This window comes from Salvia hispanica, chromosome 6 (assembly GCF_029641045.1).
Source record: "Salvia hispanica isolate PSC_SH4W2 chromosome 6, Shi_PSC_v1, whole genome shotgun sequence".
Taxonomy (NCBI): Eukaryota; Viridiplantae; Streptophyta; class Magnoliopsida; order Lamiales; family Lamiaceae; genus Salvia; species Salvia hispanica.
The window spans coordinates 38,519,784-38,575,980 of record NC_142697.1 but is presented as its reverse complement, the minus strand read 5'-3'; the positions used below and the strand labels follow the sequence as shown (position 1 = coordinate 38,575,980).

The 56,197-nt window shown below is 36.1% G+C and overlaps 5 protein-coding genes across 8 annotated transcripts; 2 read left to right on the top strand and 3 right to left on the bottom strand.

Moving 5' to 3' along the window:
• Positions 1 to 11,939: 11,939 nt before the first annotated feature.
• On the top strand, positions 11,940 to 18,208 carry LOC125204143 (alpha/beta-Hydrolases superfamily protein). The gene is made up of 10 exons (XM_048102708.2): positions 11,940 to 12,834; positions 13,150 to 14,325; positions 14,434 to 15,573; positions 15,733 to 15,774; positions 16,387 to 16,463; positions 16,723 to 16,807; positions 16,895 to 16,978; positions 17,089 to 17,190; positions 17,267 to 17,365; positions 17,703 to 18,208. The coding sequence occupies exons 1-10, from the start codon at positions 12,100 to 12,102 to the stop codon at positions 17,832 to 17,834; spliced, it is 3,672 nt and encodes a 1,223-aa protein (XP_047958665.2). The 5' UTR covers positions 11,940 to 12,099; the 3' UTR covers positions 17,835 to 18,208.
• A 4,020-nt stretch (positions 18,209 to 22,228) lies between these two features.
• LOC125204144 (putative inactive heme oxygenase 2, chloroplastic) lies at positions 22,229 to 24,567 on the top strand. 2 transcript variants are annotated; one of them, XM_048102709.2, is made up of 4 exons: positions 22,229 to 22,950; positions 23,094 to 23,317; positions 23,983 to 24,108; positions 24,221 to 24,567. In XM_048102709.2, the coding sequence occupies exons 1-4, from the start codon at positions 22,386 to 22,388 to the stop codon at positions 24,311 to 24,313; spliced, it is 1,008 nt and encodes a 335-aa protein (XP_047958666.1). In that variant the 5' UTR covers positions 22,229 to 22,385; the 3' UTR covers positions 24,314 to 24,567. The 2 variants fall into 2 exon arrangements, with proteins under 2 accessions (XP_047958666.1, XP_047958667.1); XM_048102710.2 differs by having other exon boundaries at positions 22,231 to 22,950; positions 24,001 to 24,108.
• Positions 24,568 to 24,889: 322 nt separating this feature from the next.
• On the bottom strand, positions 24,890 to 28,491 carry LOC125206810 (protein WEAK CHLOROPLAST MOVEMENT UNDER BLUE LIGHT 1-like). The gene is made up of 2 exons (XM_048106031.2): positions 27,006 to 28,491; positions 24,890 to 26,915 (listed from the first exon to the last, which is right to left on the bottom strand). Exons 1-2 carry the CDS (start codon positions 28,485 to 28,487, stop codon positions 25,113 to 25,115), a joined length of 3,285 nt encoding a protein of 1,094 aa, XP_047961988.2. The 5' UTR covers positions 28,488 to 28,491; the 3' UTR covers positions 24,890 to 25,112.
• Positions 28,492 to 30,975: 2,484 nt separating this feature from the next.
• Positions 30,976 to 40,112, bottom strand: LOC125203411 (putative glycosyltransferase). 2 transcript variants are annotated; one of them, XM_048101745.2, is made up of 16 exons: positions 39,785 to 40,112; positions 38,332 to 38,442; positions 38,165 to 38,220; positions 37,928 to 38,070; positions 37,251 to 37,448; positions 36,946 to 37,145; positions 36,300 to 36,399; positions 35,634 to 36,200; positions 34,852 to 34,974; positions 34,321 to 34,401; positions 33,882 to 34,213; positions 33,526 to 33,789; positions 33,141 to 33,225; positions 32,849 to 33,059; positions 31,845 to 32,010; positions 30,976 to 31,246 (listed from the first exon to the last, which is right to left on the bottom strand). In XM_048101745.2, the coding sequence occupies exons 1-16, from the start codon at positions 39,931 to 39,933 to the stop codon at positions 31,117 to 31,119; spliced, it is 2,916 nt and encodes a 971-aa protein (XP_047957702.2). In that variant the 5' UTR covers positions 39,934 to 40,112; the 3' UTR covers positions 30,976 to 31,116. The 2 variants fall into 2 exon arrangements, with proteins under 2 accessions (XP_047957702.2, XP_088917204.1); XM_089061078.1 differs by lacking the exon at positions 38,165 to 38,220 and having other exon boundaries at positions 39,785 to 39,925.
• Positions 40,113 to 40,976: 864 nt separating this feature from the next.
• LOC125203412 (homer protein) lies at positions 40,977 to 43,768 on the bottom strand. 2 transcript variants are annotated; one of them, XM_048101746.2, is made up of 4 exons: positions 43,615 to 43,768; positions 42,042 to 42,450; positions 41,350 to 41,695; positions 40,977 to 41,214 (listed from the first exon to the last, which is right to left on the bottom strand). In XM_048101746.2, exons 2-4 carry the CDS (start codon positions 42,426 to 42,428, stop codon positions 41,033 to 41,035), a joined length of 915 nt encoding a protein of 304 aa, XP_047957703.1. In that variant the 5' UTR covers positions 42,429 to 42,450; positions 43,615 to 43,768; the 3' UTR covers positions 40,977 to 41,032. The 2 variants fall into 2 exon arrangements, with proteins under 2 accessions (XP_047957703.1, XP_047957704.1); XM_048101747.2 differs by having other exon boundaries at positions 42,042 to 42,447; positions 43,615 to 43,761.
• Positions 43,769 to 56,197: the final 12,429 nt, after the last annotated feature.

The following is a 56,197-nucleotide window of genomic DNA, read 5'->3' as shown; positions in this document are numbered from 1 at the left end:
TAAATCATAACATTAATTTTTTGAATTACCTAAACTAAAATAAATTAAAGATTATATTATACCGAACAAGAAAATATAATTATTGACCTCGAATATTCACCTTTCTATGACTACAAATATTTTGATCTCCAACATCTAAATAATGTTATGGTCATGGAGATGTTTCGATCCCCAAAAACATTTAATTTTTTACTCAAGATATATATTCGAGTCTAAAATCAAAATGATGAGATTCAGTTTTTAGCTCAAGTTTAAACTACGTGTTTATTTATGTGCAAATCAAGAAAGAAAATAGCAGTAATAATTGAAATTGGTACTATATCATAGGAGTGATATTATAATTTAACTCCGATAATTTAGTTATACTACTTATAATTAATATACTAGTATTAAGCAAACAATGAGTTAAAATTTTATATGGAAATTTGAAGAGTTAATACTGAACTTTATTGCGTTGGAACCCAGATTTAATTATCTGACTTTAGTATACTTTGTTCATATTGATATATACTGAGTTTTATACTACTATCATCAATATTTATATATCGAAAAAAATAAGAAGAATCTAGAAAAAGGTGTTATTCTCAGTATTTTGGATAAGCATATAGATATTTTTATTTAATTAAAATTTCATCTATCCCATTGTTTATGTCATGATGGATTTTACTAAATGCTCTACGCCTCTACCCATTTCCAATTGTGTAAGATTGTTTAGAGTAAAAGAAAATAGAGAGTTATGCTTCTATTTTCATAAAATACCAACTCAAATTGAGACATTTAAAAAATACATATATATACCACTTTAAATAGAATAGAGTAATTATTAGGCATATTATAATGAGGATAGAGAATATGAACCCATTTCGTTAGATAGATATGAGTAAAGTCATACGTAATAAAATGTTGTGATATAAAATAAACAAAGAAATAAGTGATCATAAATTTGTGCGATATTCCAAAATACAATAATGAATAATAATAAATAACTACAATTACAAATGTAAGTGATAATTATAATTAAAAAATATCTTGAACTGATATAAAGAATACCTAAAAAAGCTGGAAATCATAATCTTAGAAAGTTTGTGTTCTACTATTTTTCTTATTTCCAAAATTACTTCCATAGTCCAATTAAAATTAAAACAACCGCTAGAATTTTAAAAATAAGAAATCAAATTCAAACATAATCATAACAAACACATATGTCCAATGTGCTATACACGTGTGGAATGGTGAGACGAAGAATTTGATGTATGTCACTGGAACTCTTATTGACCCAGATGCCATGTTGCTGTGGCATCAATCTCATCTTCAGAGATCGTGTTTTAGCATCAATATCATATTTAATAAGACCCGAATTATAATTGATACGGTTAAACTCTTAACATAAAACGATATTTATTTAATTTCATAAGACCCGGGTCCATTATTGATAGAGTTAAACTCTTAATATAAAATGATACTCTTTCCGTTCCACATTGTCTTTTTTTTCGTCCCACAATAATAGTCACACTTCATTTCTACCATTAATTGTTAGTAGGTTTAACATTTCACTAACTCACTTCACTCACATTCTATTATAAAACTAATACTCCCTCTGTCCCCTATTAATTATCCACTTTCACTTTTACTATAAATGATAAGTAAGTCTCATATTTCACTAACTTATTTTACTCACATTTTATTATAAAATCAATTAAACAAAAGTGAGACCCATATTCCACTAACTCTTTAACTCACTTTCCTTTACATTTCTTAAAATCTGTGCCGGAACCAAAGTGGACAATTAATGGGGGACGGAGGTATTATACAAAAAGTGGGTCTCATATTCCACTAACTTTTTTAACCAATCATTCTTTAGAGCATCTCCAATGCCGGCTAGCCAACCGGCTAGCCGATTCGTGTGGCTAGCCGGTCGGCTAGCTGAACCAATGGAGTAGGCTAGCGCAAAATCGGCGAAAAAAGCGGCCAGGGCTAGCCGATCGCGTGGCGCTGGCCGATGCGTTGGCCGCCATTGTGGCGTGCCGATCGGCCAGCGCCCAATTTTGATTTTTTTTATAAAACCTATATAAACGTGATTTTAGTTTCATTTTCATTTGCACCACTTGTTTTAACGAGTTTTCTCTTTCTCTAACTTTCTGTACAAGAGCATCATCGAGCGATGAGTAACGCGGGTGATAGCAGTGGTGGTAGTGGTGGGGATGCTGAGGAGTACGAACGAAGGATGAACGAGGCTATGGAGGCCTACATGAACCGCGAGATGGAGCGGTACATGCGTAACGTGGAACAGCATGCGATACCTCGCCCTCCACGGGTTGTCCACCGCCGAGCAGTGATTGATCGGGATCACGTAGCTGCACATCAGCGGCTATATGAAGACTACTTTTCAGAGAACCCGCGGTTTCCCGCAAACATGTTCAGGCGGCGTTTTAGAATACTCAGAGAGTTGTTTATGCGTATCGTTGACGCTTTGGAGCATCGATATCTGTGTTTCCGCTTCAGGCACGATGCGGTTGGCAGACCCGGCCACACCCCTATTCAAAAGTGCACGGCGGCAATCAGGCAGTTGTCCTACGGAGGCGCGACAGACATGTGGGATGAGTACTTCCACATCGGTGAGTCGACAGCCCTGGAATGTCTGAAGTATTTCTGTGAGGGCGCGATAAACATTTTCGGTGAGCAGTACCTTCGAAGCCCTACTCCCCAAGATTGTCAGCATTTGATGCAGATGCACGGGGAGCAGCATGGGTTCCCCGGGATGTTAGGCAACATAGATTGTATGCATTGGGAGTGGAAGAACTGTCCGACTGCCTGGAAGGGGGCCTACACGATCGGCTACAAGTCAAAGAATCCCACGATGATCCTCGAGGCCGTAGCTAATTACCGGCTGTGGCTCTGGCATGCATATTTTGGGATAGTCGGGTCGAACAACGACCTCAACATCCTCAACTCGTCGCCCCTATTCAACGAGAAGTGTCAGAGCATCGGTCCAGCCATCTCATTTGTGGCCAACGGCAACCGGCATGATATGGGCTACTACTTGGCGGATGGGATATACCCTAGGTGGCCTATCTTTGTGAAGACGATCAGGCACGCAAGTGATGAAAGGAAGGCCTACTTTGCGGAAAGGCAGGAGTCGGCGCGCAAGGACGTGGAGCGCGCATTAGGTGTGCTCCAGTCTCGATGGGCGGCAATTAAGGGTCCAACGCGTTTGTGGGATGTCAGATGCGTTTCCCAAATAATGTACGCCTGCATTATCATGCACAACATGATCGTCGAAGACGAAGGCGTACAACTAACTAGTTGGGCCAATGACGATGAAGCCGGTCCAAGCCACGGAATGGCCACCCCTAGCGTACGACGTGGGGTACCTCTCGATGAAGCCGGCCGCCTCAAGGGATATGCCGACATGCGCCAAGTGGAAGCTCATATTCAACTCCAAAATAATATAATTGAAGAGTTGTGGGCACGGAGGACTGCACGCCGATAGTTTTTTTTTCTTTATTATGTACTTTTTTTATCTATATACCTTTTTTAATGCAATTAATAAATTTTCCCGTATATGTCTCGTAAATTTAATTCCGTAATTTAATCGTAATTTTAATTCCGTAAATGTAGTATATTTTGAATTATTTTTATTGCGGCTGGCCTATGGCTGGCCTAAATCTGATGTGACAGGTGGATTTTTAGTGCTGCTGACGTGGCAGAGAGAGAGAGTGGCTGGCCTATTTGCATTGGAGATGCTCTTAAATTTCTTAAAATCTCTACCCACAATAAGAGTGATTCTTATCATGGGACGGAGGGAGTATTTATTTAATTTCATTTGCATATTTTCTTCTTAGGGCATCCACAGTGGGACGGACTAAGTGATGCCCTATGCACCGCCACGTCAGCATTTTATCCTTCGCCACTTCCACCTGCAATGGGGCGTACTATAGCCCGTCCTAAGCCCTGCCCTAAGCATTTTACTTCTATTTTGTATTTATATAATTTATGCAAATATATCAAGCAAAATAAATAAATAAAAACAACACAATCAAGGCAAATCCTACATTTACTTAATTAAAAAAAAATTACAAACTAAGAAATAAAAAAAAATGCACTACATATAAAAAAACCCGGCTCGTCTAGAGTAGTCCCAACCTGCGGCTGAGGCCATCGATCATCCGTTGGATGCCTTCGATTTGAGCCCGGTTGGTCGCATGTATCAGGGTGTTGTGCGCGTCCAACAACGTCTTGTAGTCGGAGGAGGCCACCAAATCCGTGTAGGCATGTGACGCAGCCGAAGTTTCGCTCGCGGTCGCGCTCGCGGTCGGGCTTGTGGCATGGTCAGGCGGCGCCGCGGCGGATGAGGTCGCCTTGCCCTTGCCCTTGGCAGCCTTGATGTCAGGGGGACGCCGGGACATCGGTGTGCCGGAACTCTCATCTTCGAACACCGGATTGTTGAGGACCATTGGAGACGCGCCGCTCTCGCTGCTTGTATAATAAGTGAAGGTGCGCTTCGCGGCCCTCTTCTTCGCCGCCGTCGATTGGGGAATCATACCACCAACGAACTTCTGCTTCTCCTTCAAGAACGCCCAGGACTGGTAGTGCTTGAAGTCGCCGTACAATGAAATGTACGATTGGACCGCTTTGTCGCGCACATCCGACAGACTCTCGCCACTTGTCTTACTCCCCTGTGAACAGATTGATCTGCTTCTTTATTTGATCCCAGTGCTTGCGGAGCTGCTCTCTATAGCGCTTGTAGGCGGTCGACGGCTTGACCTCGTTGTATTTTTCGGCGATGCGCTCCCAATACGCAGTAACCTTCTAGTTGTTGGCGAACACCGGATCCTCTGAAACATCAATCTAACATCTCGTCAAGATTATGGATTCTTCCGGGGCGTAGTTCGTCCTTCCCGGGGCGAACTCTTCACACACCGCCATTTGCGGCAACTTCTGGGCTCGTGCCTTGGTCCACTTCTTCTAGGTGGCGGAGCCCGATGCGGCGGCGTCGCGGCGGATCGGCCGCGAGGTGCGGCAGCGGCGGGTGTGCGGTTGGGAGAAGGCTCCATGTCTGACAGCCCGTACGAGTCCGCGCTGAACTCGGGATCGTACTGGGCGTTGGTGTCGAATGGCCGGCATTCGTCGGGTTCTGTACCCGGCCATCGTGCACCACCGAACATCGGACTATTCGGACTTGGGTAATCTCCGAGATTCATTTTGTTTGAAGTGTAGAAAATGTAGTGTGAATTTGAGAGTGAATGGAGTGAAAAATAAAGTGAAAAGTGGGAGGTATATATAGGTTTTGAAAATTAAATAAAATTAAATTAAAAAACAAAAACGCGTCGCATCGTCCGCGATGCCACAGTGGCGAACAATGTGACGGACGATGAGCATTGTCCGCGCTTCGTCTGCGGACGATGGGCACAGTGGCAGATGATGCGACATCGTCCGTCCCACTGTGGATGGCCTTAAGCTATGTTATGAATACAATAAGCTCTTATAATGGGCTATCAGCCTATCCCAAAACAATTACTTAGCGTATCTACAATAGTACTCCCTACGTTCCAAGGAAGATGACCATTTCCTTAAGCGGCACATAAATTTATACAATTTTATTTTGTGTGTGAATTGGAGAGAGAGTAAATTAAGAGAGGAGAAATAAAATAGAGAGAAATACGTTTGCATTTTTAGTAACGAGTCATCGTAGTTAGAACAAACCAAAAAGGAAAGTGAATCATCTTCAATGGGACGGAGGGAGTACCAAAAAGGTTTCAAAATCTGCCATAATTTATTTATATTTTTTGCCATGATAATTTTTAATTTTAGCCACAATACCTGCAATAAGCACCAAAGTCCCAACTTGTTGTGAAGCAGCTGGATCATGTCGTTGAGCATTTTGCGCTCTTCATCGTCTTCGAAAGAAATCCACAATGTGATCATGGACTTCAACGTCTTCGCCATAGACGCAACAATGAGATTCTTCACGTTGACATTCCACATTTCAACATTGTTGGGATTCCATCCCGCAACATCACAATAGGTGAAGAAGACATTTTGGTCTGCCAGAGTCATGCCTTGCATTTGTGGATCATCGGAGAGCATTGGAAACTCGTCAGGATTTGTTGGAATACCATGGGATTCATTTTTTTGTGAATATAGAGAGATAATTAGATGAGAAGAGATAGGAGTGAAGAGGTAATGAAATGAGGTGTGAAGTGGAAGTATTTTATAGAGAAAAAATTGTGTACAAACTAAATGAAAAATAAAAAATTACTCCCTACTATCTTTGATTTTACTAACAAAACGTATTTTTCAACAAGTAAACTCTCGCTTATAAATTACATGTATCATAATCATAATTTTGTGAAAAGTGTAATACTAAACTAAGAGATCTCAAATGTGGTAATTTCCCAATTCTATACTCTCTCTGTCCCGGATAATTCGTCTCATTTTGATTGGGCAGGAATTTTAAAAAATGTAATGAAAAATGAGTTGATAAAGTTAGTGGAATGTGATCTTATTTTTATATACTACTCCCTCCGTCCCATTATAGTTCATAATTATCGCTTAAATATTTTAGTTATGGTTTTTCATTAATTATCCTTTAGCCTTAAGGCAGATTAAGACTAATTAAATTTTGTTGGTATTTAATTGACTGGATAATTAAATCTTTTATTATCTTTAGTATCTTAGTTCAAGAATTATTAATCTAGAATTTAATTCTTATTCATGTCATACTATAAGATATATCTAAAATAAAGTATATTATTTATAATCTTAATTAGACATGAAAAATTAAATTGATATAATTTCCAAGTTCAAGATTAGGAAGAAAATTAAATTATATTATTTAATGTAATCTTATATATATATCTACCTTATTATAGATTCTAGATATATTATATTTAGGAAACTATTAAATTATTCTTATCTATATCATCTAGGATATAAAATATTCATAGATATAGAAAATAATCCAAATATTCCTAAAATCTAGGGAAATCTTCCCAAAATATTTTATTTTATTAAATAATATTATTTTTAATGTTTTCTATTAATTAATCAATTAAATAATCATTAAAATAATCTTTCTTCAATATCTTGCGATTCGAGGTTGGCACGAATCTACACGACGAAGATTTGAAGATATCCTCCCGGAGACACTCGTCGGAGCGGCCAGATCGCCGCCCGACTGCCGCCGGCAGGCGCGCGCGCTAGGCGCGCCGCTTCCTCCCTTCTTCACGGCGATTATACGCCGCGAATCCACGTCGCCGTCGAGCATTCCCCGCGGCAAGAGCCACGCAGCTCCGGCGAACTCCTCTGCTTCACGTCGATTTGGCGTGAACCAAAAGGCGCCGCCGATGGCGGCGCTGCTCCGGTTGCGCCTAACGCGAATTAGGGTTCAGGCGGTATCTAGGGTTAGGGTTCTTGCGACTTTTTCCGGTGGCTTCGCCACCTTGTCGCATCGTCGACGGCCTTTGCGCCGCGAGCTTCGAGGATGACCTGCACCGCGGTCTCGACGGCGGCGTGGACGAGCCCATGCTCGTGTTCACGTTGCCGTGTGACCGCATCGATTCATCCTTGATCGGCGCGTTTTCCAGGTTGCACCGGCACCGGCGATGGTTCTCCGGCGTTGCGCACGAGACCATTCTCGTCAGCGCATCGCCGGTCGACCGCCTGCCAAGCTCCCAATTGTTCGTCGGCGATGCTCGAATTTGATTCGGGCCGGCTAGGATTTGGCGGGTTTGGCCGGTGGCGCGCGCGAGTCCATTCTCGCTGGCGCGTCGCCCCAGCCCCGTCATCCTCGGCTCCCACTCAAATTGACAACCCTTCTCCGATCGCATGTAGTGCGATTCGTCCCGGCGCAAGCGCCGACGAATCGCACATCTCGTGCGTTCGAATAATTCAAGTTTTATGATTCGAATGTTCTTGAGTTCAACATGCATAAACAATAATAACAAAAACACAAGAACATGCTTCGTAATCAAATAAGACATGCATACATGAATTTCGCGAAATTTAAATCCAAATAATTAGAGCCAAAGACTTGCTCTGATACCAATTGATGGAACTGGCAGCGGAAGCGGGCGCATAAATAACAATCACATAATAATCAGATCTATTTAGCAGATTATTTAGAAAAAACCTATTCGCGTAATTTTCACATGTATCATGCTCATAACTTGAATTAATCATGTTTTAAGAATATTGAAACCTAAAACATGCTTTTCTATGGAGCAGAAAAATACCTAAATAATTCTCCAAAGAATTGAAGATGGCTAGCTTCTTTTCCACGTGATGCTTTGAGTACTAGACCACAAATCTTCTCTCTGGTTCCCGAACTGTATCCCAATATCAGTGTGGGCTGATCTTACTAGAATACTAGGACTTAAATAAAGAAGACAGAAGAAATCCTTTTTGAAACAGGAGAGGAATTCGAAAATTCCTTCAGCTTAGGGGCTGAAATTTTTGAAAATTTTAATGATAAAATTGTGTTGTTTTTGTCTCCTTTATTCTCCTATTTATATTAAGTTCTTTTTGGGCCCAGACAGGGATCTATGGAAGGTTTTGGATATGGGCTCATCCAATTTACTTTTTACTAATTAAATTGAACCCACAATTTAATATAAGTTATAATTGGAATATTACGAGCAACCACTACAGAAGTAATATTGAACTCTCCCCATCCAAATCCGAAATTACAAGTAATCCGGGTTTCCGTTTAACTTTCATTTCCTGCGCTTAAGATTAAAATGTCCATTAATTAATTAATGTTTGCTATTGACTTAATTAATTAACTTCTTATTAATTCCAAGAGTGGACTTATCATGAAACGCTTATTTATTATTCATGGAGTAATCACACTCCAACTAGCTAGGTTCCGAATAATAAAACCTTGTTTCGCGCTCCTCTTGAGGACATTATCAAACGAGACTCAGCTCGCGCACGATTCAATATAATAGCAATCCTAGCACCGCTAGATATTGATCACCACTACCCAATATATCAGGATAATTGGGTTACGAAAAACCCGCACTATTTGATAAGTCAAAGCAGTGCATAATCAATACCGTATGCTCAATGCTAACCTACATTGATTAAGAAATAAATATTTATCAAGACCCCGCCTTTCAGTAGATAGCCTAAGGCAAGTCTTGCTGTTAGATCCGTTCAGTGCTATACCACACCAATGTCATCTTATTTCAGTAAGGCTTAGAAATATGCGGACTGACATTGCAACATTTCTCGTTGGATAGTCAAATTCCAACTAGGTTGTGAAATTCATCTTTTTCTTTGTTTAGAACTGACCGTATTACCTTAAAGTGGACGACGCCCATAATCGGTCTACTAAAACAAAGACTTAGACTTTGTTAAGTTGACTTATACATTTAAACATGCATTAACATCTATTAAATGTAAAACATAACAACATTATGACAAAAAATAATCTGTTTTATTTATTGGAAAATAAAATAAGAGTTTTACAGTATTCAATCACTCGAAACGTGATTTCTAGTATACAAACTCTAACAACCCGTGGGATCTGGATGGGGCCAGATGGGCGGGCAGATGGGCCCAGGGTTTAACGTCCCCTGGAATCAGCTGATGGGGATGATGGCCGGAGCGCCAGGGGGTGGGAACCGGGGGGGGATGCCGTGGGGTATGCCGGGCGGCGGACAGGCCAGCGGCGAGCAGGGGTGGGGAGGTATGCCCCAGATGCAGCAGATGATGCAGCAGCAGATGATGCAGCAGATGATGGGTATGCATCCCGGGATGCAGGGGTCACCGGAGGGGGACACGGTCTATCGTCCCTCTCTGAATTTTTTGACGGCTTCGTCTCATACGTCGACCCCAGTGGAGACTCAGTTCACTGGCGATGACCTTTTCTCATTGCATGACATGGGGATCGATCTCGGCGATCCGGACACTCCCGTTCCAGCGGGGCGGGCCGCGGCGAAGAAGAAGAAGACGAGGGGGAAGGCCAAGGCAGTCGGCGAGTCGTCGCAGCCCGTTGTTGACGACACCCCCGGCCGGGGGAAGTGGACGGAGGATGAGTACGTCGGGGTGGCCAGGGGGTGGTTGGAGGTGTGCGACGATCCGCTGGTTGCGAACAACCAGCGGGTCGTCAACATGTGGGCGAAGATTAGAGCTGCCTACAGGAGGCACTGCCCGCACGGGAAGGACTTCAGTGGGGAGGAGGTCTGGAAGGGTTGGGAGCGCATCAGGGCCGCGGTCGGCCGTTTTTCGGCGTTGTACGCCAACGCCCTCCGTCAGCTCACTAGTGGGCAGAATGAGGAGGACGCCCGGAGGATAGCCGAGAGTCAGTTCCCCTTGGCGGGGAAGTACAAGGAGTTCCACTTCTGGGAGTGCTATGAGTTGTTGAAGGACTCCGAGAAGTTCTGTGCGGAGTGCGACGCTGGGTGGCCGAAGAAGCAGAGGCTGAACTATACCGGCGACTACAGCGGCAGCAGCGGCGGATCCCACGACCTCCCCCCGGATGCTGAGGAGTTTCCATTCCCTCCTTCATTTGCTGGTCGCCCTCGCCCGGTTGGACAAAAGCGGGCGCAACGGGCTGCGAGGGGAGGATCCCCCTATCGCCCCACGAGGTCCAGTCCTCCGCCCTCCCACCCGCCCCACTCGAGTACACTCTCCATTCGCGTAACCAAACGCGGGATCAGATGTACAAGGTCTTCCAAGATTGGAGGACCGCCACTGACCCCACGGAGAAGATGTTTCTTCACTCGATGCTCGAGAGCATGCGGGTTGATTTGGATGTCGCGAGGGCATGGCTAGGGGGTTCCGACGTGGGCTCAGATACCACGGGTGGCGGCAGCGGCGGCGGCGACGGCGATGAGGAGTAGAGAGTGGCGGGGCTCGTGTGTGGAAGCCCTTTTTTTTTTAAAAACATCATGTACTTTTTTTTTTAATCTTTGTACTTTTTTTTAATGGAATTGATTAAATTTTCTCATATATGTGTCGTAAATTTAATTCCGTAATTTAATCGTAATTTTAATTCCGTAAATATAGTATATTTTGAATTATTTTTATTGCAGCTGGCCTATGGCTGGCCTAAATCTGATGTGGCAGGTGGATTTTTAGTGCTGTTGACGTGGCAGGGAGAGAGAGTGGCTGACCTATTTGCATTGGAGATGCTCTTAGTATGCAACATTTGCTTTTCGGCACAAGATTTTATGTAGTGTTGTTTTGTGAGTTAATGAGGAGAGAGTAAAGTAAGAGAGAAAAAAAAGTATAGAGAGTAATGTTTCTATTTTTAGAAACGTTTCATTTTTAGTGGGACAGACTAAAAAGGAAAACGTTTAATTTCTAACAGAAGAAGTATTAGTTTTATAATAGAATGTGAGTATAAATGAGTTAGTGGAATATGTGGTCTATTATTAAAAATGTTAAAAAGTGAAATGAGACAAATTCGAAATAAAAATATGAGATAAATTATGTTGGAGTGATAGAGTATATAAGTTACTCCCTCCGTTCCTTCATAGTTGAGTCATTTTTCCATTTCGGGAAGTTCCCTCATAGTTGAGTCATTTCCATATATAATAACGTTTTCCTCTTTCTTACTTTACTCTCTCTTACTTTATTCTCTCTACTTTATTCACTTTTTACTTTATTCTCTCTACCTTTTTCTCTTTCTTACTTTCTTATCTATTTGTTTAACACACTCAACATTCATTTCTTAAACTCCGTGCCGAAAAGTTCCGCCTCAACTATGAAGGACCGGAGGGAGTATAAAGTTACAAGCTAATACTCCTATATATTTGCCTCGTAACGGAAAACTAGTTATCCAAAATCCATTTATTATCCAATTTGTTTGATTCATTTTTTTACCGTGGTTAACAAAACCATTTACCATTTGTTTCCTTCAAAATTAAGTGATAAGTTTTCAGTTAAAATAGAAATATATAAATACTAGTATAAGTTGAGTTTTTGGGCATATTCGAATTTTCAAAGAAAACGCCTTCAACTTCGGAAACGAGTTTCTTCTACATATCTCTGCAAACGACGCCGTCCCCTTCTCGCCGCCGTACTACATAATAACTGAAAAACGGAATCCCTCCGCCGCCGCCGCGAACGCCATAATCAAATTTAAAAAAAATGCTTCGCCTCTACAAATCATCCCGCACCAGTTTCCCCCTCCTCCGCCGACGCCGCGTCTCCACCTCTTCCTCCTCCGGCGATCCCAATGCCCCCTCCGCGCCCCTCTCCAATCTCAGGAATTCCCCAAATTCCCCATCCCCTCCCGTCCTCCACCACGATCACCGCCCATCCCTCATCCCCCACGTCCCCTCCGCCTTCCTATCTAAGAGGAACTCCTTAATTGCCGCCTTCTCCGCCGCAACACTCCTCGCCGCCTACGCCGCCGCGCAGTCGAAGGACGCCTCTGTTTCCGATAGGTCAATGTATGCGGACTTAGGGAAAACGATCGAGAATTCGAATGAATCGATTGACAGGATTGTGAATAGGACTAGGCAGATGGGCGTGGCCGCGTCCGTGCTGTGGCAGTCGTTGAGGTCGGTGATGTCCTCGGCCAACCATGAGGTTAGGGCGGGGTTCGAGCTCCGGGTGGCCGCGTTGATAGCTGACATTGTGGCGGCCAGCGATAGCCGAAGGGTGGCGATTGTTGGTGCGGGCGGTGGTGCCGTAGTTGACTGGCTGCTGGAAACTGTTGCTGGGGCTAAGGACGGAAATGGAACTCAGGCTGAATCGGCCAGGGCGTTGGCGTACTTGATTGCTGACCCCAGTGTGTGCGAGGCTGTTTTGGGACGGCCCCAAGCAGTTCCCAATCTGTTGAGGTTCATTTTCTCTGCTAAACCTAAGCGATCAAAGAAAGTGAGCTGCTACTTTCGTTTTTAATTAATGTTTATATCTTCGTTGTTAAGCTGCTAATGCTAATGTATGCTTTTGGGTTACTAAATTTGCTTTTGTTTGATATGAACAAATATTCGTTGACCAATCCTGCAGGGTAGGACCATTAGTTGAGTGGAAGTCCTTGATCTAATAAATGTTTTACTATTGGTTGTGTTTATATGGAAAATGTTGGAATACTGGAGTCCGTGGGAGAATAACATAGTGTGTTATGAGTAATTATTGTGATGGCATACTGGAGTGTCTTTATATTTATACATTGTTCTTGTGTTGGAGCAGCGATCTAAGCGTAGTTCATTTGATGTATCTGATAAAGGCAAGAGTATGCTTATAACAGCAATCATGGATGTTGTCACATCCAACTGTGATAATGTAGAGAAATTATCACTCAAGCCCTTGCTGCCAAAAAATGCTGAAATGAGAGATATTGCAGCAGCTATACAAGTAATTGAAGAGGGCGGCATGCATTGGGACGAACAACATGTAGATGACGACGATGATGATGATGATGATGATGATGATGACGGTGGAACAGGTATGAAGGGTATTGGAATTAAGGTTCTTGGAGGTACTACAGTTTTGGGGCTTTCTGGAAATGGTGGATATGCTGATGTGGATCATTCTGATTCCTACAACTCAAGGACGGCAAGAGCTGGGCCTACAAATCAATTATTCAACAAAATGAATGACAGCCCTTTTTTTCAAGGAAAGTTGTCATCTGTAGTAGTTCCTGGACTTTGGGATGATTTAGACTGTGAACATGTGGCAGTTCCTTTTGCTGCATGGGCGCTAGCAACCTGGGCAATGGCATCTGAAGTCAATCGCACTCACATTCAAGAACTGGATCGAGATGGGCATGCAGTTATGAGTGCATTGGTGGCGCCTGAGAGATCAGTAAAATGGCATGGGAGTTGGTTGGTGTTGTTGCTTTTAGAAGACCGAAGCTTGCCTCTAAATAACTCCATTTCAGATTGGAGTTCTAGTCTTCTTTCTACTATCTCTCAGGCTAGCCAAACGCAGGACTTGCCTTTGGCTCAAGTGGCTTTATCTGCTTTATTGGTTACTATTCAGAGAAGCTCTCAAGCTCAGGAAATAGTGATGGAGAAAGGTCTTCATTCAATGAGAGAGGCAGCTAAGAAAACTGTGAAGCATAAATCTATCCAAGAATCATTGGCAAAAGCCCTCGAACTAATTAGCTCTAGGGAACTGCATATGTCTCTAGAAGAGACACAAAAGTGGTCACCTATTCTACTTTCTTGGATATTTGGGAAGACCTCCTCTGACATAATTCGTTCATCTGCCATACATATTCTTTCACATATTCTTGAAGACTATGGTCCATCCTCTATTCCAATTTCTCAGGGATGGCTGACCATCTTACTAACAGATGCTCTCAGGCTCAGGAAGCAAAATTTGGCAAATGGAAGTTCTCAGTTTTCGAATGATAAAGTGAAGGTCAGTTGGTGAAGTTCATCTTATGAATTTAAATACTTTGTTTCTGGCTGAATATGTTTTAGTAGTCATTTCTCTCAGTACTTCTCACGATTCTATTGGAATATGCAGACACAAATTGATCAAGCAAATGTTGTTTCTGCAATCCAGATTGCCAGTCAGTTATCAAGTGCGGTTGTTAATTTAGCAGGAACTCAACTGGGGACACCCAATGAGAGTGATGACACATTTCCACTTGCGGACCTTCTCTCCCTTGAACCCTTTATAGGATCATTTAAAAATCTTAAGAAAGACAAAGCACAAAAAATTACTGCTGCAGATTCTGCTCATGCTACACTAAAAGGCATTAAAGGACTGACCGAAATTTGTGCTGATGATGCTCTGTGCCAGAACAAAATAGCTGACCTTGGTGTTTTATGCTTACTTCGGCGCTTTCTACTAGAAGATGATTACGAGCAACTAGCTGCAATTGAAGCATATGATGCATCACGAGCTCTCGAGGCGCAAGAGTGGTTTCCATCTTCCTCTGATGATTCTTCCGAGGTTGATGATCCTTCAAACTTACGTGTTCCAGCTACGGCTCACATGAGGAGGCATGCAGCTCGTTTGCTTTCCATTCTGTCCGTTCTTCCGAAAGTGCAGAAAGCAATTGTAGCTGATGAAACTTGGTGTAAATGGCTTGATGAATGTGCTAGAGGACAACTTCCTGGTTGCAATGATCTTAAAATTCAGAGTTATGCTAGGGCAACCCTATTGAATGCATTTTGTAGTGATCAAAACAGTGGGAAGTCAGAAAATGATGGTGTAACTGAAACCAGTTCTATGAACAAAAGACAGCATTGCCCTCAATATGCTGACATGATATTTTTAATCAGACCTGAATTATCTCATTGGAAGTGTATGGAAAAGGGATCACTGAATCCTGTTGATGGTCCAATAGTCGATGATGAGTTTGCAGAGAAGGAAAATAGGCTGTCACAAAGAGGTTCAGGGGATGATAATCCTCCTGCTTCTACTTCTGGGTCTCGAAGCTTCTCGAACAGGGATTTTCCTCCACTTGATATTGTCTTCGTGCATGGCCTCCGTGGTGGTCCCTTTAAAACTTGGCGGGTATCCGAAGACAAGTCATCAACAAAGTCTGGCCTTGTTGAGAAGATTGACGAAGAAGCTGGAAAACAAGGAACTTTTTGGCCTGGTGAATGGCTTGCAGCTGACTTTCCTCATGCTCGGTTGTTTAGTCTCAAATACAAGGTTACTTTGATTCAAGATTCTTTGTTTATTAGTTGGCTTAGAATTTGCAGCATATCTCTATCTTAACTGCCAAAATTTTGGGGCTATTTAACTATCACGTTAAGAGGTAGTGAGTTTTTATCTTTTCAGCATCTAATACTCTTCACATGTAAAATGCAGACAAATCTTACACAGTGGTCTGGAGCTAGTCTACCTTTGCAGGTTAGTGGTCAATGTGTAATATGTCAAATATACTCACTCTGTCCCACATTTGGAGTCACTTATTGTTATGGCTCGGATTTTAAGAAAGAGTTGAAGTGTATAATAAATGAAGTGAGATGGTGGAGTGTGTAATAAATGAAGTGAGGTGGTAGAGTGTGTAATAAATGAAGTGAGATGGTGGAGTTGGTTGAAGGTGGGTCCCTTTTGACTTTTGATTTTTGTTTTGATTTATTTTAACGTAGATAATGGCATTTTTATGTAATTTTGATGAAGAATGGGGTAAAATTGTATGACCAAATATGGAAAATTCTAAAAGTGACTCTTAAACTGGGACGGACTTTTATGGCAAAAAGTGACTCTTAATCTGGGACGGAGGGAGTATTTGGTTATTTGACCAATACATAATTCCTCTTCCCTTTTCAAATCTTTGTTATGTGTATTGGATAGACCACTGGTAGACCTCTACTTTGCTACAGTCACATTTCTCACAGTGACAACTGTGAATGTTACAACACCAACATAGGTTTTTTAGTTCTTCTATTTAGCCTGATTGCGCTCTGATGCAAATATGAACTTTAAGTAAATTCCTTTCTTAATTCATTTCTCTTGCAGGAAGTCAGTTCAATGCTTCTTGAGAAACTTGTTGCTGCAGGCATTGGGGATCGACCTGTCATATTTGTGACTCATAGGTGAGAGTGCATTTTAATTCTTTGAGTCCTAACTGTGCTAATTAATTTTGAAATTATAAAATACTAGTACTTGATTTGTTCCTTCAAGAAATATTGCTTTATTTTCTTCCATAATATACAGAAACGAAAAAAGTGAATTAGTATTTTCATTTTAACTTCTACCTTGTAGCTTTCAGATAATATTTAGCTATGTTATTTCCCTTATTTTGTTGCATGCGAAATGAAACATAAATATGACATTATAGCATTTCTTCTGCAGCATGGGTGGCCTGGTTGTCAAGCAGATGTTACACCAAGCAATGGCAGAAAACAATGATAATTTTGTAAACAATACTGTGGGAATTGTAAGTTTCTATTTGATTGGACAAAGTTGTATGTATAGTCATACCACGTTGAAGACATATGCATTATTGTACTTGTATGTTTCTCAGGTTTTCTATAGCTGCCCCCATTTTGGCAGCAAGCTAGCGGACATGCCTTGGCGCATGGGTCTTGTCTTACGACCTGCACCAAGTGTTAGTTTTTTACTTCCGATTTTTTTGTAGTCTTTCATCTTAAATGTACCTGTTGTACATTTTGAAAACAGTGAGATCTCATAAATGTTAGTTTTATCTATCATGGCCAGATCGGAGAGTTAAGAAGTGGGTCACCTAGGTTAACTGAGCTCAATGATTTTGTTCGTCGACTTTACAAGAAAAAGCTAATTGACGTCCTCAGTTTTTGTGAGGTGATCTCTGAACCTCTATTTCAGTTTTTCTAGAAAAGTTTTTGTTAACGAATCTGACATCTGTTGGCTTTGGCAGACAAAGGTAACCCCAATTGTTGAGGGTTATGGAGGCTGGGCCTTTCGTATGGAAATTGTACCGATGGAATCTGCATATCCTGGATTTGGTGAACTTGTAGTAAGTTTTTCAGTCCTTCATTTGATTGTTGCCATTGTGTTATTTTACTTACTGCAATGTTTTTGATAAGTATGCATGTTAAGTATGCCACTAAAGCTTGCAGTTCTGTTGTCAGTTTTCTTTATGATGCCACACACATTTCTTTTAGATATTATAATACCAAAAAAGGCATGCTATTTCAACAGTAATAGATCTTGTAGTGGCTGTTTAATCTCCGTTGTTAGGGGCAGTTTAGGTAAATTGATGAAAATGAAGAAGTCATTCTCTTGCAGACAGTTTTTGCCTTATAGGGCAATATTTTAGAAACACCAATTCAATTTGTTGTGTTCTTGGACAGGTTTTGGATTCGACAGACCATGTAAATTCTTGCAAACCGCTAAGCAGGGCTGATCCATCCTATAAAGATACACTGGAGTTTCTGAAAAAGCTGAAATTGCATTATAGCTCAGAGGATTCTGTTCATAAGTAGATAAGTATATAACTTACTCAGCATCCAGTGTAATGCAATCGATGTTATCAAGTGCAGAGCCTCAACATATCTGTTTTATGAGATCTTATCAAATATTAAGCTTATGGTGGCGATGCTGTTACAGCGCAGATGAAGAAACCATCGACTGGGAATATTTTGTGTAGACATTTTAGAGCTAGAGTTACTTGATGATTCTTTCTGTAGATTGCAGAATTGTGTCATTTGTAGTAATATAATGCTGAAAATATGTGAGTTTTAGAATAGGCGCAACTACTGTAGGATCATAGTTCATCACCTCTCAACAATAACATGTTATGTAACTGAGACACTGTAATTCTTTTGAGGGAATGAAATGAATGGATACTATAAATAAATGGCTCTCCATGTTATCCACAAATATGGCTACACTACTACCTCTGTCTCATGGTATTTGCAATTTTTTTTTTTTTTGTCTCTCCCAAACTAAGTGCACTATTTATATTTAATATAAGAATTATGGTATTTAATTATAAGATATTATAATTAATTAAGTATTCTCTTATTATACTTAAAATATTAATTTAATTATACCGACTACTAAAAATAAGTATTTAGTAGCATGAGATAGAGGGAATACTATACAAGTTGTGGTTCGTAGTGGTTTTATTAGGGCTTGATTTCTTTAAACTGGGTGCACCTAGGCCTGCTTCACCGGTTCTCCGGTTCTCGGGTACTCGGTACCAGAATCGGAACCGGTCGGGTAATTGAGGAACCGGGAACCGGAAAAATCGGTTCCGGTTCCAGTTCCGGTTCTTATGCTTTTGAAAATTCCGGTTCCGGTTCTACCGGGAACCGAATAATATATCAATTTTAGATATTATAAAATTTAAATATAAATTAAAATAATAAACTAAGCATATTTCATTTGTTTTATTATTCATAAAATATTTTTGATTATCCTATTAGCAAAAGTGATTATTGCCTTTGCGGAAAGAAAGTATTACTTTTTGTGATCAATCTTCAATTTTTCGCACCTTTTATTAGATCAAAATTATTTGTTGATTCGCTCCTATGATAACTCAAATATAATTGAAATTTTTTAAAAATAACTCATAATTAATTAAGATTTTTTTATTATAAAAAATCAAGTTTAAACTGAAAGATTAAATGTATTAATATATCGATTTTTTTCTAAAATCAAAATAGAGTAATTAAGATTTTGGTCTTTTGAATATTATTGCCTTATTAGAATATTGGTTTCGTATTTTGTTGTGTATAGATTGTAATTTTTAGTGTTAGATTTTTTTAGTAATTTATTAAATGATTGTTTTAGGTATTTAACTATTGGTTGATGCATATTGTTATCTTGTTGATTTGCATTTTTTGTATTTTTTGTGTTTATTTGGACTTTTAGGTATTAATTATTTTAGGTATTTATTGAATTATAGTGTTAAGGTATTGGAATATTAGATTATGAATATTGTTATTTTGATGATTTGTATTTATTTGAATTTTTCGGTATTAATTGTTATATTTCTATATGTTGAATTATTTAAAAAAAATTAAAATTGAAACTACAAATCGGTTCCGGTTCGGAACCGGAACCGACCGGTTGTTATCCGACCGGTTCGCCGGATCCGATTCCGGTTCCGGTTCCCAAATTTATGATAATTTGTAACCGGGTACCCGGTCAACCGGACCGAGTAGAACCGGAACCGGCCGAATAAGCAGGCCTAGGTGCACCCCTTTTTTCATGGGCTACAAGCCTACAAGTCTTCAAAAATAAAACCGTATTGAAATACTATTAGTGTAACATGTTCGATTCAATGAGCTTAGAGCATTCCCAATGGGTTCCCTTAAAACTCCCTTATTTCTGCCACATCAGCGCCACATCAGCACCATAATTTATCCCCAGTTTTTAGCCAACTTTTAGCCAACTGCTCCAATGGTTTCTCCCTTATTTCTCCCTAACTCAACATTTCATTTTTACAAATTTAGCCGTTTAAAAAAAAAAACGCCGAATTATCGCCGAATCGCGCCCACAGTGGACGGCGATGATTCGGCGATTTTTCGGCGATGAATCGCCGGATGGCGTTAAATCGGGAGAAAAATCGCCGATTTTTCGCCGAATTCCTTTCATTGGTCGGCGAAAAATCGCCGAGTTTTCGCCGACGCCATTGGGAGTGCTCTTAGAGTCCAACAGCCCGACAATGAAATTGCTAGCAATTGGACAATTCAATCAATCGTCTTCAACAGTATTTTTACTAGACAAATAACAAATTTACCACATGTCCAAAAGTTTGGTTATTATTGAACAATTAGTATCAACCCCCGTGCGTTGCACGACCTATTGAATTTTCTCATACAAAATTGAAAATATAAATTAAATAAACTATGATAAAATAAATAGAATTATATAGAGGTTTTAAATCACTAATCCAGTTCAAACCAATGGCACCAATTAAGAAGCAATCTTGATTATGTTATTAATAATTTTTTGCAATGTTGAAAAATCAAAATAGCTTTTCATGATTGTCTTGAAATATTGAAATTTTAATGTAATAATGTTGAAATTAATTATATATATTGTTCATCTATTCATTTAATTACTAATCATACAACATTCAATAATTTCACTAATAGAAAATTGATTAACAACATAAATTAGTCAATTCCATTAATAAAAAAATAATCAGAATGCAACCAAGAAATGAAAAAATTCAATGAAAAATAGAATCCAAAATCATTTATGCTCATGCAGCTCTGCCCCATCGCCCATTGGCCACCATCTATCTCCAATATCCTTCATCTTCTCCGCTCATCGTCTCCAACACTTTCATCATCCTGCATCGACACCATCTTCTTAGTCACGCCAATTTATTCTTACATGTAGATAAGAACTTCAAACAAAAGTCAACTACAGACTCTATATTGCAAATTCGAGAAATATTTTCATTCATGAATAATGCGAACAACATTTGTACTATAAAATTCATAAAGTACTTACCAATTTCAAAATCAAATTTGGCAAAGTGAATGCTTCCATGATTTCAACCCTTGATTGATAAAGTTATGGTAGATTGTAGATCACTAAGAGAGATTAATTCCATGTCTATGGTTTCAACACATAACAACAAATATTAGTAATATAATATTCACACTTAAAGAATGTGTAAAATGAAGAAATATAAAAAGATACTATTGATAAAGAGCGAGAACCATACCAGAAACAAATTCGTTTTGCAGAAAATTTAGTGATGGAATAGATTCTTCATAAAGGTAATGAGAAAGTGAGTACTAAGCTAGTGAATGACATATATATATATATATATATATATATATATATATATATATATATATATATATATATATATACAAAAATTATAGAGAAGTTATAGTGTGTTAAAATTTATATTAAATTATGATTAACACAATTCCAAATAGTGTGTAATAATGTGGCGGTTACTATGTATAATTAAATATTGAGATTAAATCATACTAATTATTAAAAATTTGTAACTGCCCAAAATTTATAAACCGTTATGAAGAAAACTTCCACAACATTTTTAGCACTCTAATTAGTGTCACAGTCTATCGTATGAATGAAATATAATTAAATGAATTAATTCAAATAATAATTTGTATAATTGGTGATTAAATTGTAACAGTCATATTCATAAATTGAATTAATTTTTTGATAGACCAACCAAAATATCTACATTTTACAAAACAATCCAAAGCTTATAAATATTTGCAATTAAGATCAAAACTCGGCTTTTATATATGTATAGATAATATAAATTGTGCTTAAGATGCAAAAACACGCTAATGGTTTGAATTTGAATTTGAATTTGTTAAAATATGTGTTTCAATAGTAAAAGAAGATTTTGTTGTTACCATCATTCTAGCAAGTTCTCGAGAGTCGAAAGCATGATCTCTTAGTACTTAAATGGAAAAAGTCTTTATATTTATATTTATATTCATAGAATGCACATATATGGTAAAATTTTGGAATAGTACTAAATAATGTCTTTTAGACTTGAACACTTAGATAGTGAAATATCAATTGCTTGTTAATTCCTACTCTGCACTCTCCACAGTCTCCAAAAAATAATTTCGCTTTGTTATTTTAATGTCTATAAAAAATAGTCTTAGTTCAAAAATGCTTTTCACTTATATTTTACGTAGTAATTTATTTATTTAAAAATGCAAGCTTTCAGTTATTGATGGTGAAAAATGTGTTGATTTTTACTAAAAGAGGAAAATGACTCTATTATTATGGAATGTACTAAAATAACAAAATGACTCTATTACTATGGAACGGAGGGAGTAAGTAGTAAAATGTAAAAGAAATAAGAACACAGATTTTGTAAAATCATAAAAACTAAAAAGCATGATTGATTCCATGGCAATGGCATGTGAGCAATTCAATCAACAAATTTAGAAGGTGTATAATCTTCGTTGTTCAAAGTTGAAACTATTAGTTCAACAGTTGAACCAGAAGAATTGAAATCGTTTGCAAATTCACAAAACTGCAACAGTGAGCAAATAATAGAACAGATAAAAGCAGAAATGGCATACGTTTCTCCTCTAATAAACCCTTCAGCATCACTGAATTTCATCAAAACCACAAGCACGCTGCTGTTGATAAAACCCTACGTCGCACCAAAATTCTTCACACTCCACACAAATCCTTTTGCCCTGAATTGCACAAAATTCACCTCGCTCGCCGCAGCTTCCGAAACAGAAAGCGACTACGACACCGATGGAATTGAATACTCGGACGACGAAGAAGCGCCGCCGCCAAATGGACAGTCTCCGTCTCCGGTGAAACAGCGCCGGCGCCGTTACAGGAAGAAGTACCCGGGCGAGGATAATGGCATCACCGAGGAGATGCGGTTCGTGGCCATGAAACTCAGAAACAACGGGAAATCAAAGAGCCGGAGAGCTTCTGCTGCTGCTGTTGTTAGTGAAGACCTAGAAATTGAGAGTGACAAAGAGAAAGAGGGAAACAACGGTGATGAGATTAATGAGACGTGGCAGCCGAGTATTGAGGGGTTTATGAAGTTTTTGGTGGACAGCAGACTGGTTTTCAGCACGGTTGAGCGCATTGTTGATGAGTCTACTGACGTTTCTTGTGAGAATTCTTCTATTTCTACTTGTTTTTGTTGAAATTTAAGTATGAACTTGCTTGCATTTCTTGTGTTTATGAACTGTTTTATCTGGAAAAATTTGGGTGGTTGGTGAAGGGTGCTGATTTCATGGCTTTGGTTGTGACAGATGTTTACTTTAGGAGGACTGGTTTGGAAAGGTCAGATTGCATTTTAAGGGATTTAGAATGGTTAAGGGAGCAAGGTCATGAGATTCCAGAACCTAGCAATCCAGGAGTCAACTACGTGAAATATTTGGAGGATCTTGCGGACAAGAGTCCGCCGTTGTTCCTCTGCCACTTCTACAACATCTATTTCTCACACATAGCCGGGGGACAAGTGATATCTAGACAGGTATCATGAGGCCTGGTTCGTTTGATGTCTTTCATGTACTAATGCTGAAAATCATAATGCTTTGCTTTTGGCTGTATATACATGTTGATTCCTCTTCAGCACTGGCATTTCTTTCCATCTCCATTAGTGAATTATTCTTAATATTCTGAGTTAGATGATTGACCCTGAAATATGTCTGTTTTTCTCAATGCTGCTTAATAACTAAGTTTAGCCAGAAAGGAAAAAGGGAATATAGAAAACTATGTTTAAGTACTGCATTAAAAAATCTCCGACTTTTTATAAACAGCAGTTCCCTTGTAGGCCAATCATGGTACGGTATAATTCTTAGATATGTTTGAACTCGAATGCCTTGAGAGTTCAACATAGTAATTGCTATGATGATTGCAAGCAGCCAATTGATTTGGCCGTTCATGAAATCCTGGCCTTCTGCAGATACTAATATTTTGCAGGGACATGCAGACAATTTGTAGTATTTAAAAATCCGGATATGTGTGATGCCTTAACTCGAACTCGATTAGGATATTATCTGCTTCTGACTTCTGTATTCTATTAGCCATAATGTAAATATTCAGGTTTCGGGCGTGTTGCTTCAAATCTTCATGTTATAAATGTTTGAAAATGTGTTTGTTTACATATGTAATTCTTGTTGCCTGTTCTTATTCTAGATTCAAACTCGTTACCAGGTCTCAGATATGCTCTTTGATGGGAGAGAACTGGAGATCTATAAATGGGATGGAGATGCAGAAGAGTTGTTGAAAGGTGTTCGTGAGAAGCTTAACGCGCTTGGAGAGGTAAATTTCCTTATGAATTAGCAATTTATTTTTCTGATAGCCCGGGGCAGGGATGGATGATGCATTGTCAAATGATGCCATGTCTTTATTATATTTTATAACTATGTTTCAGCATTGGTCAAGGGATGAGAAAACCAGGTGCCTAAGAGAAACAACCAAAGCATTTCGGTTCCTGGGCCAGATAGTACGGCTGATCATACTTTAAACCAATGCTTATTATACACCAAACTTGAGTGGCCAAAAGTTGGTTTCTTTTAGCAACAAGATGTTTGTTGCAGTAGTGGTTTTGTTGGTTGGTCTAGGGATTTTGGTATTTAATCAAAATCAATTAAGTGTTATCTAGGGACTAGGTTACATCAACAAAGCTATCATCTAGGGATTTTGGTATTCAATCGAAATCAAGTATTATAGAATTTTCCCAACATGTTGATTTGTCTATAACAGTATCATATTTCTTCAGATTCCTTTTTGTTTTAGTTGCACAAAAGAGACAACATAATTCATTAATACTAACAGTATTATGCAATTATTACTACAGATGCATATAAAAAACATTAACTAGTACATTTAATCATTTGAATTTATGTAAACATATCTACGTTAAATAATTTTTTTGGTAATTTACAATCTTAATCCTATTTCAAGAAGTGATAAGCTATTAGGAATAATTCACTTTTTTAATTTTGTAGAGTAAGGTTATTCCCTGAAACTTGAAAGAGAAGAAAATAATGTGGGTTGTGATCAACTTGTCAAAGAGGATGATGGCTTCTCATTTTCTGAATGCCATAAATCACTAAATTATTCATTAAAAAAAATCGAATTTCTAGTAGGCCATTCAAAGATTTACAGAGAGTATTTCTACAACAGATGATAACATAACAGTCTTAACAGTCACTCTGGTCCTCTCCTATAAACCTGACATATAGTGAGTATAATTCAATTTGGTTGAATCATAGTGGCAGAGCTATAGTGAAGCAATAATGGTTGTAAATGAGAAAGATCGATTACTCTCCCTTCGAAGACGAATGTGATGACTTCTTTCTTCCCAGGAACATGAAGATTCGCGGGAAGAATGATTTCTTCTTCTTCTTTCCAGATTTCCCATCTTGAGTGTCTGTGCCTTTGCTGGTGCCTGACTTGGGAGACTTTTGATTCTTAGAATCTTTCCCATCTTTTGAACTTTTACCGGTGGCTGAGGTACCGGACTCAGCATTCTTCCGTTTCAGTTCGTGATCAGCTCTCCACTTCCGTAATTCCTCTTCAGCGCCCAGTTTCCTCTCTGTGGCTGCTTCGGCCTTCTGCAATGCTATCTCAAGTGCATCCTTCCGCTTAGACATATCCTGGCTCACTTCCTCCAGTTTATTCAAGCTCTTCTGCTCTGACTCCTTGGCTGCCTCTATTTGAGACATAGCTGCAGCCACCCTCGTGTTTGCTTGCTCCTCGGCCTCGTGTGCCCTCTTGCTCAGCTCGTAATACTCTTCTAAAGATAGTGTGATTCCATTTACTGAATCCTCGTCCACGTTCCTTTGAGCAGATTCACTTTCCTGCAATGCGCTTATAGCTGCCAGTGCCAGCCTCTCGGCTGCCTTTGCAGCTTCGATTTCTTTCTGAACTGCGCGCAGTTTTCCCTCCCTTGTGCTGACACCTGCCTTTGCCTCATCTGCTTCATCTTTCGCTTTCTTGAGTTCCTCACCAGCTGTCCTTGCTAGCTCTTTTGCTTGTTCTACTTCTTCAGCTGCCTTCTGCATTTGCAAGGGAAGCTCAACCAATTTCTCTCTTTCCTCTTCCTCCTTCATCCGTATGGCATTGATTTCGGACTTGATCCTGTTCAGCTCCGCGTGGAGAGACGTAGCTGCAGCGGACGCTGTTCCTTCCCTCTCCTGGATGGCCTGAAGCTCTGCATTTTCATTCTCGAGTTGTGATTTCAATGATGCGGAAGCCACCTTCAAAATGTTTTCTTCCTTTGTTGCTCTCTCGAGTTTGAGCTTTACATCTGAAAGCTCGTTCTTTGCTGCATTGATAGCAGTCTCAAAGTCTGCGCGAGTTTTTGTCGCAGGCTCTTTAAGTGGATCTTCGCTGCCGGTTTCATCTGATTTGGATTCCATATAAGCAGCCAATTCAGCCTTCAAATCCTGCAGCTGTGTCATAGCTTCAGCCAACTTTGATTTCAATTCTTTCGTCGTAATCATTTGCTGGTTTAGTTTCTCGAGCTCCTCCTCAGCCTGTTTCAGTTCCACCTCCCAGTTAAGACTGTCTTGCTCTTTAGCCATAACTGCTCCGATTCTGTGTTCCTCGGCCTCCAGATGTGCAGAATGTGCAGAATCTAGCGACTGCTTCAGAGTAATGAGCTCGATTGTCAAACTCTCGACTGACTTCTCAACTTGTTTAGAAGCAAAGTGAGCTTCTTCAGCTTTTTTCTCAGCTGCTTCTTTCTCAGCTATCAGCAAATCATAGTCTCGTCTGAGCTGCTCGAGCTCGTCTTTGACAGATTTGAGCTCCGCAACTGCAGCAGCATGTCGTGCCTTGGCGACCTCAAGCTGTGCCTTTGCAGCAAAGCTAGCCTCATCAGCAATCCCTTGCTCCATCTCTTCCACCCTCAGCTTCGCAAGTTCAGAATCCTGTTTTGCTTGCTGCTCCTCTGTTTGTGCTCTTTCAAGATTAAGCTTTAACTCTTCAATCAGTCTTTTAGTGCTTTCTAGCTGTTTCAGGACTTGAATTTTCGCCTCGTTCGCTGCCTGACATTGTTGCTTATACGACGGCATTTCCTCCTGTGCTTTATCGAGCTCTTGCTCAATGTACTTCCGTCTCTACGTTCACAGTAAGGTACACATTAAAATTGCATCGTTTTCTGCATGTAGCAAGGTAAGGAAATCCAAACGGCGAAGAGAAAGTTATACCTCCACGGTATGCACACGATGGGCCTTCCAGTCGACAATCCCCCCAAACTTTGAGACGGCTGCCTTCACAGATTCGAAAGGTTGTGCTGTGTCAATCTGTGTTCGGGTTAAGCCGTCAGCCCCTCTACCCAAACCAGTTTTTGGACTCGGAGTACTGCTACTATAATTAGCAGGAATTTTGGCAATGATATCAACACTAACACATCTCCTGTGTTGCGGAGATGGTACCGCACCCACGTAGTCATCATCCGTAGATGGCCGTGCAACAATTTTTCCTTCTGCCTTGTCATCTTTCACTGCGTGTCCATTGGCAACGTCGTTTCTGCTTGTTTTCAATTCCAACGAACTCGAAGACTTGGATTCTCCATACGTCGGAAAACTGTAAAGGCTAGCATTTCCAGGAGGATCTCCGTCTTCTGGTACCATGAGTACGCTCGAATTCTGGGATGGAGCTTCTTTTTCACTAGATACAACCGGAGAAGGCGGAACTGCGTCTGACTTGGCTTCTGATTGCGTAAAATAGGTTTCTTTTTCCTTGTTACTCTCTTCAGCTTTTGGAACAGCACTATCTGATTTGTTCTCATCTTCTGAAGACATTAATGCCACTGCAGGAGAAGCTCTACCTTGAGGCGTCGGATCTGATTCCTTATCATCTTTCGAATGCGCAACTGCTACTGCAGAAGGAGCAATGTCTTTGGCCGTTGAAGCATCAGCGGCCTTGTTATCTGATATAACCGGGGCTGGTGAAGCTTTGTCTTTAGACGATGAAACGTCAGCGGCCTTTGTATCTGATATAACCGGGGCTGGTGAAGCTTTGTCTTTAGACGATGAAACGTCAGCGGCCTTTGTATCTGATATAACCGGGGCTGGTGAAGCTTTGTCTTTAGACGATGAAACATCAGTGGCCTTGTTATCTGATATAACCGGGGCTGGTGAAGCTTTGTCCTTAGACGATGAAACGTCAGCAGCCTTGTTAGCTGATACAACCGGGGCTGGTGAAGCTTTGTCTTTAGACGATGACACATCAGCGGCCTTGTTATCTGATATAACCGGGGCTGGTGAAGCTTTGCCTACTGATGTGTCGTCGTCTTCTAAAGACTTGACTGGTAGTGCAGGATAAGGTCCATCTTCAGAAACAACGACAAGTGGTGCCTTTGTTTTCACGTCTTTCAAAAAACCAACTGACGGTGGTGAAGGATAATCAGCTCTGTTTACGGAACTTGAAACAGCAGCAGGTGATGCGTTCTTGACTTCGGAACTTGAGACAGCAACAGATGAGTCTTTCTCGTTTTCTAGAGAGGCAACTGCGCGTTCAAGAGTAGCTCTTTCTTCGGAATTTGAGAAAATAGTAGATGGTTTGTTCTCGTCGTCTGGCCCTTGTGGCGAAGCTCTGCTTCCAGGTGATGATGCGTTAGTATTATATGACGCGTTGTCGTCAAGGGTAGGAGAAGCATACGGGGAGTCATCGTCGTCGGAATTCATAGCACCCTCTTATTTTTATAGAATGCTAGGAGAAGCTAACCATCTATATAAAATATGATCAGTTAAGAGTTTGTAAGAAACCAAAAGTTGAAGGAAATTTCTGTGTGCGCTATGAATAAAAATTTGGACATATCTATAGTTCAATAACGATCATGTCTGAATACAAAGCAGAAAGACATAAAATAAATTTGAATCAACAATACTTTTAATGCAATGAGGTTGCAAGTAAATATCAAAATCCAAGACATATATGGCTCAAGACATTATTGTTTTTTAATCTAAATTAATATCTATATTTTCCCGTTAGTTATACATTGTAAACTATCGATTGCCTTGTTGTTTTGTTTCAAGAGAATAAATTTAATATTTGAAATAGTAGTTTTTCCTTATTATCTTCTCGATTGAAGTATATTGACATAATTTTCAGAAGAATACAAAACCAGCACATTATTAGTCATAAAACAACAGAAATCTCTTTCAAGTTAAATAAATCCCATAAATAATGATCAATCATATCATGAATGAAGAAATAAAATGGAAAGATTGAAAGAGAGAAGAACGTACCCAAGAATCACGAGAAACGAAAATGAGACGATAGTCAAATGAGATGATTGATGGTAAACACAAAAACTTTTTATTGCTATTTTTTGGCTCCTAAATTAACTCTCAACTCCAAGAAATACTCCTTCCCCAAATATAGTTATAGACTAATTAATTTAGTGAAGCTCCGACATATTGTCTGGCTTTGGTGCTCGTGTCTGATGTAAAAACATGATTAAAATATTGTAGCAGTAAAAAGAAAATAAAGATTTCGTCAATATTATTTGTTCAATATCATAAATAATTTTGTTAGGAAAGAGAAATAGAATGAACAAAAATTACAAATCTTGGTTATCTACCACGATGGTCTAACCAAATGAATGGCAATTTAATAATAGTAACTTATAAAATTTATTTACAAACAAGATTATGATAGAAATTTAGATTTTTGTATCTTTTAGATTTTATGAATCAGGTCAATTATTTAACCAAGAGTCGGTGCAAACACCTCCGACCTGCCAAATCTAGGCCAAAATATTTTATTGTTTAACACGCTGACTTAAAACAAATAAATACATGCACCTTCGAAAATCACTAATTAAGTAACCTTTTTCGTTGTAATCGAAGGTTAATTAATAAACAAAAAACAGTAGAGCAATAATATGTGAAGGGTGGTAACACCAGTGGAATACTTTACCCCACGTGATGACTCAGTGGCGGATCCAAACGTCGAAAATGGTGAGGGCGAAATTTAATATTTAAATATTAAATATAATATTATTTTTAATAATAAAATATATACACTAACTTCGTTAATACAATATAAACTTATATTAGCTTGCAAATATGTACATTATTCATGTAAAAATATAAACTAATTGTAAATAATATATACATTATTATATACAAAAGTGATATAAGTAGGGCAGTAAATATTTAGATTTCAAAAATATTTATACATAGAGTATAATTAAGATGCATGGATCACAAATTATAAGTACTTTAGGATAAAAACACATTAATACAAGATTAAAAATGATTTTAACTAAAGAATAAATATAACAACATAATATATGCAAATTAGTAAAAGTTTAGATTTCATAAAGTATTTAAAGGTATTATTTTGATAATAAGAAGAAATATGAATTGATAAAATAAAAAAGTAAAAAATGAAAAAAATATGGTCTACTACATTTTAAAAACCCAACAACCAATCCATTGGACTACTACATTTTAATGAACTTTATATTGAAAACAAATAGATTTTCACACTCCACGGAGGGGGCGGATAGACTATTTTCGGCTCGATTCAAGGGAAATTTTAGCTCTCCGAACGGCCGAGAGGGGCCGACCGCCCCCTCCTGCCCCCCTAGATCCTCCAGTGTGATGAGTTGCTAAAAAAAACAAATTGATTTTTGAATAGAAACTACCTATAAATAACTAGCACCTAACCGGTAAGGCGAGAAATCTTTTTACACTGATTCATAACCAATTTACATTAATTCATAGTCATATCTTATAAGAGAATCATTATATAATTATTTAAATAAAATTAATTATACCAAATTCAGGACCACCATAAGGCCAGTTTTGGCCTTCACTCTTCATAAATATTTGATCTGATATTGAAGTTCAGAAAAATAAATGAAATTAGGAGCATGTTTTATTATATATTTGGAAAAAATTTAACCATGATAGTATATAAAACTTATAGATGTGATTTAGGTAGTGTACTAGTAGAGGATCCGGCCACCCTAAAGTGGTGGAAATGCTATTTCACTATTTTCAATTCTTTTGTATATATGGGAAAAGCCCACTGCAACATTTCGAGTAGTTTAACAATTGATTATTTTTCAGCCGCTGACCACTTGGAATAAAAAGCTGGGATACTTTTCTTAGTTGTGCATTCCACTTTATTTATATTCTTCTTTGAATTTTATCGGTATAATAGTATGAAAGCAAGTCTCATTAATATCGGAATTGGGGTATTAGTATTACACACTGATTGTTGGAAATACACTGAATCAATCTAGTACTAATATATCAATAAATAAATAAAGGCGAGAAAAAATGAACAAAATGAGAATGATTAAATATAAGTGTTTAAATAACCCCAAACTTTCTCCTCAACCTCCTCCCATGATGTTGCTGACCTTAATTCTCTCCAGATGCCGAAAATAGCTCCCAAGACATTGTCATCATGCAAAATACAATAGCACCTGCAAATCCATAAGTTCAACCAAACCATTTAATAATTCAAAGTGCAAATTGTTCAAAGTGGGCTCTCTTGACACAAGTGGCAGATGAACAGTTCAAATTTCGACTTATAGTAATATCTGAAAATAATGTATAGGCAGAATAGTACTCCCTCCGTTCCACAGTAATTGATGCATTTTTTTTCAGCACGGAGATTAAGAAAAATTGTGTTAGGTGAGTTAAGTAAAGGGAGAATAAAGTAGAAAATGAAAAAGATAGAGAGATGAAGAGAGAAAAAAAAAGTGAGAGAGAGTAAAGTAGGTGTGGAAAAATGTGTTGAATTTTCCTATGGAACGTACCAAAATGGCAAAATGACTCTATTACTATGGAACGGAGGGAGTATTTAAGAATTAAAAAAAAACTGGTTGCATAAAATATTCCACTTCTTCTAGTCTCTATTTGATTTAGTAAATCTAGATGCCTTTCGATATCATGCATAATATCATTATTCCTCTGAATTCTCCATTGTGAGAAATAGCAAAACATACTGAATATATTAACTTTATGAAGAACTCAGAGAATTATATTGATGACTAGTAAACAAAAAAGGTCTCAACTTACATTGCTCGATAAGATAGCCGATTGAATCTGTTGCAGTCTACTCTCTCTGACAGGGACTTTTGCCTCACAAATGGGAGATTATAACTACTGAGGAACTGTTTCAGGAGACGGGGATCTCCACGGAAAATATCAAGGTATACCGGAATCAGGTCAAGTATGGGTTCGCCTGCATGAGGAAAGTGTCAATTTACAGAGTCGGGGGTAAATTTATGTGAGACTCAGAAATGTAATATATACGATATTTAGCTAATGCAGGTTTAAGATTACTTCTATCTAAGATTTTTGTGAATAGAACAAGAGTGCTCATGATTCAAGATCAGTAGTAAGAATACGTAAGCAAGGCAGCTAATTCTTTAAGCCTATTAGCGATACTGTTTTACTGGAAACACTTCTGTTCATTTGCAGTAAGACTCGAGTCTTTCATATTAGGGTTCCAAGTAAAATAAAAAAGAAAAGTATAAAAAAATCAATAAGATTACATCCAAGTCATTGAAAATGACACCATACGTTCCTAAACCATACAAAATCATCTAGCCCTTCCAATCTCAGATAACCAATAAAAAGTACTCCACTTAGTATATACACTCAATAGTCAATCCCAATCTGCTAAGTGATTGTGTTATCATCGGTTATCGATATATACAATTCTCATTTGAGATGATTCATTTTATAAGCTTGAATAGATCAGTTTACATGCAATCCTTCAGAATAGTTTTTTAGATTATCCTTAATGCATTTCTTTTTTTCTTTTCAATTAGCATTAAGCTTACAAATCAAATTTGAAATCATGCAACAAGTCCTTTAGTAAGTCTAAGTCAACTTCCTATGGCAAAATGTAACCTGGTGAGGAAATTCCTAAACATAGAAAAAGAAATGAAACAACTTTAGAATGGGTGGAATTGGCTTACACATAACAAGAAAAAAATAACAAAGAATTGAAGAAAGAATGACAAAGATGAACAAGAAGAAGATTGAGAAATAAGCAAGCAAGCCAAAGAACTCACCAGCTGACAAATTACTAAAATCAAGGATGTAGCTTGGAACCCAGGAAAGCTTATGTATATTGCTGTTGTTAGTTCTTTTAATGCCACCCTCTTCAACACAAGGCTCAGAAAGATTTTCCTCTAACATAGAATCTGAGTAAGGCATCATGTAGATATTATCGTCCATAATATCAGAGTGTATCCAGGTGTAAGATCGGCATTCTGGCTTATGCTACATAGAAAGAGAAGAAAGGTAGGTAAACAAGACATCCACAGGACTGGAAAATTTCTTTGAAATGTAAATGAGAATCACCTCCAATTCATCAAATAATATATTCAAGTCACGAGGGATGTAGTCGTCAACTTTCTCTATGAGGTTACTAGGTATCGGATGACCCCTACAAGGAATAAACAGAGAAGAAACAGGTTAATCAGTCCTTCATAATAATAAATTAACACCCAATCATAAACATTAAGAAAGTTAAAAAGAAGACGGATGATTCTGCAGGCTCCATCACATTGACAATTTATATAAATAAACATCCTCATAGAGACACATTTGACTTTCAAGACTGAGAGTCATAAGCTTCCATATACCAGCCATTAATAAGGATATGCAGATGACCAACACAAATAATGCAAAATAACCGCCTGTGTCTGCCAGACATTTATACTAAGCTTAAGTGGAGATGTTTTACCACTGAGCCAAGCGCTTCCCAACATCTTTCCTTTTTCTATTTAAGATGCTGATAAATAACTCCAAATCGGCTGGATGGCCAATCCTATCTGTAACATTTTCTGAAAACCCACTACAATGTAACGGCTGAATATAATCTTCTCCGATCACAGGAACTGAGATATTACAAGATGGACGGGGCACAGGTAACAGGTGGAGATCATGCAGCTGCTTGCCTAAGAAGGAAGCCAGGTTGAGCTCATCTTCTGATGAGAGTGTATCTCTCCTGCAAATTAAACAATGTAGAGTTGCATATGCTGTCATAAAATAGCTTTTCTCTTAGCACAACAAAATTATACAGATGAGGATATGACTTACAGTTCAGCAAATATATTCCCCTTGCACCTTCTTGTCACAATATAGGGCCACGCTGAAGAGGGTTTAACACAATTTTCTGACTCATTCAACGGCTTTCCTGCATTTAGATATTCAAAATTCTTTTTGGCCACGAGACCAAATGGATAATCGACTTCTTTATGCTTTATTGATGAGACACTGCTGCTGCCAATTAGCTCAGGTATGCCTCTACCATCCCAGGGCAATACTTTATATGACCCATTTTCAGAAAGAAGAATCCCACTTGCTAATACAGACGGAATGTAAGTCTTCAAAGAGGAGTCCAATTTATGTACAATATTATAGAATTCAAGCTGAAAAGGGAGAGAAAGGTTGAAGATAAGATCAAGGACAAGGAAGGGAAAAAACATACACACATAAACACACTATGAGCTCAAATGGAATGAAAAATGAAACATACCTCAGTGCCTAAACAATAAAGAGAAGCTTCCAGACCTCCTTCAACAAATATTTTTATCACATAGTCGTCGATAAGATACACCTATCAGAAAATTACAGCACCTACTAGTCAGCTACTCATGTTACTCACTTAAACTCTTTTCAAAGTAAAAACACATGTAGTACAAGAAACATGACAATGTATCAAATTCACAAGTCTACACAGTGAGGGATGGTACTTGCATATTCACTATGTTTGAACATCTTGACTTTGCTACCTTTTATATATAACGCATCTAAACATATACACCTATAAAACATATTTGAACATTTTCCTTTTGGTGTTTGGGAAGGAAGGGGGCAGAAGGGGCTTATTCATAAAACTGAAAAAAAATGACCCTTTAAGCATCATTTCATTCTGGAAAATGATATAATAGTACAACAATACAGCTCTGGATAGTTGCTTTAAAACCAAGTGGACATCATAAGAGGTGGAACCAAAAGGTCAGCTATTTCTCATGGTCCACATCAAAATCGTTAGTGTAGAGCTTACAGGATTGCTGCCTGTGCCGACAGGAAGTTTCTCATCAAGTGAAGGTCCTGGGAATTCAAGAAAGTTGCAAATGGCTCCCACACGTTCATACCATATCCCAGCATTTAACGCAAGACAGGCTCCCTGTGGCATGACATAAAACAATTAGGGGCCAAAGAAGATCCAGCCACATAAGAAAATACTCCCTCTGTCCCACCGAAGATGACCCACTTTCCCTTTTAATTTGTCCCACTCAAGATGACTCATTACTAAAAATCGATCCCCTTTATCTTTACTTTATTCCCCCTCTCTTACTTTATACTCCTCGCCTAACACACAAAATAAAACTGCTTAAAATCACGTGCCATTCAAAAAAGAGGTCATCTTCCTTGGGACTGAGGGAGTAATAAAATCCACCAGTGTTTGATATGATTGAGAAAATCTGAATTCAAACCAGCTATCCTGTTGTTAACAATGTATGATAATTTCATTGAATAATTAAATATAAAACCACAAATGGCCTGCTATTACTGATAAGCATCAATCAACAAATATACCAAGTTGTACTAAAACAAATATAGACGATCTATGGATGTACTAAATATTACTAAAATGGAGGTAGATCGAAATTAATACGATAAATAGCTACTACTGGGTTATTTCTACTACGCTTTGGGAATCTTGAGATTATTTGCATAGTACCCACATACAAGAAACCAACACAACCTCCCAAACCCAATAAATACGTTGCCCCAAAAGACAGCCCATCAAACAATGATAAACTGAATGAGAAAAGGTGATACCTTCCATATTAGGTCTCTAATTCCTGGCTTTTGGACCCAGAGCTTCCATAACCAATCTCGCATTTCTCGCTGCCCTATGCAGTTTCCAGAGCTCCACAGAGAATTGTAGTGATCCCTCTCATGATCTAGAAACTTACTCAAAAAACTTATGTCATAAGAGTATTCTAAAGCACCACCACATCCATCAGTCAGAGATTTTCCATTTGTACAATTCTCAGAGCACCCCTCCTCTATCCTTAGCCTCTTCTCTCTCCTGTCGAGATTAAAGTGGCTTGAGCCATTTTCAGTGCACATGGAATTATTTTCATCATCTACAAAGCTGCTGTCATCAAGAGCAAGCAACCCTGCACGGCAGACGCCTTTATGACGGTAACCAGGAGCCATGTCCAAGCAAACAAATTCAAAGTTTTTGGAGTTAACAAAATTTTGCGTGACTGCAATAGTTGTCTCCAAATTTAGCACACAGTGCCACCAACCACTTGGGACATATATTGTCTCCCCCGGAAGTTGGGTGCACTCTATTGGCTTGTCAGCATCAGCAAGCAGGGGATAGAAATCCAGCCACCACTACGAGAATTACAAATTTATAAACCATTGTTTAGAAATGCATCAAATATTGGGGGAAGAGGAAAACCAAATGATGCAGAATTTTATACAGAACACTACCTGCAAAGAAGATGGACTCTCGATATCAACATCACCGTCATTCTCATTTACATGCATTGTCACTCCTAAAGGAACTCTTCCTGGTGGATACAATGCCCACCTGCAAAAAATATGATGTTATTTTTGAAGCTCTGGTGTGAACCCAAGGCTAGCCATACATCAAACAAGCATATATGGATAACTAAAATCTACTAAAGACAATGCAACTTAACTCTGGGTGGTTATTCCTTCAAAAGAAAACAGCAATGATATATTTGAGTCCACTGATGATGTCCGCAATTAATATTATAACAATAATACTAACCCTAACTCACTAATAACTATTCAAGGACCTAGAGAATACATTAGCAAATCCATGAAACCCATGAACCTAAAATGAAAAAAAAAATCAATATAACACATGGATAACCTATTAGTTGAATATCGCCTATTAGTTGAATATCGCTGTTCATATGTCATATATATTTGTTCATCTCACATTCATGGACTATGTGTTTGTGCATGTATCTCATTTCTCACCTAAAACCCAATTCTCACTAACACATCCCTGTATTGTAGTAGTATATATTTATATATACAAATCTGACAGTGATACTTTCATATTATTATTTGGTCATGGAGTTTGTCCTCACACACAAGTTCTGACCTTTTTCGGCCACAAAGGAGGGTATTCCATGCGCTAGTCAGACCTGGATCAACATGCCAAGATGCCCCAGATCTTTCAGGTCCAATTATAAGCCATCTGTAAGACGGTCGCTGATCAGTATCCAGCACATCAAAGTAATCTTCTTTAAATATATGTGGCACACTATAATCCTTCAACAAATCTGGTGCGACTTCCCCAAACTGCAACAAGTATTTTATCAGTTGTATTCCTACCAAATTCAAAAATTGAAACTGATAAAAACAAACTTTTTTGGGGTAACTGACAAAAATATGAAATGAAAATACCTCATCAGAAAAAATGTAAAGAGGATCCTCATCATGTTGGACTTGCGTGTAAGAAACATAATCCTTAAATTTCATACTGACTTTCTTTGAACTTCTCTGTGATATTCTGAACTTAGTTTCTGGATACTTCAATAAAAGTTCCTCACTTGTCCATGACTTTCTTGCGGGCCAATTATCAGCCAATCCACTTATCATGACCTGTCACAAAACTAGGAATTATATCAGCATTTACAATTGCTATGTTTTTGGCAAAATCATTACTCAGCCAACAGATTAGCCAAACCAGACCAACAAACGGCACAGGGAAGTTGGTTATTTTACAGTGATAGATGAAGTACTCAAAATTAGTTTCTATTAGAAAAATAGCAGAATAAATATAAAACATATACTATGCCCCACATATTAGCTCCTAATTCCTTCTAACTTATCAAATTAGAGTTCCATTAACATAAAACTGCAAGGTGATTATTCCTTAGAGTGCAGTTCTCTTGGAAATATGGCGTCAAATTACCGAACCTCAGTTACCTTCTGCATTACATAGACACTTTAAACTGTCATAAGTCTCATATAAAAACCATGAGTTAAGTCAAAAGGACATGCAGCATTGGGACTTGTGGAGTAAGTAGATTTATCAGTTTCTAAACGATTCTAATAATATAGTTGATGATTGTATATACCGGTTTTTGACAATCATACTCCATATGAAACTCTTCAAAGGGGATGTTCTCCTTTCGCTCCACATTTCCATCATCAAACGAGAATCCATTTAATGAAGTATGACATCTGTACAATCTTCTATAGAGAAACAACGAACTGAATCCTGCATAAGGAGATAAAAAATGCATGTAAGGAAAGCAGGAAATAATCCTTTAAAGAATGCTAAACTCAAAAAAATCCATGCAGAAATTAGATACCATCAAACTGCAAAGTTCTTCTGGGAGCTTCATTATATTTGTGTAGCAAATTTAGTCTATAATCACCATAAAACATGGAATGCGATTAATATGTCAGGTTTAAAAAATATATGATCTTCATAGACAAGGTTGTAGAGAAAAGAACTAAAGAAGTCAAAGAAACATACTGATCCAAGGCTGTTTTCTTCCATGAGCCTTTGTACTCAATCTCATGATTTGCAATGCGAAGGCATAGGCTCATCCAGAGAGGCTCCTCATTGCACAGTATGTACATCACGCTATATCCAACAACAAAATTAAAAGAAATGTACAACAGACAGGGCATGCAGTAGGAAGCAAACATAGCACAGACAATCAGAATCTTTACAGCTCCAGATGAATGCCCGTAAAGGAAGAAACATAGGGCTAGCCAACTAATGAAAATCCAGTCGGAATCTATATATGAATGTTTTTGACAGACAACAATATTTAGCATTATTACTTCGGATTACAGTGCTTCAAAAACTGTTAAGATATAAATAACGTAGCACAGTAAACTTAATTTCCTATTTTGCACTTCTTTCTTTCTCTGGTAGGGGTACATGAGCGTCAAGTCCAACCAATTGAAGCATCAAAGAAAATCTAATTATCTATAACAAATCATTTTTCCCAGTACAAAACCAGATTGATATCAATATAAGGTGGAATTTCAGAAAGTTGGACCCACTGCCCCCCTCGGGACAGTCGGATCACAATATTATGGCATAGGAACAGCAAAATAAAGAAAATTGGCTGCTTCAACTTTATGACTGTACAAGATATTTCCCCATTCCTTAGCTATGAAAGTTGACTCTTCTAATGACCTTAAAGCATTGATAGGAAAATACCAATGTCCAAACCATATATAACATGACTACATGAAAACACTTCACAAGGACATAGCAAGTGTTGCAAGCTGAACCATGGCGTGGCAGATTTAATCATTATATCCGAAATAATGTTCTTGCTATTTTGCTTTCTTCCAAGATAACAGGAATGCCATGTCTTAGAGGGTGTTCAGCGTAGCTCATAACCTTCTTTAAATAGTTTGTAAACTTTTGAGCTAATAATCTTTTGAAAAGTGTTTGGCATACTAAGTTCCTATACATTTAATAAAAGCTTAAGATAAACTTCAACAGCTTATATATCCAAAAATAATAAGTTCATAAATTCCATCTTATTTTACCATGATCACATACTAAACAACCAATTTACAAAAATAACTCTACGTTGGTATGTTATTTCCATATGGCATTCCATTTCATGAATCATGATTCACGATCCTCTCATTAACTACATTTCCCTTTCTCTAACTCACAATTTTCATTATATGCCCTTCTTTGTCTAACTCATGATACTCTCCGTAACTTATGAGCTCGATTACCGAAACATTTTAACTAACTTGTAAGCTTTTGATGCACAACATATTAAGCGGATTGGTTCACCTCTTCGGTATGGTTGGTATTAAAAGGACCAACTCTCATACCAAAAATAAGAGCAGAAATCTGGTCAATTTTTGCACTCAAGCTCACACCAAAACATAGAGAATAACCATTGCAGCAGAGTTTATGAATAAATTCCATAATTAGAGAGTAGTGATACCTGCTGACGCAGGAGAGGCGGCCAACATCGTGCGGCGCGAGCCTAGTCAATATAATACATAGAATTTCGTCGGGAATAACGCGCAGATCGCCGAGCGCATCAGTGCGGCGATCTTTGACGGCAGGGAAGTTAGGCGAGGCGGAGTCCATATCGAGAAGAAGGGGATGGATATTCGAATTGAGAAATATGGAGAATTTATGCCATCGATGATCGCGCGTTGCAGGTGGAAGGAATTGGGGAATTTCCCGCAGCGGATTCTTTGCTTCAGCGTGGTAACAACGCGTGGGTGGACGTGGCACTGGTCAACCATGCCTCTCATCATAAAAGATTTTTGTTTACTAACACAAATAAGATTCATGATACAAAGGATCTAAGTATATATTTAGAAAGATTGTAAAATAATAATTAAAATATACTTATATGATTAAATATATTATATGAAAATACTAAAATCTAGTTAAAGATAAATTAAAATTTGAAACCATCTCACTGCCGCCTTGAATTTCCTTAAAAAAATTCTGTTCAATCGCTTAAAAATTGTTATTAATTTTGTTACATTGATGCAATTTTAAATATTGATTCCCACATAATATTATCGATCTATATAGAACACGGAGACCATAAATTGTGCGTCACATGAAAATGCAAACTACTACCCGAATGGGACAACTATCGGGTTTAAGTTAACTACGATGATGCATCCATTGTGGACATGGTAGCTGATACGCGATGGGCGCAAAATACTAGTCTAAATTGGCCGATTCTGGGATTTGCCTAAGATGTTGGTGGCACCATCGGAAGTGAGCACAATGGATATAGTGGCTCACTCATGACAACATCATCAATTCATCGTAGGCATGGGGACACAACATAGAGGTGCATCGGTAACGAGTCACAGCGGTGGTGAGGTGGAGCTGTCACGGCGGTCTGATGTCGTGGAAGACGATGCGGTCATGGGCTTGGTATATTTTGTCCACCGATCCCATTTTTAAATCCGAGAAAAATATAGGAATTTTACAAAATGTAAGCTTTGATACCAAAATGCAGCTTACCGGTATTGGGTTCCATGTTGCAATATCATAAAAATTGTTACTCATAAATAAATACTAGTAGTTCTTAACTAAGCTTGATCAAGGTTTTAAAAAATGTACTACTATAAATGAATTGTATTCGTGAAATGTACACCAAAAAATGAACTGTACTCGAGAGAATATATATCTGATTAAAAAAATATACTTTGACATATAGTTATGTTCTCTCAATTGGAAATGGACTAAGGATTCTCAACTTTATGCAAAAGTCTAGAGCAACTCCAGCAAATAGAAAAATCAAAAGACTTTCAGAAACATACACCGCACCATCAAAAGCATGGGACACAATACTGCTGGCATTTAGCTCCAGCGGCGCTCCAGCTTCGAGCATTGCTAGCCCTGCATCGCGAACATCATAATGAGTATAAATAAGTATAATTATGTCTTCAACCATCAGTATCAAAATTATAATTATATGAAAAGAATTTCTCATTAAACAGTCTTATAGTAAGAGGTGAGTTTATTTGCTGGTACCCTTTACACAGCCAAATGCTGCAGATGTCCCTGCTTTTAGCTGAAAATTATCCAAGTCTCGTCTGATTGCATAGCGGAAAGTTACTCCGAATAATGCACAACTAACAAAGGTGATAGCCAGAGGAAGTATCAGTTGGGTATTGCTCGTAACCCGGGACAAAGAAATAGGAAGTTCTGCAAGAGTGCCAATAACAGCTGATACTGAAGCAGCTATAACAGACTGCAGTCTCTCCTTATCTTTGTCCGACATTCCACTTTCCATTTCTTTTGAAGCACTGTTCAATGATAGCTCTGCTTCTTCCACCATAGCTCTTGCTTCTAAGATTTCTTTCTGGCATTCAGCTATCTTCAATCACAAAACCAATAAGCATCCGTCAGTGTATATATACTATGCATAAGTATGCACTTGCATAATTGAGTCAAAGAAGTCAATGTATCCCTATCTCTATCCCCATTTTTGGATAATAGGTCTCATCTTCCATGTCTATCTTTCAGGTTTTCAGTCATAAACCATCCTAGTCCCTGATTCATTGTTTGGACATACATACAGCAGAAAGCCACTAGACCACAATCACGTCAATTATGAAATTTGTTCAAAGCATGAAATCGCCAACTAAATTGGTGATGCTACTCTTCGACTACATTCATATAAGAGAGTGCTATACATTTCACTAATAACAAGATGATGGTACCTCTGATGCCTTTGATTCAAGCTGATCAATATATTCCCTCATAACCCTGGCCTCCGCTTCTTGCTTTTGAATCTCAGCGAGCTGCCTCTTCGCAATTTCAACTCTAGAAGAGGCTTGTTCTAGTCCTTGTAAAAGAGCCTTGTTCTCCTCTTTGTTCAAAAGTTGCTCAACTCTCTCATCCACCATACCTGACAACATATCCTTCAAACTCCCTTCATCACTAGCTGGGCTGCCATTGTTGCTGCATTTCACAACCAGAGCTGATGATGATGATGATGATGAAGGAAACAGAGACAATCTGGCTGAAGGGACTATGTTATGGAAACAAATTTGGGGGATCAAACTCGAACATGGGTTTCGGGTGCTTGTTGTGATGATGGTTACCATGGAGGCGATCAAATTTGCGCTGCTGATTTTCAGGATGAGATAAATATCAGTGTCATGTAGCAGTAGGACCAACCAAATTGTTTGTCTACTTTTTCTATTGTCTTTCTACATACATGATTCTTTAAAACGAATTTCCATGTTATTTCTGTTCTCATGCTCATGAAAAACTTGAAGAAAAATAAACATTCAACAGATACAGTAATTAGCTTATACTCCCTGTGACCTCCATCCTATTAATAACGTCTCATAGCACTCCGGGCACGGAGATTAAGAATGTAATTTGACTTGTTACTTGTTAAAACAAATTTTAGGCACTTTTTGGGTTTGAGACATTACAAATTAAACAACCCAAAAGTGGCTTTGCAGGCGTTCTATCGCACCTCAAAACTCACATTTTTCACCTCAAAAAACATTCCTTCATTTGTATGCAAAAAATAAGGATGACATATATTTTGAATAGAAGGAACTTTTAAACGTTATAAAGAGCTTATAAACTCCTACATAGCTTATAAAATGTGAAAATAAATATGTCGTCAATCCCGTCCTACTTCTTTGTGATCTTATTAGAAACAATCATATTACCAAAACACTACTAAAATTTGAATTTTCAATGTAGGAGTATTCTCTTCTCATTTCACCATCCTCATATTTTTCACTCTATGATTCTATATCTCTACCAGCAAATTTCTTTAACTTAACCTTTTCAGACATAATTTCTCTAAAATTGTGGAACTTATAAGCTCTGTAACCAAACACCCTCCAAAAACCATTTACCAAAACAAGGCTTATGTAACCATATTTTCGCAGGATTACAAATGATAGTACCACAAACAAGGATACAATTAATTAGAGTGCTGAGGATGTGATGAATTATTAGAAAAGTTAAAGATCATCTTAACAAACAAGGATACAATTAATTAAACATAAACAAAACAAATTTCATGGCTTAATCACTCACTGAAAGCAGAAAATGAAGCTAATGTAAGCATGGGTGTACTCAATAAGACTGCTTAGAACGCGGCAGAAATACATTTCAATAATTCAACGAAAATATGAAAATTATTCAGCTAGAGTAACTCAATTTTGAAGGTGAGGCATTGATAAACAGTGATACTAAAAAGGATTGAAAGAGAGGTCGCAGAGTTAAAAACGCAAAGGAAAGAGAGAAAATAGGCGAAAAAGACACCTCAATCGGCGGCCGATTACGATCAGATATCCGATTTAGACCATCTGCAGGCACGGCATTCCTATAGAGAGTGAATTTGGACGAGGATAACTCACAAATTTGAACGAATGTGTGGCTGTTAAGTGTTCAACTATGGAAACGCAAAGTAAAATAGATAAATAAAGAGAGAAAATACAAAATATATTTAAATTAAATGTATTTAGTACTCCCATGTTATATAGGTAAAATAACTAGAAAAAATACAACTCAATTAACGGAGGAAATACTAGTATTTATTATATGTGTATTAATGTGTTTCTAAATATAGAAACTTTATAAATAATATGAGTTTTAATACAAAGAGAGTGAAAGGGGAAAAATGAATAACATGAGAGGAAGAAATTAACTAGTATCAAAATTCGTATCAGTGGATTGTGGGTTTATTTCTTTAAATGAAAATTTTCTATTTTCTAAAATAGGGGGAAAAAAGAGTTTTTAACTCTAGGAAACTAATGGAATGTTAGTTTGTAAAAGGGCAAATTGTCTATAAAGTCATAAATTTTTAAAATAGTTTATTTTTTCCTGTGAACATTAAATGTTGCATGAAAAGTCATGAATTTTACCGGACTGTGCAAGATCCAATCTGATAGATTTCCGATACAATTATTTATCATATGTGGAGCGCCAGAGGCGTGACTTGGCAAAACTCTACTAATTCTGATTGTTTCTCTTCTATATTTGCAATCACTGACCCTGGACTTATCACAAACCTACAAGTAGCACAAATGAAGACATACAAATCGAATTGAGTATACAAATCAACATAAACATACAAATCGAATTCCAGAAATCGAGTTCAGCATAAAAGTAGCATTAATTCCACGAATTGAACCCTAAATTTGTCATATGCCAAGTCATGCCTCCGGAGCGCCACGTATGATAAGTTTGTGTCGAAAATCTATCGGGTCGTGCCGGGTGAGAAATTTACACAGTCCAGCAAAGTTCATCACTTTTCATGTAACATTTAAAGTTCACGGGAAAAACCATACTATTTTGAAAGTTTATGACTTTACTGACAATTTTCCTATGTAAAATCTAGATAGTGATTAAGTAGTACTCCATACATTAATTTTTTTCATATAAGTAAGTTAATAGTGTAATCCACATTATTATTATTAGTGTTTAATGATGGATCATAGTGATATAAATTATATAAATAAATTGATATAGGATCTCATATTTCACTAACTCTTTTCACCCACATTTCATTTAAAACTGACATGCATATACGAGTGGGAGTCATATTCCACTAACTTTTTTATATCACGTTTCTTAACATTTCTCAAAACACATGTCGCCAAGAAATGAGGCTCATAATATTGGATGGAGGGGAGTATATATGGGCGGACGAAAATGATTTTTTTTTTAATGGGATGCAGGGAATACTAATTAGATAATTATAGATCATTTCAAAGTCTTTATTAGTATTAATTTTTAATGTGGTGAAAAATGATACTAAAAGCTTTTAGTATGGAGTATATTGCTTTATAACAACTCAATCCCTTACATAATTGCCCTCATTGTAAAATTTCATTCCGTTAGTACGCTAGTAATTATAGTATTATTTACACAAATATGCTGCTCAGTTTTAGCATTTTTGGTATGTGTAATAGTGGTGTCAAATTGATATCTTAAGGTACTCCAATATAAAATTTTCAGATATAATGATAGAGTTAATGCACAATAATATCAACTATTGAATTTTACAACTCACAATATTCACAGGAATGCGAACACAAATAACCATTAAAATTGTGAATCTCTCCATTTAACTTCAAAGAGTACTAGTACTATATTATTAATGGAAAAAACTAGGTGACTACATTATGTATAACCATAATCTGGTTTAATAGTAAAAAAATGGATTTATTGATTACTTCCGGTTTAAGTACAACTAGTATCATCCACGTGCGATGCACGATCCATTCTCTTTCATTTAAACTTATTTTATACTGTGAAATGATTTTATATATTCATAAAAATATCGTTATATGAAATCTGAAATCATAAATATATAAAATAAAAAAAATTATTAAAAAATATAAAATCAAACAAAGAAAAAATAATAACAGATATACTGAATGAGAAACTAAAAAAGTTCTAAACTCACGTAATCAAATAAGTTTATAAACTAAAAATTGCACACAAATCACATATCATTTAAATCACTTTTAGATCTATACTACAAAAGATCAATCACGAACACATGTCAATAAAATTAATGTATAAATATATATTAGAAGATAGCCAAATCGATCAAAATCATCAACAAAAATACAACAAAATAGCATGGAATATACAACCGATATGCATGCATTTAGCCGAAATAAAAAAACTGGTTGCATACCCTAATAGTATTCCCGCATCGCCTACTTCCCGTGTAGCTGCTACCACCCATACCACCTCCAGGAAAGACAAATGAATAAGAGCTGGCACCAACCTAATATTCATATAGAGCACTACATGAAAAAATTATACATTCGACACTTCACAATAATACATGATGAAAAGGAAAAAAATCACATAATTAAGCTCGACACTTCAAAAAATAAATCACTTCCACCATAAAGATCTGCAAAGAGAACAACATAAACAACACGAAGAAGAATTTGAAAATGTCGTGTTCATGCACGGCCGCAGCAAAGAGGGTCACTCTGTCTACTACAAAGTACGAAATTACCAAGCACCTCCACTCACACAATCCAAAATTCTGAATTTCACTAAGCAATTCACTGTCGATATCCCGAGCTTCTCAAAGCCTAAATGTTCAAGAAGAACAACGCATAAGCAACATAATCCAATCAAAACCACTCCACTCGATGAAACAGAGCAATTCCTCAAACAGAACCCCAAGGAATAGCATAATAATATCAAACCCCCACCATCAAATCCAATATCGAAATCCTAAATCCCTAGGGTTTCATCACTCTATGAACACCCAAAAATATCCCTAAAATAATCAAATTAAATATTGTCCGTAGCTATCAATGACTAAATAAATAGAATTTGTTGTATAACATTACCACTAACTATACCACTAATCCACTAATTAAATAACCAACTAACACTAATCACATGTTTTATATATTTTGAATTCATTTAATATTATTTTTAAATGATCATTTCCCTAAATACCCCTAAAAAATCTCTTATTTCCCCAAACACTTCCAAAACTCTCATTTTGTATAAGATATAGATATAGATTTAAGCTACTTTTTTATCCTTTGTAGTGAAAATGCCGCCCCTTCTTTCCCGGTGGAGCCTAATTTTTAGTTTTTCCCTCCCTCTCACTTCCTTGTTTATTCAGTTGACTTTTCTCCCATATCCTTCTACCCAAAATTGCAACTACCCATTATTATTTCTATATTCACAACTCAACTATCAATATTTATTCTCTCTCCCCCATTTCATTGTTTTTTCATTTTATCCCTCTTTCCCATTTCCTTTCTCCACAATCCACACAAATAGTTACGGACTTACGGCTCTTTAAACCAGAGTGATGCATCCAACAAAAGATTGATGCTCATATAAGGAGCTCACTTAAGTTATATAGCATATTATTCATTACACGTTTAGTGATGTTTGTTTCGATTTATATATTTAGTTTGATTCTAATATATTTAAAAGAGTGAACTACAAAAATGGTCCCTGGACTATGGGTTTATCTTGCCCATAGTCCCTGGACTTTAAAAATATTGCCAGTAGTCCCTGGACTAAGGGTTTATCTCGAAATTGGTCCTTTTGACTTTTTTTGGTACGAAAATACCCTTTGATATTATTTTGGGGGGTTTGGACAAAGTCTTTTTACGCTTTTAACATTTTAAATCTGATATTATTTTAGTTATGTACTAACTTTGATATTATTTCAAAACTAGTGTTATCACCCGTGCTATGCACGGGACATAAAATTTTCAAATAATAAAGATAAATTCTAAGGTAAAAGCACGATTTAAAAAGAGGATAAAGAGAATATTAATGATGTTCATAATTAAGGATATGTTTTAATTACAATAATTATTTATAACACTATAAATAATTAAAAATATTATAAATAATAACAAAAGAGAAATGTACTTTTCTCAACCCATTTTAAATGAAACATTTCGTATTCAGCAAATGTTTTTATACAATTTTAATACTATCTGATATGAGTTGAGTAAAATAAAATAAAACAAATGACAAAGAGGAGATGTGCGACTATGGATCGAAGACTGACTTTTTTAAAAATAATCCAACATGAGAGACACATTGACCTTGACTTTTGTTAATCGTCATTGCATACGACATGGTCGAAAGGAAATTGTCGTCGTTGGAATTTGTAAGGCAACCTTGGATCAAATGGTATTAACAATTACTCCCTCCGTCCCCCATTAGGAGTCACACTTCCGTTTCTGCACCCGTTTTATAAAAATGATAATAAATAGTTAAAGTTGAGAAATGGTAAAGTAAGAGAAAGAATAATGAAGAGAAAAGTTTTATCTATATTTTCTCTCTCTTACTTTACCATTTCTCCACTTTAACTATTTATTATCATTTTTATAAAATGAGTGCAGAAACGGAAGTGTGACTCCTAATGGGGGACGGAGGGAGTATAAAATAAAAATAAAATAAAAAAGAAAAAATAAAATTACATTTCAAGCCAATCCAGTAATGATCATAGTTATCCATATATACGTGTAGTAATTTTTATATCACAAAAATTTGTGACACTTGTATGGTAAAAAAGAATTATAGTATTTGCACACTTGCATACCCAATCACATAAAAGAAATGATAAAATATTTAGTTAATCAACTTATATTCCAATGCATAAAAAAAGATTAAGGCAAGTCTTTCATTAAAAAATGACATTTGAATAAGCATTTACAAAGTTAATGATATTCAAAACAAAGAGTGAAAAAAAATTACCTTCGTCTCAATTTAAAGTTGACGAAACGAAATTACTCTCATTGACTTATTCACAATATTATGAATTTTGTTTACCACGAACAACATCACTTATAAGAATATGACTTTCAACGGATTTATCCACATCCGTTAAAAAAATACTTATATGCATTTTTAATAACATAAACAGAATTATATAATTAAGAATTTAGTTAACAAAACTTATATTTCAACCTAGTATAAAAATGTGTCGAAGATAAAAAGTCTCATGAAAAAGTGTCATTCCTAAATGCATTTACATATATACTGGAGTACAAAGGATAACAATTCGCACTTTTTAACATATTACTATAACAATAATAAAAATCAAAAGATAATAAAACGTAACATAGCCATGTAGTTTTTTGTCATCACCCAATTATAAAAATGTGTAAATAAAACGTTGCATACCCGTGTTGATATTTTCTGTCACCCGAATATCCAATTATAATACTTCATCCGTCCTATAATAGATGTTACATTTTTCATTTTAGTTTGTCTCACAAAAAATGTCACACATCCTTTATAAAAAAAAGTCTCTCTCACATTACTATAAATATAATATTTTCTCTTGAGGTGTACAATAAAATTGAGAAAGGCGGCCGAAAAGGTCCTAACATCAACATGCACTACAAAATGGTGGAAGAAAGGAGGCTTGTGCTACAAAATTTGAGAGGCTATGCAAAACATAAAATTGGATTAGATATTGGCCAAAAGGGGAGTATTATTTAAGGTAACCATATTTTATAGCCATAAATTGCAAAAAAACTAAACATGAAAAAAATGCTCTAGCTTAAACATCATTGTAGTATGAAATTAAACTTACATGGTTTTATTTACTATTGCACAAATTTTGACAGAATTTGTTAAATGAAGTGGTGATAGGGGAGTTTCTTGAATCTTCTACAAATAACAAAACGCATGATTACTACAAACATCAAAATCCAAGGTACACTTCTATCTCAAATAAATTCAAATGTGTGATGCGTTGACACACAAAATTAATATGTTGCAAAAAGCCAAATTCTTTCATTCTTGATTGCTTAACACAATCACTATACACAAAAGCATAGCTGAATCAGCCTAACATTTAAAATAGTGAAAAAAAATAAAATTAGCAATGTACTACCTTGGTTGCTGAAAAAATTTGTTGCAAACTTAACACTGCATTAATGTCTTGGCCATACTCTTTCAATTTGTACAGCGGACTTAAGTTAGACCACTATAGGTGTAAAACACCAAAAAATTGACCATTATGCCAAGTTTATACTTGAAATAGAAATTGCTCTTCATTTAAGTATTCAAATTAGAAGATGACCTAACACATGGTCTAACAATTGCCAACTGTATAGATAGTGGTGGATCATAAAGGATAATACATCATTAACTTCTACAGCAGTGTAAAGAACTTCAAATTAGATTATTGCAGTGCCAATACAAAAACATAATAAAGTTGCTCACCACAACAGCTTGATTACTATTAGTTGATGTCAAAATCCAAGACAGAAAACAAAAATGGCTTCCAACAAAGATTGAGATGAACAATCAGATAATTAAAAAAAGGCGCGCAAATTAACATATATTCTCACGTAAACCACTATTCTGTCGCTTCGGTTGAAATAACCAATTTCTTCTTGTTTAGAGCATTCACCTCATCGTAGAAATAACAAATTTCTCATGGTTCATATCATAATCACCAATTTCTTCTTCTTGTTAATCTCACCACAAACTGAGAACTCATCATTCATTTTTCCTTTTAACTGAGCAACACATATAGCATCACCCTGATTTTGTTAAAGTGGAAAAATTAAGTGTGAACTTGGAGTCACCAATCTGAAATTAAAGAAACAAATATTGTGTAAACAATAAAGATGGCCGCAAAGTAAGGAAAATAAATGGTTACAAATCTTCTTCAGGTATAAAAAAACTGAAGTACCTAAACTTCGGTTGCTAGTTGATGAGTGGAGAAAAAACTATACCATCTAATTTTTTTCAGGTTTGAGATGAAAAAAGAACCCATGCAACGGGGAGAGAGAAGACTCGTTGAAGGGGAAAGAATCAAAAGCAAGAATCTATGAGGTAGTATGAAAAAATGAAGCACCTAAACTTTCCATTCTCTCCTTTTATAAATTCAGTTGCTAAATTTTCAATTTCTCCATTCCCCTTTAATGAATTTAGCAACTGAAAGTCTAGTAAAAAAATTTACTAATTCAATGTTGAAGGTTTGAGATGAGAAAAGAAGAACACATGCAACGGAGAATTTCATTGAAGGAGAATAGAATGAAGAAATTTGGAAAGAGAATCGATGAGGTATAAAACTGAACTATCTAAACTTTAAGTTGCTAGAACAGCTGATGAGTGATTTTGGAAGAGAATAATAGGGTATTTGTAGGAGAGCATAATGGGGTATTTATAGGAGAAAAAGAGGTGAGCCTGCTCTTTAAAAAAACTGTGCATGTTTCCAAAAAAACACAATAATGCAAAAGACCTTCCATATACCAAATAAAAGATTTATCAGATAATAATATTAAAAAAAAACTATAAAAAATAATTGAGAAAATATTTCAGTAAAAACCTTAATTAGAATAATCAAAATTTTAAAAAAAATAGGAGTAGAAATCTATATCTAATTTGATACAAAAATCTGAATTCAATATCAATTAAAATTTTAAAAAATTGTTGAGTAAATGTTTCAAAAATAAATTCATATATAAATCTGAATTAGAGTAATACTATAAATTTGTGAACGTTAATTTCAAAGAACCAGTCAAGTACCTAAAAACTACTACTAAAAAATAACTTGATTATAAAGCCCATTTCATTTCTTTAACTTGATTGTTTAGTTACACGACTATATAACTTGATTACTTAAAAGCAAAACCTAAAAGAAGAAAGGCGCCTCTCTCGATGAAATAAAACAAATATAGTGAAAAAGAGTAAATCTTTAAAAGGTGAGAATATGAAATCTGGAAAAGGGTGAAGAAAGCCTGGAAATTTGGGAGGTTGGAGTCTATAAAATCATTACAAAAGGAGCACAGACTACAACAACACATGATAGTCTCTGTAAGTCTACACTTAGCATGGAGTAAGAAGTATAGGAAGAAAGAAGAAGAATATAAAATAGGTATAATTGTATAAATCGTTCACTCAAAATTCAAAGAATGTTTTAGCGTTCAAGTTAAGTTTAAATTTTAGTTATAGTTATTTTAGACATAATATAGATTAGGTAGGTCTTGAATCATTTTATTCACGTCAAGTTTAAATTAGAGTTACTACTCTTTTGAGTCAGATTTAATTATTTTACAGATCCCAAATCCAATCTAATTTAAATTAGTGCTGCTAATCTTCCATTTGTAATTTGCAAGGAATCTTATTTCTAATTAATAGGGTATTCAAATCAGTTTAAATATATTAGAGTTACTAATCTTTTCTTTCACATAGAACATTATCCTTTGTTAGAGAATCCATTCAATTTTAATGTCATGCTTTGAATATAGCTAACTTTTTTCATGAATTTTTTTTATGTTTTAAATTTATGTATAAAAGTTTAGACATAGTAGGTTTTATTTTCAGGTTTATGTAAGAATTGATTTTTTATACTAATATAATAGTACTATTTGTTTTGATATTTTAAACGTATAATCTACTCCTTTTTTTTTTTCAGGTTAAGATCTTTTGGAAAGAGGAGAGAATGGATCATTGCCAGCTTTTAGTAAAATGGAAGAATTGATTTTTTTTGTAATAGAATAGTATTCGATGCTTCCACTTTCAAAAACCGTAATATTTTTCTTAACAAAAATAGTCATGCATCTTAAACATAAAATGTAGGTCTACAGTTTAACATATATAGGTCTGCCATTACACAATTTTCCATAAATGGCCGAAAATTCTACAATTAGATTTACAATTAAAATACATATTTTAATACAACCAACAACAGTTGTAGTGAATAGTTTTCCCGCCAAAAAGGGCAAAATTGGTATTTAAAAAGTTTCCCAAAAACTCTCACTTTATATATTGATAGATTATCATTCTTCTTCCATTTTGTTATCCTTCACTGAATTTGTTTTTTTTATTTCAATACTAGATTTAATTTTATAAAATTAAATTTAATATTTAGATTTTTAAATATCAATAAACTTTTTTAATGAAAACTATTAATTCATGGACACTATAAATATTGATTAAAACTATTAATTTTTGTTATTTAATATAATATTCAATTGAATTGAAGAAGTACAGAAAAATAATATTAATCATGATGGAAAAATAAGAGTAATTCTATTTAGCCTCCGTTCGGTTGTTATAATTGCTTGTGATTAAATATTATGAAGTTGACTAAAAATTTGATCCTACTTAAAATTTTATATAGGAGTATTTTTGTTGAAATTTTCTAGTAAATTTTGATTGTTTTCAAATTAATAAACAAAAATTATATTAGTCTTACATTAGATGCATATTTATTTCAGAATAAATTGTGTTATATAATCTATTTATGATTAAAGCTATTTAAATATTGATTAAAACTAAGGCGTTGTCATACCTTATTGATTACATAGTACTCCCTCCGTCCCGGCTAAGATGACACATTGCTTAGCCGGCACGGGGTTTTAGGAGTTATTGGTTAAAGTGTTTAATTGGAGAGAGAAAAGATGGGTGTAAGTATTAAAGTAGAGAGATAAAGAAAGATGAATATTTTAATGAGAGTGAGAAAAAGTGGTTAAGTGTATTAATTTGAGAGAGAAAGTTTCCAAAAAAGGAAATGTGTCATCTTAGTTAGGACAAACTAAAAAGGAAAACGTGTCATCTTAAGCGGGACGGAGGGAGTACTATACACTATCAAATATTGATTATAACTATTAATTTTTGCTATTTAATAATTTTTATAATTAAAAAAATTTATTGATATTTAAAAATTAAAATTTAAAATTTTATAAAATTAAATCTAATATTGAAATAAAAAAAAACAAATTCAGTGAAGGATAACAAAATGGAAGAAGAATGATAATTTTGAAATAATATCAAAGTTAGTACATAACTAAAATAATATCAGATTTAAAATGTTAAAAGTGTAAAAAGACCAAATTGCTCAAACCCCCCAAAATAATATCAAAGGGTATTTTCGTACCATAAAAAACCAAAAGGACCAATTTTGAGATAAACCCTTAGTCCAGGGACTACTGGCGATATTTTTAAAGTCCAGGGACTATGGGCGAGATAAACCCATAGTCCAGGGACCATTTTTGTAGTTCACTCTATTTAAAAATATTATTGAAATTTTTAATTTCATAAAAATCAAATCTCGATTTGCTCGTTTACTCTATGATTTCAAATAAATTAATAAACTAATAAATAAAGCTTTAATTTTTATGAATATTGTGAAATTTAAAATTTCAATAATTTTTTTTAATGTATTATAATCAAACTAAATATATAAATCGAAACGAACAACGCTAAACGTGCGCCAAACGAGAGTCGTACTCACATTAGATATGTAGTTTATCATTCCTCTTAGCTTAGATACAGTACTCCATATGTCGCAAGAAAATTGAGTCACTTCTTTTTTGCACTCGTTTTTTTAAAAAAATCATTAAATAGTTAAAATAGTTAAATAGTAAATTAAAATGAGAATAATTTAGATACGGATCTTCTCTACATTATTCTCGCTTTTACTTTACAATTTTTTCAAAATGAGTACCAAAAAAAGTGACTCAAATTTCTTGGGACATGGAGAGTAGTACTAGTTAACTATATATATTGTGAATAGTCATTCACATCCAATCATTTTAGATTTAATAGCTCTTAAGTAAATTATAAAATTGACCATAATAATATTTATATTTAAGTTATTAGTAAATTTACCAACTAGTATTTGATTTTCATTAAGTGATCTCTTTGTATATTCAACAAGTTGACTGAAAAATCACGATACATAATTAAGTTAGACATAAGGTATTAAAAACTAAATTGTGGATATATAATTATTCACTCCAACTATTGAATTCCTGTATTAAATAAATTTTAAATTTGTAAATTATAAAATCGAATACTTTATATATGCATTTCCCTAGGGAAATTACATGCTACATATGTGAACACTGCTTTCGTTCGACGCGCGTTTAGTGTTATTTGTTTTATTTTATATAAAAGTACTCACCTAATAATTAAATAACATTAAATTGGTCATATCAAAATAAATTCAACTAATTATCTTTTCAAAATAATTAACTTTAAATAAGGAAGTATTTAAGTAATATTAGTATTAGATTTTGCATAGCTTATAATTGATCAATTTTCTTTAGTTTGGGTTTACTATATAGTACTTGATCAATTCAAAATTTGAACATGATGATTTGCTTTCTTTCGAGAAAAATGAAATGGAGGGAAGTTAAAAACAAAAATATGACAAAGTACACATATGTAATTTTAATTCCTCCGCTAACTATGAGTTATATTTAATCTATTAATTAATACTATAATTTACCAATTTAACTTTATGTGGTTAACCATAATGTAATTATTTAGCACCACTCTTATATTTAATTTATTAATTAATACTATAAATTATCAATTTAACCTTGTGTGGTTAACTATAATGTGGTTATTTAGCATCATCCATTATTAATTATTTTTGAACCTCATTACAAAAATCCCTATATCTTGTTGATTTCAGGGAGTTAAAATTCCAAATTTTCATAAAAGAATTTGCTATATTTATATTATTTTCTTTGCGTAAAAATCGGTCTAATCAATAACTTAGGGTCACGTTCTCTAAAATCTCACTAGAAAAACTATGTACTAATACTAGAAACTAAAGTTCTAGATGATATAGAATCACGACTAATTAAAAAAAACTTTACCAGCAAAAATTATGTATAATAACTAAAGTTGTAGATATTGATTGACATAGACATAATTCACTTTTAAAAATTACTTCATCCGCTTTTTAAAAATTTAAAAATATGAAAAGTGATTATGCTTTAGTAAACAAAAACCACATATAAAGACTGATTGAAGTATTTTTAGTTGATAAGTTTTTTTTTTTTTAACATAAATTGCATAATTTTAAGAGATGATAAAAATGAACTAATTTTACGAGAGGAAAAGGGTAATACTTTTCGAAGTTAAATAACATAAATATCCCTACTATTTATTATGAAAAGTCATCATTTCAAAAAGTTATTGAAGTCTCTCATTCTAAATGGACACTATTCAGAGCCGAGGTGATATCTTCCCCCAATTTGTGAAACACTTTTGTATAAATAAAATAATTAAATCGATTTATCGTTCATATCGATGTCAATCAATACAAACGGATTACATAATTTAGACAACCGAAAATTTTATTGAAACGTGTCTTCGAAATTCAATATTGCTATATTTTAATAATTTTGCGAATCATTAACCGTGTTAAACATAATTGGTTCATTAGAAGTCTCATCCTACTAAATCTCACTAGTATAACTCCCGTGCTATGCATGAACTAAGATATTTTCAAAACAATTAAGTATAAATTAATCAAGTATCGATGAAATAGATCCACTCACGTCTTCTATAAAATACAAATCCAATTAACCATTAATACATAATAATTAAAAAATATATTAGAATCAATCAA

Bases quoted from the DNA above. Each gene is read 5' to 3' on its own strand.
- LOC125203412 (XM_048101746.2), bottom strand. From the start codon at position 42,428: ATGGTAACCATCATCACAACAAGCACCCGAAACCCATGTTCGAGTTTG. The intron at 41,696-42,041 runs GTACCATCATCT...TTGTGATTGAAG, and splicing joins TTGAATCAAAGGCATCAGAG to ATAGCTGAATGCCAGAAAGA. The intron at 41,215-41,349 runs GTACCAGCAAAT...TTCGCGATGCAG, and splicing joins AGCATTTGGCTGTGTAAAGG to GGCTAGCAATGCTCGAAGCT.
- LOC125206810 (XM_048106031.2), bottom strand. From the start codon at position 28,487: ATGAATTCCGACGACGATGACTCCCCGTATGCTTCTCCTACCCTTGAC. The intron at 26,916-27,005 runs GTATAACTTTCT...CTGTGAACGTAG, and splicing joins ATCGTGTGCATACCGTGGAG to AGACGGAAGTACATTGAGCA.
- LOC125204144 (XM_048102709.2), top strand. From the start codon at position 22,386: ATGGCATACGTTTCTCCTCTAATAAACCCTTCAGCATCACTGAATTTC. The intron at 23,318-23,982 runs GTATCATGAGGC...TTCTTATTCTAG, and splicing joins GACAAGTGATATCTAGACAG to ATTCAAACTCGTTACCAGGT. The intron at 24,109-24,220 runs GTAAATTTCCTT...ACTATGTTTCAG, and splicing joins AGCTTAACGCGCTTGGAGAG to CATTGGTCAAGGGATGAGAA.
- LOC125203411 (XM_048101745.2), bottom strand. From the start codon at position 39,933: ATGGACTCCGCCTCGCCTAACTTCCCTGCCGTCAAAGATCGCCGCACT. The intron at 38,221-38,331 runs GTATGTTTCTTT...TGGTGATTATAG, and splicing joins AAGAAAACAGCCTTGGATCA to ACTAAATTTGCTACACAAAT. The intron at 34,402-34,851 runs GTAAGCTCTACA...ATTTTCTGATAG, and splicing joins TCGGCACAGGCAGCAATCCT to GTGTATCTTATCGACGACTA.
- LOC125204143 (XM_048102708.2), top strand. From the start codon at position 12,100: ATGCTTCGCCTCTACAAATCATCCCGCACCAGTTTCCCCCTCCTCCGC. The intron at 16,464-16,722 runs GTGAGAGTGCAT...TTTCTTCTGCAG, and splicing joins GTCATATTTGTGACTCATAG to CATGGGTGGCCTGGTTGTCA. The intron at 16,808-16,894 runs GTAAGTTTCTAT...TATGTTTCTCAG, and splicing joins TAAACAATACTGTGGGAATT to GTTTTCTATAGCTGCCCCCA.